The sequence below is a fragment of the Arvicola amphibius genome, chromosome 2 (assembly GCF_903992535.2).
Source record: "Arvicola amphibius chromosome 2, mArvAmp1.2, whole genome shotgun sequence".
NCBI lineage: Eukaryota > Metazoa > Chordata > Mammalia > Rodentia > Cricetidae > Arvicola > Arvicola amphibius.
In genome coordinates, this window is record NC_052048.2 from 65,892,054 (window position 1) to 65,964,142 (window position 72,089).

Here is a 72,089-nt window from a genome sequence, read left to right on the forward strand (position 1 = left end):
ACTGCACGTTTGTGTCCTTTATCCCAGAGTCATTTGCTCTAACCCTTTAGGAATATCCAGGTTAAGCAAACACTGGAGCCCATTCTGAAGAACTTGAGGCTTGAGAGCCATGTTACAAGACTGCGAATGTTGCTAACACACATTAGCATCTGCCCTTACTTAATGCAGCCTCGAAGTATCTGAGTAGCAGGATTGTCCTTCATTTATCCCTTTCCGTCTCTCTCTCGTCAGCAAAGGTATTCCTTCAGGGTCAATGATAGAGCTCAGTGGCAAGTCTGGCGATATCCCTGGGACACGGAGTTGAAGGAGAGAATTGACTCCCAAAAGTTGTATGCACACACACACACACACACACACACACACACACACACACACACACACACACCTACCTCAGCCACATGCTCATGCTCGCTCTGGAACTAGATGAGGAGGACAGAGCTGTCTGTTGGGACATGCTACCTGCTGGACTTTGCCTTTAGCAATCCTTCTTCCCCCGCTACTACCCCCTACCCCACTCCACCCCAAGAAGCAGGAATTTGACAATTCCACTCTGGAAGCTTGCATTGCTAATGTAGTTGAGTGCAGGTGATTGTTTTAGTTAGGGTTTGTACTCTGTGAAGAGACACCATGAACATGGCAACTCTTATAAAGGAAAACATTTAATTGTGGTGGCTCACATATAGTTCAGAGGTTTAGTCCATTGTCATCATCGTGGGAAACAAGGCAGCATGATGCTGGAGCTGAGAGTTCTAATATCTTGATCCAAAAGCAACAGGAAGTGAACTGTCTCATTGGGCATGACTTGAGCATATATGGGACCTCACAGCCTGCCCACAATGACACACTTCCTCCAACAAGGCCATATCTACTCCAACAGAGCCACAATTTCTAATAGTGCTGTTCCTTTTGGGGACCATTTTCTTTCAAACTACCATAGTGACCTTGAATGTGTTATTAAACTCTATGTTCTTTCTATAAAATGGGAAGGTTAATTCTCACTCACAGATCTGGAGCATGGCCTCTACTCGAAGCTGCTCCCTGGCTAGCTGGGAGCTGAGGCCCATCGAGTGGGACTCTCTGTCCCTCTCTCCTGAGGGGGAGGAAGACTGAGGAGTAGCATTCATTGACTACTGTTTAGCTTGATTTTTGTTTCCTGCTGTCTCAAAGATTATTCTTCCATGTACGTCTTTCCTACCATCCTTTGCTTTAATTGAGCACACCACTTACGCTGTCCCCTGAATGACAGTTCTCTTTAGGCTTTCGACAAGAGACAGACATAGAATACATAGAATATTGTCTTGGATTTCCAGCCAAGTGTAGCTTGGCCAGTCTGTGAGCTGAACTAGGGCTTCTCATAGAGTGTGGGTGAGAGATTCCTTAGAGACACATGGACAATTTATCAGTCGCTATGCCACTGAAGAAAATTCTCCCTTTCTCAAGCAAACTCTTAACTATGTAAATCCATAGGGAGAGGCATGGCCCGTGAGGGTCCCACTCAGCGTCCCACTCACACATGACAGCTGGTTAACGGACCGATTTTGTGCAGGTTTCCTGTTTCCTGTGGTCAATCATAGCTACTGAGAGTTCAAAGGGGTGATACTTGTCATGCCCTGGGGACAGTGGTCCACAACACCAGCCCTCCTCCCAATCTCATTTTCTGTCCTGGGAAAATGTAAGTGGAGAAGCCAGCTTTGGATTTCAGGATGCAGGACACAGGGAAGCGGGTGAGGATAATCAAAAGGGTTCTGAGTGCTGAGGGCGCCCATCACTCACTCTGGGTGGTTCTGCAAAGAATGCCTGGGGACTCTGGGAGGGGGTGGGCTTGGTGACTTTGTTAGTTCAGAAACTGAGAACCAGGAGAGGAAGAAGAACCATCTACAGAAGATTAGGAGGATCTCTTGGGGACCAAATCTGTCTGGAATGCATTTTCAAGTATCTGCTTTGAAATAGAAATAATACCACTCAGAGCAATAACCAGAGAAGTTGTTCACTAGTCTAAGAAGGACTCCAGAGCTGCCAAAGGTTGGGTGGAATTGTCTACATCTGGTTTCTAAGCATGATCTCCTGGGCTAGGTTTTGGGGGCAAGTTAATTACTTTTCTTTTTTTTTTTTTTTTTTTTTTTTTTTTTTTTTTTTGGTTTTTCGAGACAGGGTTTCCCCCATAGCTCCAACAAAATACTTGACAGTGGCAGCTGAAAGAAGGGAGCTTTGTTTTAGCTCACAGTTAAAGGGCGTGGTCCACCAAGGCAGTGGAAGCTGGAAGCAGGTAGTCACATGACACCCACAGTCAAAAAGCAGGGGTGAATGTTGGTATCCAGCTTAATCTCTCTCCCTTTGCTCAGTGTAAGACCTCAGCCCATGGAATGTACTGCTTACTTTGAGGACCGGTCTTTCCATCTGTTGTCAACTTGACCACATGGAATCAACTAAAACCCAAGCTCCTCTCAGAGGAATTTTCTTAACTGGGTTACTTGAAACAGGAAGACCCACCCTAAATCTGGGCCACCCCTTCTGGTGGCAGCCAAGATGGAAGGACGTGGAAGAAGGAAGCTTTCCTTTTTTCCTGCTTGCCCTTACTCTCATAGACACGATCACCTATGCTGTTGCTGCAGCAGGTATTGAGTCCAGTTTCTTCAGTATTCCAGTACAGACTGAAGGCCAGCAGCTCTCCAAGACCTCTCCCCCACCTCACCCCCAACCTGGCATCTCCAGCACCAAACTGGGACTACTGAAATATCAGGTCTCACAGACTGAACAAATACCATGTTATCAGCCTTTCAGTTGTGAGGCAGCCATTGTTAGACCACTGGACTACATTCTGTAAATCGGCCTAATAAATCCCCTTTTAGTATTTTGTGTGTGTGTGTGTGTGTATGTGTTTATACATACACACACACACATATAATCAGTGCATACACATATCCATTCTGTTGATTTAGTTCTTTTATAGAATCCTGACTAATACATCACCTCAATTAATCTAATCTAGATAATCCTTCACAGAAATGTCTATAGGCTTGTGTCTTTGGCGATTCTAGCTCCTATTAAGTTGGTAATCAAGATTAACCATGACAGGGGCTTAGCATTCTCTGATCTCTTCAGATTAATCCTAATCTCTTCTGACTGGCCTCATTAAGCATGTCTCCGAGATTCACTCCAGGTCTCCTTTCTTCTGGAAGCTTTCTTGGTTATGCTTGTTGAAAGAAAATGTATTCCCACATGTTCTTACCATCTACAGTGACTTCTTCAGAGTAAATCACTTCCCCAAATCCTCCTTGATGACCATAGTGCAGACATAGTACCCACCTGCTCATCTGTTGAAAGCTCAACAAATGGACCACGTGACTTCTCTGTGAAGGATGTTTTATGCATTTTTATTTTTTGCTTTTGAACACATGTTTGGGTGTAGGCACACTTGTACTTGTGTGTGGAGGGTGATATCATGCCAGGCGTTTATGTGGGGCATGAGGACCAAGTATTCAGGGTCAGGACCAGAGAGATGGCTAGTGGGAAATGGTACCCGCCACCAAGCCTGATGGCCTGAATTTGATCACTAGGATGCTCTTGGTGGAAGGAGAGAACTGACTCCAGAAGTTGCCCTCTGCCCTCCACACCATGTTATGGCACACACACACACACACACACACACACACACACACACTAAAAAATAAATGCTTAAAATGTTTTAAAGAGTTAAGGTCAGCTTGGGCTTTATAGTGAGTTTGAGGCTCGCCTGAGCTACATGAGACCCTTCCTCAAAAAATCAACAACAAAGCCGGGCGGTGGTGGCGCACACTTTTAATCCCAGCACTCGGGAGGCAGAGGCAGGCGGATCTCTGAGTTTGAGGCCAGCCTGGTCTATAAGAGCTAGTTCCAGGACAGACTCTAGAAACTACAGGGAAACCCTGTCTCGAAAAACAACAAAAAAATCGACAAAAAAACCGCACAAACAAACAAAAATATAAGGGCCTGAGAAGACAGATCGGAGAGCTTGGGAGATGGTTCAGTTGGTGAAGTGCCTGCCAGGTGAAGACCCAAGTTCAGATCCTAGACCCAGGAAAAAAAAAAAAAAAAAAGCCAGGCAAGGCAGTGCACATCTGGGGAAGCAGAAACAGGTTGACCCCTGGAGCTCTCTGACCAGCAGCCAGTCTAACCAACTCAGTGAGTTCTGGGTCTAATGAGGAGCCTGTCTCAACTGTCTCAACAAATATGGTGGAAAGTGACTGAGGAAGAGCCTGGATATTGACCTCTGATGTACACACATGATCATATGACACTTATACCCCAAAATAAAGTTTAAATAGTAAGATAGTAAGTATAGTAAGATAGTAAAATAGTAAGATACTAGGTTAAAATTTCTGCATGCCATTATCAGTTTTTAAGTTCTGAAGCTGCTCTCCAGAAACCAAGGTTATCAGAAACTCAGTTAGCACATACTTGGGTGTGGTGGGGCACACCTTTAATTCCAGCACTTGGGAGGCAGGGGAATCTCTGTGAATTTGAGGCCAACTTTGGTCTACACAGTGAGTTCTAGGACAGTCAGAGCTACTTAGAGATATCGCGTCTTAACAATCAATCAAACAAATAAACAAAACACACACACACACACACTTGTGCACCAAACACATCCACTTAAAAGGACTCTTTAAAAGCTGGACTGGATCTCCAAGGCTCAGCCTTGTTGTTCAGTACTATTTCCAACAGAGGCCAGCCCATCACTGTTGTTGATCTCGGGCTTTCAGAGGCTGCAGACTTTCTCAGAGAAATAATCTTTCCCTTCCAGACATTTGGAGGAAAACCTCTCTACAGCACAGTATCTCATCGCCTCCACTATAGGCATACTGCTGGATTTTCTTTTCTCTTTTGGGGGCGGCAGTGAGTCAACCTCACCATTTTCTGTCATTGTAGTCTAATACTAGCCTAACAGACACCAATGTTACTTTCTGTTTTGTGGAGAAAACTGTAAAATGGAAAAAAGAATGCATAATCTGTGCATTCCCGTTTTTAACATGAGGATTGCTTTTCCACTGTAAAATCAAAATAAAGTTATTACGTAAAATGTAGATGCAAGGATAGAAGCAGTTCCTTCTACCCTTGTCACCAGACTGTCTTGAATTGATGGCTCAGGGAAGTTACAAGGACACCTTGCAGGTGATGTAACTGGAATGTGGGTGTTAAAGGGAATGGAGAAATGGGCCGTGGTGGCGGAGAGACCCCTGGTCACGGAGGACCCTTTAGAGGAGCTCAGTGAAGAGACATTGGGCTTTTAAAGTGCTGGGTTTTATTTTCTTTTTAATGGTCTATATGTGTGAGAGTGAGCATATGGTGCCCAGAGATGGCATTTCCCACAATGGGCTGGGTCCTCCCACATGAATCACTAATTAAGAAAATGCCCCACAGGCTTGCCTACAGACCTGCCTTATGGAGGCATTTTCTCAACTGACCTCCTCTCGGATGATGCTAGCTTGTGCCAAGTTGACAAAACCAGCCAGCACCTATTATTCTGTTTGGAGTTAATGAGAGCCAGGCGGTGCTGGGTAGCAAGCCAGAACGCCAGCAAAAGAAGATACTCATCCTTCTCCACGGAATGCATATTAGAGGAACTAAATACTAATATAATAATTATACAAGAGGTAAAGCAAATATCCAAGCAGCATTCTACAAGGCTGACTGTATGATCAAAACTGGAGACACCAGGATGTTGCAGATCCAGAGCCAAACTGCCTTGGGCTGTTAGTCCTTCACATGGTCATTCATTACCAACCCTTTGTGGACCAACAGCCTTATGACTGTTAGGTGAATTTATTTGCAGACCCCTCAGTTCCATCAACACAAAGGCTAAGAATGCCGACAGTCAGCATCTGAGGCCTACAGTGGAGACTTCTCCACTTCGTTATAGTGCACCTAAATTGATGTACCTACCCATGTATTTAAGAGTGTTTTACTGCCTTCTTTGTTCTGATATTATGAAAACTTCATGAAATTGTTACCTCCTCAGAACACGGATTTATGGGACTTAAATCTGTGTTCCTAAGTCATGGTCACTAACACTTGGCTCCAGAATAAACTATCTCTTATTCCCTTTGAGGAGATAGTTGTGTTTTTGCATACAGGCACAGGCAAATAACAAGTGAAAACGAGACTGGAGCGGCGTTCTAGCTGTTAGGAACATTTACTGATGCTTTAGAGGACCCAGGTTCTCAGCACCCATGCGGGGTACCTTGTTACTGTCTGTAACTCCTGCTCCAGGGAACTGGCCTCCATGGGCCCCAGCAATCACACACACATTCACGAACGTACACAAACACACGTTCCACACTTACTCACAATGCAAATGAGGTCACAGTACCTATTGCAAAGTACAAATTTGCCTGTTCTTTGGGGGTTGTGTAACTTTGTAAAATATGGAGAAGAGGACATTATATACTTTTGGCATTACGGTGTCCTCAAACTAACCGTGATTCACAGGAAAGCAGATTAGTCCCATAGGAGCCACCGTCTGGCCATACCTCGTCGCACTGACTTCTGGGAGCTGTAGTCCTGCATTGCGGGTGTAGACATGGCGGCCTCCATGGCAGAAGGCTGTAGGTTGTCCCTGAACCTGGCCCGGAGCTTCCGAACAGCCAGGCCGCGGCTCGCTACACTCGGGTCTGATGTTTTCTGTGTCCGCACGGGACCGAGCCGGCTTCAGAGCACCGGACCTTCCGAGCCCAGTGGGTTCAAGCCACCTCCGAAACCTGTCATGGTAGATCGGCGCCGAGCCCCGGAGGAACAGAGAAGGTGAGGCAGCCGCGGCCTAGAGGGCGTGCGCATGCGCGGGCGTCTGTAGGTCCCGGAGCTGCCCGGGTGTTCACACGTTTGGATACCTGCTTACCTTGTAGCTGGGCTGCACATAATCGAATTCCGCGTCTGCCCATCTCTAGATCCTGAAGGGACGCAGGGTTGGACTTCCATTCCTCAGTTTTATGTGTTCTAAACTTTTCATCTTAGTTGCACCTGTGAACTTGTTTGAGTTGCCCTGACGTCCCCAAACCCTTCCTCTTAGAGGGTAGAGTGTTGGCTAACGCGGTGGATTTCTGAGCCACGTAGGTTTGCATAGCTAGATCCTGTTTCAGAACACTCACAACCAAAACAAACCTGACTTTTTGTGGGAAAAACTTGGTGCGATTATAGGCTCCGTAAAAGGGGCGTAGCTTGTCCCTGGGCTTAAATATTTTAAATATCCTGTAGTTCTGAATTGAAATCTGCTTGGACTTAGGAAAGCTAATGATTTAGAAAAAAAAATATTTTTCTATGACCACATTATCTCATTGAGGTGGGAAAATAATCTTTCAAAAGCTGGCGAGATGGCTAGCCGTTAAGAACACTTGAGGCTCTTCCAGAGGACCCTCAGAGTGGCTCACAACCATCTGCAATTCCAGCTCTTGCGGATCCAGCACCTTCTTTGTGGTCTCTGAGGGAACCAGGCCATGTATGTGATGCATATACATACATGCAGGCAAACACTCATAGACATTAAAAAAAGAAGTCAGTTTTCAAAATGTAACAGTATGGCCCAACAGTGGTAAAGGTGTCTCCTGTGCAAGCCTGTCCACCCAGCTCCATCCCTAGAACACAAAGTGGAAGGAAAGATCCGACTCCAAAATTTGTCTTCGCACTCCTACGTGGATGCTATGGTCTGCACCCCACTCCCAGTACACAATACATACATACATACATACATACATACATACATACATACATACCAGTACACAATACATACACACACACACACCTAATTTCTATGAAGATTAATTTATGGTACTGAGTTAATCAACTTAAAGGGAACTATTTACTTTGGCTCAGGGTTTCAACAGTTTTAGTTAACTTTGCGTGGTCCTGGCCCTGTCACTTTGGCCCTGCAGTAACACAGTACGGCATGGCAGGAAGTATTAGTTGAGGTAAAGCAAAAGAAGAAACAGAAAGGGGCTGGGTCTCATTCTTGCCTTCAGCGTACATGCCCAGTAACATTGCAATGGCATAATCCTGTTGTTCACTGTAAATATGTATTGCTCTCATTGGTTAACAAAGAGCCAACTGAGCCGGGCGGTGGTGGCGCACGCCTTTAATCCCAGCACTTGGGAGGCAGAGGCAGGCGGATCTCTGTGAGTTCGAGGCCAGCCTGGTCTACAAGAGCTCGTTCCAGGACAGGCTCTAAAAAAAAAAAAAAAAAAAAAAAAAAGCTGCAGAGAAACCCTGTCTCGAAAAACCAAAAAAAGAAAAAAAAAAAAAAAACAGAAAGAAAAAAACAAAGAGCCAACTGGCTGATGACTGGGCGGGATTTTCGGGGCAGGTAGAATGCTAGAAAGAAGGGCGGTGTCTTGGAGACGCCATGAGATGCAGAGCGAGCAGGATGGGGAGTATATAGAGGAGGTAAATAAGCCTCGGGCAGCACATAGATTAATAAAAGTGAGTTAATTTAGGTTATAAGAGGTAGCTAAAAACAAGGTTAAGCCATCGGCCAAGCATTTATAATTAATAGTAAGTCTGGTTATTTGGGAGCAGGCAGGTGGGACAGAAACGTCCGACTACATGACATGTTTTCTCTACTGAGTTCTAATTCTTTTTGTTGTTGTTGTTGTTATTTGTTTTGCTTGAGACAGTTTCTCTGTGTAGCTTTGGAGCCTGTCCTGGAACTCATGCTGTAGAATGGGCTGGTCTCGAACTCACAGAGATGTACCTGCCTCTGCTTCCCGAGTGCAGTTCTAACCCCCAGTGACTGCACAGGCTGGCAGCTAAGCTCTTAGCAAATGTGCCTTCTTGGACAATTAAGGTCCAGACTGTGGGGATCTAGATGTTTTATAAGCTTTTAAACAAAATGCCTGGTGGGTACTTGGGAGCACTAACAGTTTAGAAATAACATGATTCCTTATTTAAATGGGATACGTCAGCATTATACCCATTCATTTCTTTGTAAACCAGTTCTTCCCCCACCCCCTTATATTGGCCCAAATTACCTTTTCATTTTTAAAATGCCTTTCTTTATAGGTTCCTGAGTCCTGAATTCATTCCTCCAAGGGGCAGAACAAACCCTCTGAAATTTCAGCTGGAAAGAAAAGATATGCTCGACAGGAGAAAGGTGCTTCACATTCCAGAGTTCTATGTTGGTGAGTGAGGTCTGGTGTCCGTCAGCAGGTGTGGGGGATAGTTCTTTGCATAAAGATTATTCTCCAGGTGTCTGGGTTTTGCTGTTAGTTATTTCTAACATACTAAGTTATACACCTTATATGTTCATTCCTGTGTCTCATGCCTGAGCTTGCTTCTCTTCTGACCCTGTAGGAAGCATACTGCGTGTCACCACATCCGACCCATATGCCAGTGGAAAAACCAGCCAGTTCCTGGGGATTTGCATCCAGCGGTCAGGAAAAGGACTTGGGGCTACTTTCACCCTTAGAAACACGATTGAAGGACAAGGTATATTTCTTCTTGTGCTTCCAGAATGTGAAAGTGGGTTTTCCCCAAGAGAGAACATGTGCTTTGCAGTGGATAGAGGTTTGTGTTCACTGTTTAATGGACTGTTGGAGGGTCCACTTTCTTTTGAAAGCTTCTTTTTATTATATGGACAACATCCATTAGGATTAGACTTTCTAGGCTGGGTATGGTCACATTTGCCTGTTTTCGTAGCACAAGGAATATGCTCAAGCATGAGGATATCTTTTAGTTCAAAACCAGGTTGGACTACATAGTGAGACCCTGTCTGTATAAACATGGCATATTCAAGAGTGGAGACAGTGAATGAAGCAGTGAGGGGAAGATTCCTTTTGCTTTATTAGTAGTGTGTTTGAGACAGGGTCTTCCCATGTAGGCCACGAGTGGCCAGGGTTTTGCTATATGGAGCTGGTTGACCTCAAACTTGAAGCCATCCTCCAGTCTCTTGCCCTCTGAGCATTGAGATTACAGGATTAGGGATGTGAGTCTTCACATTTAGCAGAGTCCACTGGGACAGAGAGGATGGTGTCCTTAGGAGTTTGCTTATGTCATGACACAGCTGCTGTTGTCAGCACTACACTCTGGATTCAGAAGCAGTCATACATGCCATGACTAGCACAGTAGTGGAACAAATAGTGAAGTTCTAGAAAGATCAAGAATTGAAATGGCGAGAGTCACCTCAGGGCTCTCAGGTGTGAAGTTGTCAGAGAAGTGTGACTGCGAGAGGAGCCTTCAGGGTGAGTTTTGTGGGGGTCACACTCGAAACAGTGTCATGTTCACCAAGTAGAGCACCCTGCCTAGTGTTCTAGTTTAGCCTCTGTTGCTGCCATAATACACTCCCGTCCAAAAGAAACTTAGGGGAAGAGAGTTTATTTCAGCTTACACGTTCAGGTCACAGCCTCCAGTGGAACTGAGACAGAAACCATAGAAGAATGCCATTCGCTGGCCCACTCCCAAGCTCATGGTTCCCCAACTCTTCATCCAGCCTAGGACCACCTGTCCAGGGATGGTAGCTCCCATGGGGGACTAGGCCCTCATGTATCAACTGGTCATCAAGACAGTGACCTACAGACATGCCTGTAGGCCAATCTGAGATTTACACGACATCATTCAATTTTCACTTTTTAATCTAAATGGGATTTGGTTTGTTTTGCTTTAATAATCTTCAGTTTAGAAATTTTCTGTGTTCGTTCCATGTCCCACTTGCTAGTTTCATAGTACATGATTGTACTATGAAGTATTGCAGGAGTCTGGACTTAGGTGGTAAGCATGTTTCTTTTTTAGGTGTGGAGTTTTGCTTTGAATTGTATAATCCTCGAATCCACGAGATCCAGGTGGTGAAGTTGGAGAAGCGGCTGGACGACAGCCTGCTGTATTTACGGGACGCCCTCCCTGAGTTCAGCACCTTTGATGTTAACATGAAGCCGGTCCCACACGAGTCCTGCCAGGAAGTGCCTGTTAACAAGGTAGACCATGCACATGTGCTTAGGTGCCAGTTTGAAAAAGCAAGCACCCTGCAGAAAACTCAGGGAGACTTTTATGTGCATCTCACCAGCCCAAATTCTATTTTTGTTTTCCTTAGCTCCAAGTTAAAATGAAGCCAAAGCCGTGGTCCAAACGCTGGGAACGTCCATACTTCAACATTAAAGGGATCAGATTTGATCTTGCTTTAACCGAGGAGCAAATGAAAGAAGCCCAGAAGTGGAGCCAGCCATGGCTTGAATTTGATATGATGAGAGAATATGACACTTCAAAAATCGAAGCTGCGTTATGGGAAGAAATAGAAGCATCAAAGAAGTCTTGATCTTGGGAATGGTGAGATGGCTGCTCAGGCCTGATGACCCGAGTTCAGTTCTGGAGCCCGGGGTGGAAGGAGAGAACTGATTTCTGAACGTTGTCCTTTGCCTTCTACATGCACACCCTGGCATGTGTGGACCCAGCTTGTACACAAATGTAAAAATATACTTTTCTTTTAAGCCCTTGTTCTGAGGATGCCTTTAGTTAATTGTAGGTGTATTAGCTCAGGATTTGGTTTGAAAGCCATTATGTGCTTTGTAAGAACTTAGCTATTAAATGAAAGAGCACTCCTCATCTAGCATATCAGTACCTAGCATAAAGCATAAAGTCTGCATATCAGTTTATGGTGCTTCAATCACCCAACATTCATTCCCTTTCTGGAGCCAGTGGAGTCAGCGTCACCAAAACGAGACATACTGGGATGTGAGCACGGGGAGTAAATTGGGAAATAATCATAAAGACACAACAGTATGGTAGTTAAGTGTAATAGGTGCTGTAGAGGTGGATCAGTAAGAACACTTGCTCTTGCAGAGGACCCAAGTTCAGTTCCCAGCACCCTGGTCTGTATTGTATGTACATGGATGTCCAGAGACCAGAAGGAATCAGATTCTCAGGAACTGGAGTTGCAGCTATGACTCACCTGACATGGGAGCTGGCAAACTGAACTCTCAATCACTAGCCTTCTCTCCAGCCCTACACAGACTATTAAATGCCTTGTTGACAGGCTCATTAGCAGGTAGAAAAGGGTGTTGTTTTGCTCTGTGGTAGTTTCAAGGAGAATGTGCAGTCTGAGTTGTCATCTGGCTTCATTTCCCCCTCCGTTTACAAAAAACACTTGTGATAATTCCATAGGTCAAGTATAAGTGAAATCTGCTCAACAGAAGATACCCCAGAGCACCTGGGAGGCTACAGTGTAGACTGGGTGGTGAGTGTCCAGCAGGAAGGTGGTCGGAGAGTGTATTTTTCTTACTTTCTGCATGAGTCAAGCCCTAGGGGGTCAAAACTCTGTGGGTACAGGAGTGTACTTGTTGACCCATCATGGGTTGGGAAGCTGGAATGCATCAGAGTAAAGGCTAGCCCACCTGTAACATCACAAGAGCTAGCCTGGATCTTGGTGCCTCCATCAGTGAGTCTCTCAGTGCCCAGACCTGCCCTCTGGAGCCTCTCATCTCGGGGTGGCTTTTCTGGTGAGCACTTCCTGCAGTCCTTGTTTCGTCTTCCTGGCTACCTCCTGTAGATGGAGCATAACTTTACTACCTTTCAGAGAAGATGCACACTGACCTCCATGGCATACATGGTGTGCCTCTTGTGCTCGAGTCCTTTCCCTCATGTGGCCATTTTACCCCTGAGAGACGATCTGACCGGTACTGTCAATCTGCTTTGTTTCCTTTTTACAATTCTGGTATTAGCGCTTTAGTGCCGTGTTGAGAAAGTCATTCTGGCTTCTGCTCCTTATGACTTCAAAGTATGTAGTTTTAAGTCTTCACGGTAATGAAATGATAGCATTGTGCCTTGGTGCTGGTATATTTGTATCCACATTTTGGGGTGAACCTTTCAATGCAGTGACTCATGTTCTGGGAAACTTGGCAGTTGTTGCTTTTTTCTCTCCTCATCTTCCTGGAACTGTTACTCGGAGTTTAGATACCCAGTACCTCTTCCTTCCTAAAATGTATGCATGTGTGACTATGGGAGTGTGCGCTAGATCCCCTGGTGCTGGGACCTGAACTCTGCTGAGCTTCTCCAGTCTCTGCCGGAGTCAAGTCTCCTCTGATTTTCCCGAGTCTCTGTTTTAGAGTTCCAGTTAGATCTGTGACTCGTCTGTTTGGGTGTTGTGGTGGTATAGAAAAATGAGGTGGAACTAAGGCTCACTCAGTTCGTTCTGTCAGTACTGGGCTGGGGATTCCCTGTTGAGTACCAGCCCTAGGTTGTGCACTTGCATGTTTATTTCCCTTACCCTGTTTCAGTGCTGACATTACATTTATGAGTCAGTGTAAGGAGAATAAAATCTACCCCAAGTTAGTTTTCTAATTCATGAACATGCTTTCTCTCTACCCAGTTAAGCCTTTTTAGGGTTTTTCTTGCCAGGTGTGGTGATATGGCCTGCAATTCCAGGTCTTGGGAGGCAGAAGGGTCCCAAGATCAGTGTCAGTTACACCTCAGAGTGAGATCCAGTCTCCAGAGAGAGTAGAACAATGGGACCAGCCGAGAGATAAAGAATGAAAGGTGTGTCAGGGTCTCCTGTAGCCCCAGCTGGCTAGGAGTCTGTGAGCTGAATCACCAGATGAGTGTCTGCCCTGCTGTGCCAGTACATCCATTCCACAGTGATGGCCAGGCTGGCTTCACAGCATGTTTCAATTCCAGTGTTTCTAGAGTGTCTGCCCAGGTTAGACCAATGAGAGAATATCTACCCATGTCTATCCAAAGCCAGAGAACAGCTTCCAAAAGTCCACTGGAACAGTAAAAAAAAAACAACAAACAAACAAACAAACAAAAAACTAGAAAATTCAAGCCGGGCAGTGGTAGTGCACGCCTTTAATCCCAGCACTCGGGAGGCAGAGGCAAGTGGATCTCTGAGTTTGAGTCCAGCCTGGTCTACAAGATCTAGTTCCAGGACAGGATTCAAAGCTACAGAGAAACCCTATCTCGAAAAAATGACAATAACAACAACAAAACCCTGGAAATTTTAATGTAATAAAGCATTTGCCATTTATATACAAAACTTTCTGTACACATACACATGTGCTTTTGTAATGAGCTGCTGTCTAAAACAACATTAACATGAACTGAGGATTCAGCAGTGTTTGGGCTTTCTATGTGGGATTCTGTTTGTGCAGTTTGTATAACTAACAGTTTTAACATCTTCACGTAGAGAACCACAAGCTCCCACTGCTACAGCGATAACATGTCAGCTGTTCACATTACATGGAGTCTTGAAAGTAGGGCTTCCAAGTATGTAAATACGGGCCAGAGTCACATCTTACAATATAACCAACATTTTCCAACTACCTTTAGGGCAGTAATTATACACGGGGGCATCACTGAGTAGCTTAACAGACTTAACATGAATAAAATCATTTTGCAAAAAATTCCTAATTTCTTAACTACCTTGCCTTAGATTTCCTTAATAAGACAAATACTTTACATTCTGTATTTAAAATTGTAGTGACCTTTTAATTCTACCGTGAATGACAACAGAACAAAAAAGCCTAACTTGCTACCAAATGATAACTTCATCATCAAAAAAACCCTTAAAATTCAAAGAAAAATGTTAAGTTTTCTGATAAATTATTTGCCAGAGGACAGGCAAAAGATATTATTTTAAATATGGAAGTATAATAAGTCTCTAGAAAAAGATGGATATAGTTCACAAAGAATTACAGATGACCCAAACCATATGTCTTCCTTCTTCAACAGGGGCTGGAGGAACAACTTAGTAGTTTAAGATCTCTTCCTGAGGGCCTGGGTTTAACTCCCAGCATCTACATCAGGTGGGCCACAATCTCCTGGACCCCTAGTTCCAGGGAATATGATGCCCTCTGGCCTTTTCTGGTCTCTGCATGGAAGTGGTATACATAAAGTCACCCAGGTGTATACATAACTACACATATAAAAATAAACCTTTTTAAAATAGACTTTTCCCCTAACAAATTAACAGTGAATTAAAAATCTGGAGACTCACTAGCACTCTTTCACTGAGTTCATACAATCAACTAGTACAGATTTTGGAAGGACAATTTGTTATAAAAATGTGTTAACCATCTCATAATTAAGCAGTTCATTCTAAGATTTCCTCATTAGCTGATTTGTAAACAGTGGGGGTTTTAAAAGCTGGCTGGGCGGTGGTGGTACACGCCTTTAATCCCAGCACTGGGAGGCAAAGGCAGGTGGATCTCTGTGAGTTCAGGGCCAGCCTGGTCTACAAGAGCTAGAGCTAGTTCCAGGACAGGTTCCAAAGCTACAGAGAAACCCTGTCTTGAACCCCCCCTCCAAAAAAGGGATGCCAAAGCTGACGACGGTTTAACTCTGGACATGTGTCTGTGTAGCGATTCTTCAACTCCTCTCAGCCTGAGGAAGAACAGCTGCTGCTGTGCAGGTAGCCCTCGGTCAGCACCAGGAAGGACGGGCAGAGGATGAAGAGGCACCACTGTGCACAGGAGTGCAACTGAGCACTTTCATCAATGACTCTCAACACCTCCCACAGTGCACTCAAACGCCTGTAACTGGGGGTGTGGGGGGCTCCAGGTGATATTCCTCTATAAGAGATTCGGCTTGACTCAAAGCTTTTACTTTCATCAGGATAAGAATTATTTCATCGACTTCATTCCTGAAAAGCAAAACCAAAAAGCATTGATTCCTCGCTAATGCAGTAGAGCCTACAGGTGTATGAGTGGTAGAAAGTCTTTAGTGCAGTGGGCCCTAAGCTTGATCCTTAGGACAACACATAAGATGAAATAAAATGAATGAAAGAGATAAATTTAGAAGAAAAAGTGCTGTAACATGTGAAGGGAGTCACAGTGGACTCAGGAGCTATCAGTACCTGAAACAGGAGCTCCACCTAAGTCAGTATTTAAAGTCTGTTACATCACCGGGTGAAGTGCTGATTAATCAATCCCTAAGGCACAGTGACACTAGCTATCATGCCACACAGAAACATGTTACATGCTGTGCTGCTGGCGTAAACAAACGTGTGCTGATAGCTCCATAAAAGCACAGCACATACAGCTGTGCATATTACACCATACTCGACGCTGACTATACTAATCGTTTTTGTATTCGCCACATATACACATGTGCATAACAGCCTGTCAGTGGCAGCCTGTATCATATCTATTTGCATGAGCAATGAGCACACTGTAGTACCGGCACAAACAAAACAGCCTAATGATGGATTTCTTAGACTGGCCCCAGCTTCATAAACCTCATGACTGTAATTGCAAAGCTCAAATACAGAGTATCCTGGAAAATTTGAATGTGACTGGCAATAAAAAGCAGAACACAGAGCAAGCCTGCCATCACGGTCTCCACAGTGCTGTACTGTTAGCTTCTACAGCCAGGATACTGCCAGCTGGGTGGAGCAGTCACACCAAGACTTCCTCAATACTACAGAAGGATTCTAGGCATGTGCCACACACAATGCCTGGTTTATGAGTTCTTGGATTGAACCCAGGGCTTTGTGCTATTAGGCAAATACTATGCCAGACTAGTTACATCTGTAAATCCAGATGTTAAAATTATAGTAAAAGTACAAATCTTCCTTAAAATTGCTGAAAGCATTCAAAATCCTTGAACTATACTTTGGATGTGAAAGATTAAATGAGCATTACCTGAATTCACTTGTGTATAATTTATGTGCAGACCGCAACAAAAACTGAATGAAGTTTTCTAGTTGGGGAATCGATGTCCTCATAGCAGAGTTCTCAAACCATTTCTCTGGTAGACAGGCTGCTATCTGGCAAGACACATGGCAGGCTTAAAGCACAAGAGCAAAGAAAGTTTGAGATTTCCCTTTCCTGTGTCAAAGGTAATGTGGGTTGAGAGAGGGCTCAGTGGGTAGCAGCACTGGCTATTCTTCCAGAGGATCCAGGTTTGATTCCTGTAGCCCACATGATAGCTCCCAACCATCTGTAACTCCAATTCCAAGAGATTTGATGTCCCCTTCTGACCTCAGGTACTGCATTCACATAGTACAAACATATAAGCAGGCAAAACATCCATATATACAAGATAACTGAAATGGAAAAAAAGTCACTTGATTAAAAAAAATTCTTCATTGCTAAAGCTTAAAAGCAGATGGAATCTGCTCTGTGCATTGTTTTGCAATGCTTATAATTCCACATACACAAACATTCAAGAGAAGAAATCAACAGGTGATTGTAAGTATGTTAAATGGAAGAAAAGGAAGGACAATTTGTCCTATACCAGTGTGCTTTCTATGTCCGTAGAGGCCAAAGAGATCACTGTAGTGCACACGAGGCAAAATAAGCAAAAAAAAAAAAAAAAAAAAAGGCCTTTTCCAAAAATAACACAATTAGGGGGAAAGCCAGAAAAATGTTGAAAGAAAAATAACTTCCTCATAGCAACAAGAAGGAAAAGGAAAGAAGAGGGAAATACAGAGTTCCTGGACAGTCGTGCAGGCCGTGCTATCACTGGTAACATCAAGACCAGGATCTGGAGAAAGGAGAAAGCAAAAGTACCTCTGTAATGGAATACAAATTCTGGAAAGTATCTTATAAAAGAGAGCTGGTGTTAGTCTTAAAACAGTTGTAAAAAATGGTGAAAATGGTGGTAGGCATCTGTAATTTTAACATCTGAGAGGCCCAAGGCAGAAAGGGATTTGAGTTCAAAGCCAGCCAGCCAGTCTTGGTAGCAGACAGATCCTGTCTCAAAACAATGACAGGACTGGGTGTTGCTGAATGTGTAGGTGGCAGAGTAGGTGTTTAAAGCATCTGAGGCCTCGAGTCCAGACTTAGCAGCAGCAGCAGCATCAACAAACATAAAGTAAATAAAGGCCAGGAAAAAAGACTTACTGTATTATTAATTATTGAGAAAAAAATGCAGATGTGGGACTGCAGAAGACAGAGACATGGAAGAGCTGCTTGACAAACTACCTGTCTTTAACAGTTTTGGATCAGTCTCCACTGGCTTGTCATTTGTATGTGCTTTCCAGTGCTTTGCTATTTTACATGTGTCTGGAAGTTCTCATGGAGCCAGCAAGCCTGTCCATGTATAAAGTGAGACCATTCTGCTGACCTGTGGCCTGCTTCTCAAACCTGCTGCAGAGAAGTTGTGTAAACACACTTCTCCTTTACTACTTTTGAGATGACTTTGCAGTCAATTGAGAACATTCCACACAGAGAATGATTTAAATTTAAGAACTATAAGGATGGGATTATGGTTGTGCTGCCAAGCCTGGCTTCCTAAGCACCATTTAATAGCATGACTTTTACCTTACAGGCAGATCAAATGTTTTGGGAATATTTGAGTATTGTAGTGTTTTGAATCAAAACAGCCTCCCTAGGTCCACATATTTGAAAATTTGAACACCTGGTCCCCCAGTTCATGGCGCTGCTTGGGGAGGTTAGAGAACCTGTGGGGGTGGAGTCTTACTGGAGGAAGTCAATCACTGGTGGGGCTGAAAATGTGATCTCAGCATTCTGCTGTCAGGCCTTCCCCTCCATTACAGACTCTCTCTCTGAAACTACAACCCCAAACAAACTCGCTCTTCTTTAAGTCTCCTTTGGTCACGGTGTTTTTATCATAGCAACACAAAAGTAACTGATGCAGGTAGTTTGGGCTGCCTTCAGGAAATAATGCTATAATGTTCTTTGTACTTACAATCTCTATGTTCAACTCTGATTTTGTCCTAGCATAAATTCTTAGAAGTCAACGTTTAAAACTTTCAGCATTGTCCTGAAGAACTGTGCTCTCTTGCCAGGGACAGAATCTGTTTTCCAGAACCAGTACACTGGACACTACAGGCCACAGGGCTTCTACAGCCCAAGAATGGTAGCAGCCCAGGCTTACATCACAACTGGGGATTTTAGTGAAACAGGAACAGCAGAGCCCCACTGTTCTGCACTGCTGGCTGTGCAGGCATCTTCACAGTGCACTGACTAGCAGCTCTGGTGGTGCTGTGCAGGCATCTTCACAGTGCACTGACTAGCAGCTCTGGTGCTGGCTGTGCAGGCATCTTCACAGTGCACTGACTAGCAGCTCTGGTGGTGCTGTCACTCTTTGCCACATTGCTTGCAGGTTGTTTTCCAGACCCATTTGTGCTGATTTGACTTGTATATTTTGAGGCCACTTCCAGACTTTAAATTTGATGTGGAGTTCAATCTTATGTGTTATAGCTGCTTTCCTAATTTCTAACCTAGTTCTTTAACTCTTTTTAATTTTCCTTCTTCCTTTTCTCCCTGCCTCCCTTCTGTTTTGGGTTGTCTGAACTCACGATCTTCCTGCCTTGAGCCCCTGAAGTACTGAGATATGGAGTGTGTAAACCGTACTTGGCTCCTGGCATCATTAGTAAATACTTTCCCCCAACACTGTTGTTTCAAACCAGAATACTGATTCTTAAATATGAAAGTAGCTGCTGGGTTTTGCTGTTAACTGATTTGTTTACTCATGTGCAATCTCCAAAATTTAATTATTTGGTTGTAATATAGATTTCAATAACTAAATCTTTAAGATTCATTCATGTCTTCGTATGTTTATGTACAAGTTCCTGAAGAGGCCAGAAGAGGGCACTGGATTCCCCACCAGTGCTGAATTTACAGGTGTTATGAGCTGCCCAATGTTGGAACTATGAACTAAACTCAAGAGCAGTATGCAGTCTTAACCTCTGAGACATCTCTCCAGTCCTACTACTTAAATCTCTGCTGTTACTGTTTTGAGAGAGGGTCTAACCTTGTAGACCAGGCTGACCTCAGCTTCTCTAGTGATGGGATTAGAGATATAAGCCACCACACTGAAATTATAGACATTAATGACACAATTAGAATTGGCTCTATATAGCTCACCTGGCTGCACTTTTTAACAGCATCTGGTCCAGGGAAGGCATGAGTAAGAGCAATAATAAGATAGCGATTCAGCAGCTTCCCTAGTCCTAGATCTTGCAAGGTGTCATCTGGGAGAAGTCCATTCCAAAGAAGAATATTGCGGAAGAGCTAAAAGAAATACCAAGTAATTATGTGTGTCTGCCCTAAAAGCTGCAATGGTACAGAAACAACTGGTCCAGCTCCCTCACTCTCACTAGTTGGCCCTGTTGTAAATGTCAGCTTTGGAACAAAGAACATTCCCAAGTAAATACCCGATCCTCACCTCCATGTATTTGCTCATCCTACTTCTATTATTAGGGTAACCAACCCCAATATACCTCATGCAACTCCACTGCAGCCCCTCCAGATCAGTGTCCCACTATAACCCATCTTCTTATTGTCTGGGGCCACTAAGTCTAAGAGTGCAGTTTACCAGGATCAGAAAGCAATGCCAATGCTAGTGCTGGTATTAACGTGTGCTGCTAGGAAGCCTGGCAATGCCAAGAACCTCATAGCTGACATGTAAAACAAGACAACCAAAGAGTCTCCTGATAACAGGTTAAGTGCCTCATAATAAGATCTTCAATGAATACATGTTGCATTTGGAGGGCTGAATTCAAGTTTCTGTGAATTGTGAGAAATCTGGGTCTTCTAGTATTCTGAGTGCTGAATGATATCTGGGCTAGTAACATGCCACACTTCCCACTGTCACTGTCACCGCTGCCTGTCCTGGAAAGCATCTTCCCTGGTCTGGCCAGGGCACACATTCACTCACTGCACTGAAACTGCTCCTGCTAAGGACATTTATGTCCTTCTAATTTCTCAAACACAATGGACATTTATTACCCCCTAGTTCTTTATCATGGCATTTAATACTCATTTTCATTCTTGAGCTCCTTGAGGCACAAAGGTTCACAATTCATTATAAGGTGCATCTGAAGACCCCACCCCCACTCCGTTCCCCATCCTAGTCTTTTCAAAACTTGTCATTTATGGCCAAATACTGCCTATGCATAACTGCTGTCAAGTTCTCAGCTCTGGCCTAACCCCTGGAACAGGGACTTGTATGCCATCTGTATTGTGTTACGTCTCCACAGTTCTGTGATTTACTACATCCAAAGGAGATTTTAGTCTCCCCCAAGCCTGCATCTCCTACATGTTAAGAAGGGTATAACACCAGGTGCCAACATCAGGCACTTGGCTGTGATACGCCTTGTGTTCCTCACATGTCAGCTGTGGCATCCTTCTGATGCTTCACCTGAAACATCACTGGAACTGATCTTATCCTATCTACCTCCACTGACTCGACTGTGGCTTTAACTTTAGCTTTTCAATCAAGGGTAGCCTGAGATTAAATTCAACCCAGTGCTTCTTTTGCAGGGTCCATGAGACAAAAACTGCTTTTACATTTTTAAAGGACCTTTAGAAATATTAAAAAGTAAAACAGAATAAGGCTGGGCATGGTAGCACATGCCTTTAATTCCAGTACAAAGGAGGCAGACAGGAAGGACTACTACAAGGCAGCCTGATCTCCACAGCAAAGACCAGGAGAGCCAGGACTATATAGTGAGACTATGTCTTAAAACTATTAGTGCTGTACTGTGGTGGCAGAGTGGAGTTCAACACATATGTATGGATGCAAAGATTAACAGAGATATATTTTAAAGACAGTACTCTGCTTACCTTTAGAGCCCCCCAGAACTGTCTTTCTTGGAACTTTGAATGTGGTGACATTTTTCCTTCTTCAGAACTAATTTGAAACAAATGAGGAGGAGGGGGAAGGAAAGGAAAAAGAGAAGATATAAAGGACTATTATTCTTTCAGAATAAAACCGCAAAAAAAGTAAGACTTTTTGTTTTTTGTTGTGTTTTGAATTCTGTGTATATCTGTATGTCTGTGTATGGTTTGTGCACAGGAATGCATTACCTGCAGAAGCTAGAAGAGGCCACTGGAGTCCCTGGAGTTGGAGTTACAGGCAGTTGTGAGCTGCCCAACCTGGGAATCAAACTCCAGTCAGCTCTGGAAGAGCATTATACTTTTGACCACCAAGCGATCTCTCTGGTCCCTTTTGTTTATTTTTAACTAAACAACTTAAATGAAAAATTAATCAAGGCACTCTGGTGTTATCTACCAAGAATTATAAACATATCCATGCTCAACCAACAATGAGTTTCCGCAATTGTGTCTTGCAGCTATAACTGCCTGAGCACAGAACGGTTTATCTGCCCATTTGTTTATAACCTTGCTGTTGGTAAGATTATCACTCACATGCTGGTCAGTTATAGAAAACCTACATGCCTACTGTGCACTGAGAAAGGAACAAAACTGCTTGTACCTGCTTATAATATATTTCATTTCATATAGAAGGAGGGGAAAATAAGGTTATAGCATATATAGGATGAATGGCAAAAATCTGCAGTCAGAAGTCAGGGTAAAAGTAAATATATCTCATTTTAGGGAACTGGAGTAGTCCAGCAGTTAAGAGCACTTGCTGTTCCTGCAGAGGACCGGGGTCAGTTTCTAGCACCCACAGTTGTGTGGTTCACAACTGCCTGTAATTCCAGCTCCAGGGGATCCAATGCTCTCTTCTGACCTCTTCTGGCAACTAAACACACATGTACACAGATATATACACAGGCAAATGTTCACAATATATAAATCTTCAAAACAAAACACCTCATTTTAAAGATATACTTGATTTTAGCCAAAAGACTCAAGCAATTGCCTTAAATATGAATAAACCACAAGCATAATTTGAACTATGTGAATATATTAGTTACCTAAAACAGCACAAAACCAAAACTTACTGGGGCATAATTTTTATTTGCAGATACCTCTTCCTGACTCAGATAAACCAGGAATCACCAAGTCTCGCTGTCCTAACTTCCATCATGGGAGTATCATTGGGTAGCTAGAGTTCACAAATCATCACTACCAAGAAGGTTTTCTTGTCAAGTGTATGACCATAAATCAAGCCCCGTGTTTCCTAAGATGAACAGAGTTCACATCTGCACCCATGATGCTCTAGACTGTGCTATGCATCCTCTGTACATGGCACTGCTCTGTTCTGAACACTGTCTTCATCATCCTGCTGTCCTGTGGGGGTATCTATTGATTTCTCCAGCCTTGTACTGATGACAATGACAGCAGGGACCCAAGGTCAAACAACCCAGAATGGTGGAGCTAAGCACCTGTGTTCTTTACGTCTCTAGGTTACAACCTCCTGATTCTAGGTAAATTTAAACAAATATACAATGTCCAAATGTTAAGCATCATATGTGGGGCACATGAGGTTTAGAGAAATACTTGCTGAAATCTTGGTTTGCATCTTAGAACAGTAAATAAGTGTTTTAGGTCTAGAAAAGTCTAAAGTGTTTTTTGCATTACATCCTACAAATTTGTATTCTCTAAGGGCTAGATAGGATGGCAGATGCCTCTGATTCCAGCATTTGGTAGGTGAGGGCAGGAGTACACACATAATGTTGAGGAATTCAAGATTATTCTCAACTTTGTAGAAAGTTCAGGAACAGCCTCAGCTACATCAGGCTGTGTCTTACATGACCCTATTCCTCCTCAAAGAAAAGCTATTTCCAACAGTATAAAAATTAAGAGCTCTTACCTCTTAGGATATAGAGGAATAAAAACATCATCTTCTATTGACTTCTTAATTCTTTCAGCAACAGATTTAAGTAAATCCTATTTAAAAATTTGGAAAGCATCAGCAAGTCATAATTGGAAATAAAGTAACCAAATCAGGAAATTTTAATGGAGTGAATTGTTCTGTAACACTGTTAAACACTGCAGGAACTTGGAAGATGCATGTGGTTGTCGGTGAACCACTTTCACTGCTATACTGCATTTTGTGCATGACTACTACTATTAGACACTTGATGGTTTTCTATTAGGGGGTCTGCTTAATAATGCTATAAAATACCTAGCAGAAATCTCTTAATATATACAGAATAAATATATACACTAAAATGGAATTGCTAGAATATAGCTCATGACCTTGTATTCAATCTGATACTAGAAACCCGGTAGCTGGGGAGATCATAGGCCCTAGGGGCAACCTCCCCACTAGGGTCTAGCCAACTGATGTGGTATAAAACTGCAGCTTAAATATTTATGCTATCCACAGACAACTGCTACTCATCCTTAACCAGAAAAACTGTCTTTGCAGTAAATGGAGGTGAATGAAGAGACCTGTGTGCTCAGCCCCAAATAGGACATTATACCCCTCCCTTTAATGCAAAAGAAATGCTGCAGAAGAGAGAATGGAAAGAATGTATGAGCAGAAGACAGGGAGAAGAGATATGAAATGCTATCTTCAGGAAATGGCACAGCCATGGCAAACACGAGATCTGAGCAGCAGTGGCTGGCTGTGTAAGCCTGGGATGTCAAGAGCCAATCATGGACTGGGAGGTCATGGGGTCCTATCCCTCCCTGATGAACTACTGATGGATTCTGGAGGAAGGACAGTTATTGGAGTCTACCAGGCTGCAATACAGTTCCAAACCGATGGCCACACACAGTCCTGGTTACAATCAGAGGGTCACAAAACAAAACAAAAGGATGTGGACATAGGAAGGGAGCCATGGGAGGAAAGGATGACAGAGGCAGAAGGAAGATGAGAGAGCTGGGGTGAGCGTAGACAGTGTATTATGTACACATGAAACTGTCAAAGAAAAAATTTAATCAGTAAAGAGAAAAACAAAACAACGAAACTCAATAGTGGAATCCCATCTGTAGTCCTCCTAGCTGTGTCTAAGACATCCGTTTTCTTCCAAGCATGGTGGCACACGCCTGTAATGCTAACACAAGATATGCAGATCTCTGTGACTCCAGGCCGGTCAGGGTCACACACCTTCCACCCTTACTAACTATACTGTTTCCCTGCTTGTTTTTTTTTGTTTTTTTTTTCTTTTCTGTTTCTTTTCTTTTTTTTTTTTTTTTAAACTCTTTGCAAATCTGGGGAGTGCAGCCCCATTCGTTGTACTTTAGTCTCACTTTGAAGAGCAGTGTGGTTTTGGGCAGCTTCCTACAAAGACCTCCAAGCTATCTGCCTAAGGTCTTGTTTTTTGTTTGTTTTAAAAACAACAGGCCCTGTCCTTTCCTTCTGATTCCTACAAGCCTTCCATAAAGTATAGATGCGGGTCTTTGTTGGCTTGTCTGTCACAGTAATCCCACTTTGGATCATTCATTTGGTTTGTATACCAACAATTATAAATGAGACAAATATTGAATTCAGTAACTCAACTTAAAGGACATTATATTATATGCATCTATTGCATGAAATAGTAGCTAAAGCCTCTGACAACTATATATGTAAACACTCAGATCCACTAGGATAACTGAGAATAAAGGCTGAATGAAAATATCCAGTTCTAATTACTACTACTAAGATGAACAGATGATGGGAGTTTAAAGTATTTCATGTATCAGCAACATTTCTATAGTGACATGCTGTTCTCTTTTTTAGAAAGACTCCATATATTGAAAATTGAAATTGGCTTACTACCAATAAAAAGATACAGTATGTATTAAGCTACTCTAGACATTATACCAAGAATATTACCCATAAATGTACAATTTAAACAAATGCATTTTTCCACAAAAGCATACTGAACTAAATAAAATTTTATTTCTTTCTCCACTTAATTGTAAGTAACATACATACTTTAAGAGTCCTATATCAATAGTTATAACAACAAAAACAAAACGCAAATTTTATTTTACCCCAACTTTTAAATACTTTCTATTCTGGCTTAAAAAGAGAGATCACTTTCTAGGTAATATATCCACATATTAAAATATGAGCCTGTATAAATTATTTTGTGTGGTATTGGGGATTGAACTCATGGTTCCATGAATGATAGGTCAGTGACCTACCATCGAGCTAAAACCCAAATCGGCAGAAATCATTACCTGTTTGCTTTTACTAACTTCATTTTCAGAAGCGGAATGTTCAAACACCAGTCTGCAGTGCATTGTTAAACTTCTTGTCTGTGAGGTTGAGAGGGGATCCCAAATGAACTCTACAAAATCTGAAACACATGTCAGTGGTTACACAAGTTAGAGATCATGCTTCTCATCTTTAGCATACTTGTTCCACTTTTTACTGAGGTTAAAAAATCCATGCCCAATCACGACATTTCTGATTTGCAACATACTCTCAATTTCTACTTCCTCTTTGCATACACCCTAATTTCTTTGTCCTTGGGTTTTGCCACACACTTCAAGTTAATGTATAACCCTAGATAAATTCACTTCTCACTAACTGTGACTGCAATCTGCAGATGAAATGTAGTTTTAAAGAAAGGTATTCCAAACTGATCTCCCAAAATTCAAGTGAGTCTCAATGTCAGCCAGAAATTGCTTACCCTGGCCTGCTCACTTGCCTGGTTGATTCCTCTGGTTCTCACTTCAGTTGTAGGATCTCTACTTCTTCCTCTCTCTACAGTCATGAGTATGGATGCACGTTTGTGTAAATACTTGATTGTGTGTTTGTATGTATGAGAAGCTTCATGCTGATGGTTGCTATTCTGGCTACCCAGCTTGCTATTAGGATCCTCTGTCTCCCTGTTATAAGCACTTGGGATTACATGCCAGGCACCATGCCTACCAGGTTTTTATGTGGGTTCTGGAGATCTGAACTCTGGTCCTCATGACTGAGTACAAGAGTTTTAAACACTACATTATCTCCCCAACTCCAATAATCCCTAATACCAGTACTCTTCAGTGCTATCCACCATTGTCTCTCCTTTTAAAACAAAATTCCTCAAAGTCCTGTCTAGATGTCTACTTTGTATTGTCTTTCTGGAATCCTCTCAATCAGGCCTCAGAACATTCCAAGGAGGGGTGAGTGCATCTCTCAAGTTAAACAGGACATCTGCATAGCCAGCTCCAAAGATTGATTCTAATTCTTCTGTGGCTACTGTCAGCAACCAAAACTGGGCCCCATCTTTCTTCCTGGAAATACTCTGCGTGGATTTTGAGACATTATCCTCCTGGTCTTCTCTCTGGTCTTTGCTGGGTACTTGTCACTTTTATGAGGACTCAATTTGTTTCCTTCTTGCTCCTTCTTGAACTCACTTCCTTATTATTTCATGTCACTTCGTGACATTGTCATCAAAACACAGCCACCTCCTGCCTGAACTCCTGACTGGTATTCTCAGCAACCTATCTAATACTCCACTCAGAGACAGGCACCCACAGCAACACGGCCTCCAGAGTGCTGCTGATCACTTCTACTCTAAGCTGCCTCCTTCAGATTCCCAGCTGAGTCAAAACCATGGAACCTTTCTTAATGTTCTCCTGCTCCCCGCCCCACAGCGGATCCTTCAGCACATACTGGAAGTGCTGTCTTCAGAACACACAGAATCAACCACTAGGGTCTGGGCTATATTTATTTAATTTCGGGATGGTGGGCTCAAAGAGAAGTGTTTTGACAGAAACAGGAGGAGGGGCAGAGACAGAGATGTGAGACAGCTACCGGGGAAGCAAGATGTACTAGACAACAGGTAAAGCCACAAAGCCATGTGACAAAATGTAGATTAATAATGGGTTAATTTAAGCTCTAAGAGGTACCAATAAGCCTGAGCTACAGGCCAAACATTCTGTAATTAATATATGCTGTTGTGTGATTATTTGAGACCAGGCAGTTGGGACAAAAGAAAAGCTCCGCCTCCGTTTACAGAGTTAGGATTAAAAAATTTGGATTTAAAAAGGTAAACCACTGTTCAGAATGAATAATAATCTTCAAAGTTTAACCAAGTTCAAAACTCATTCTCTGGAATACAATAAAAAGATTCTGGTCAAATACTGTTTTAGTAAAAGAAGCCTTTAAAGACAGAAGTAAAGGCATTATTAGCTGCTAATGGCAGGCACACATGAAATGTAGGGCTCTCAAAGAACAGGGAATGGAAAAGAAATGTAAGAAAAGGGAAAGAAATGTATGTAACACATGACGGCATGCTGCTCTTGACAAATAGTGACAAATGACTTCATGTGCCACCACTACTATTGTGGGCAAGGTTTGCACAAATAAGCATTTCCCAACCAGGCTAATTACATATGAAATCAATTGCTCTTTACTGCATATACCATTTCCTTGTGTCTCCAAACTTCTAAAAGTATATTTGTGATTATAACAGAATCAAGATTACCTGTAAGGTGAGGAACAACTGTTTTGTTGATGACAGCAGACAGAATTTTTCTATCCGACTCATCTTCCTTCTTTGCATCTTCCATGCTGCCATCCATAAACTCTACTATGGATGTGAACCAGGGCATCTGGTTTAGACCTATGGAGTCCAACTATAAGATGAGATTATAAAGTTATACATTTTTAAACTTATAAGTTAACTTTTTCCAAAATTCCTAGAATTTTTCTATGGCTCAAAGAGAATAATCACGTTTTAACACTATGTATACACCACTAGACCACCAAGGTAAGGCAGGATGGCATGGCAGAGCATCGAGGAAGATAACTAAAAACTGTGCTTTATGCACTCATCCATATAGCAAAAATGCAGCAAAGGCCACTGTGTGACAGGACATTCAGAGAACAGCAATGGCAGTGCTCAGAGTGAAAAACACATGTATGAGCTAGGCATTTGGAATTGCCATGAGATTTACTGATAAAATTCATTCATCTGACTCAAACAAAATTTTCTTCAGTCTTTTCACTTTTTGTAAGAATAAATTTTAATATGCATGTGGTTTAGTTAATTAACCAGTTAGCAAACAGCAGATGGCTGATACTTTTTGAGTAGATGAATGAAATATCCTGACCTCCCTATCCTTACAAGTGACCTTGCTCTATCCTGGGAGGGTGGTGTGGTCCTATGGAAGGAGGAGACACACTGCATTTACTCTGATTGCTGAAGCTTTCCTTCTAGATCTTCATTTTCTAGCATGCAGGATCCAGACCCTGGGATGTCTTCAGTCTTCACATGTGGAGGGTTAGGGCTTCTCTGTATTTACTAATTCTTACTTTGTATCAGAGTTTAAATCCAGCACCCCCTTTGCCAGGCTCACCCTGAACTTGGGTTATATCAACAGTCTTCTATATTTTATTCTTCCAAGGTAGCTACTCCTAGTGGCTCCTAAAACACCACTGTCAAGGCCCTGAGATGATGCAGCAGGAAAGGCCCTGCTACAAGTCTGAAGACCTAGGTTGGAGCAATGGAACTCACATAACAGAGAGAACAAACACCCGCACAGTCCTCTGAACCCTATAAGCATGCAACGACATGTGTGGACCTTACCACATACACAAATAAATGGAACAAACCATTCTTTTTAGAACTCCACATTACCTTCCCTATGTATCACTTTTCGTATTACTTTCATATCCTCAGCTCTGAATCCAGGCTTGAAGGCCAGTGCACTTGCCCTGAACTGGCATGCCCCTCACTCTCAGGAAAGTGCTCTCATGAACTCCTGCTCACCCCTGCAGCCCTGCTTTCAGGCTTCTCCTGAATGTGTTCTGCTAATCAACTCTTTTCAGTTTGTCACTTCCAACTTCATAATCCTTGGAACAGGTTTTTAAGTCAACTTTACCAAACTTAATACAGCATCATTCTGGGGAAATTTTCACACATTATAAGGGCATTAAAAATAGGTTTGAATTACTGGTGTTTGGGCCTACTATGCCTTAGAATCAATTTACTTGTGTGTGTGTGTGTGTGTGTGTGTGTGTGTGTGTGTGTGTTGCATGCACACCAGCACGTATGCTATGGGATTGCACATGTGAGAGACAGAGAACAACTTGTGGCATTTAATTCTCTCCTTCAATCACATGGGTTCCAGAATCCAAACTCAGGTCATAAGCCTTGTAGCTACCTGCTAAGCCATCAGGCCAGGCTGAAGTTGTGATATTTTATAGTTAGCCTGATGGGCAGGACACATTAGTAGCAGACACGACCAGCACAGGCACATGTTAAGCAATGATACCTTAAGAGGATTCCAATCAAGCAACTGAACTCGTATCAGGGGACTTAAAAGCTTTGGTAAGCAGAAACCAACGAAGGCTTCGTAGTAGGAATCAGGAAACTTTTCTCGCCACTGCTGAAATTTCAATAAAATATTCTGGACGTTACAAAAATCATCATGCACATCTTCAAAAACTTTCTTACAATCTTGTAAAATGTCACCTGCAAACAAAGTAAGTCTCTTTATGTTATGTATTTTAGCCTATTTTCCAGCCAACAATTAATTATGAGTTTCAGATATTAATTTTATTTAAAAAGTCACATGTAATAAAAGTGATAAAATTGACACTAATAAAGCCTACTATGAGTCCCTCTGTATAGGCCAAAATATTATACATTTATTGTCCCATTATCATTACCGCAGCCACCTTCCCGTTAAGGCAGATAAAACCCACTGATTTAAACAAAACAAGCAAATGATATTGAACTGAGGCAGGCAAGGAAAAAAGCCCCTTTCCATTGAGTCTCGTGAACAGCAAAGCCCAGAACCTTTGAGCTGCACATGACCTTCTCAGGTCACCGGTCAGCAGAGCACAGGCAGGCTACAGGATGGAAGGAAAGCTTAACCAACTGTACTCAGGCACAGTTAGAACCCAGAATTCACAAAGAACCAGAGTTTAAAAACCAAGGAAAGAAAACTGCCAATCAACAAATGAGCTAGTAACTGAACGTTTTCAAAAGAAACACAATTGGCCAATAGCAATTTAAAAAATACTCAACATCAGGGAAGCACAGATTACAACTACTGAGAGCCTGTCTCACTCTGTCAGAAAAGCCATCAGGAAACCCAGTAGTAAATGCTGGAGATGTGGGGGAAGAGGAACTTTATCCTCGGCTAGTGTGAGTGAAAATTAACACAGCCATGAAGGCAATCAGTTTGGAGGTTCCTCAAAAAAATTAAGCTATTTTCTCCTGAGCATACATATACCCAGAGAACCACAGACCCTATCATAGACATATCTGCAACCCTTGTTTATTGATGCTCTACAAGAAAGGAAATGGAACAACCAAGATGTCCACCATGAACTGATGTTGAGAACCTGGGCCATATCTAACATGGAATACTATTCGGTGCTAAAGAAAAATGAAATCACAAAATTACAGGAAAATGGATGGACTTAGTATGTCTAACATTAAGAGAGGTCACCTAATGTCAGTTTGAAAAACACTTCACATTCTCCCTCCTAGGCAGATGGTACCCTATACCGCATACATGTCTACGTGGAAACAAATTAAGTGTAGGTACAGTGTAGCACTGTAGAAAGGAGAACAAGAAAGGCTAATATTAGGGGACAAAAATACAGGGAAAGGGCATAGTCATGAGACAATCTAAAGCTACTTGCTTTCTATTTCCAGTTCCGACAGTTTTTTCCTGTGTGTGCACTAACAGTGGAGAGGTAAATAAAAGTGTAGCTGAAAGGATGAGGAGCCCAAGTATTAGTGCCCTGCCCCCAACTCAAGATCCAACCTCTCTCAACACTCCTACGAGAACCCTCTGAAGGCTGTGTGGGACAGCACTGTTGTTGGACAGGCACACTGTATCCTTCTTAGTCTGTCCAGCAGGAGCATTACATCTTTAATAAGCTTTTCTTACAAAGCTGGAAAAGCAAAGTGTAACTGATAATGAAAGTACAGAACCCCAAGCAGGCTCCAGGCTCCCTGTGGAGTTCACTGAGATTCATAGTTGGGAACTTGGCAAATGTCTGTTTTTGAGGGTTTAACTTAATGTAGCTTCATGATGCTTTTAATGAGTTCATGACAATAAAGTGATTTTTAAAAAAGTTGTTTTTCTAAATTTAGTTGTTTTAAATTATAAATGGTAACAGATGAGGAAATAAATGCAGCCAAAATGTTTGTGACCCAGGAGGCCGCCGAGAGCTGGCAGGTGCCACAGCGCTCACATCACCCTCCTCAGGAGTAGCAAGTCTGATGCAAAAAATGTTTTCATTTTTCTTAAATTTTCCTGTCTTAGTAGTATGGATCTAAAGGCAGCTATAACAATTCTTCCTCACTATTTTAACACTTCAAAATAGGTTAGAACCATGGCAATTGACCTTGGTGTTTTTGGAAGTTGGTCATCTCTGCAGGAGACAGCTCATCGTCACTAGAAGTCCCTTCCTGATGGTCACAGTTGCCAGTGAGCACCCTTGCTTGTCTTCTCTGCATCCTGCATTGTGCAATAAAGTAAACCAAAAGCAAACAGTTCTTGTAGAAAATACTGAAAAAGAATGTTATTGTTCTCGAATAGACACATCACCATACTAACACCATTTTATCTAACTATGTCAGACACTTTCTGTTTCTTTAGCTTCTCTGGTTCTTGTGCAACTCAGATCATTCTCTGAATGGAAAGACTTCTTAAAGAGAGTGCAACTAGTTAGAAGTGGTTTCTAGTTCAAAGCAATCCGTCTAACAAAGGCCACCTCACTAGTTCTGCCTGAGCCCCAGTTTGTCTCTCAAGTAGTGAGGCCAGCATAACTCAGCTTTGGTTTTACATCATTCTTGAAACCTAGCATGTCAGGCGGGGTGATTATCTCACAAAGTTAATTCTGCAATAGTGAAAAAGTGCTTGCTCAGTGGGCTAAGACTTCACTTTGTACAGATACCTTCGTGCTTCAATCTCTTCCAGAATCCGTTGATCCTTGTCATCTAGGGCCAAGCTTCCATTTGCCAATGTCTCAGCTTTGCCTGTTAATTCACAAAATTAGCTTTGTACTACAGTCTCAGAACAGTGAATCACTGAGGTTATAGGTAATATGAAGTGTATGTATGTGTATATGAACACGAAATGTGCTCAAAATGTACATTTTATTATCAATGAATTTAAATGTCCATTACTTATCAGTGTTAACAGCAACCAAGCCTATTGCCCTAAATATATGTATCTTGCTGCTATGTGCCACTTAGCACAGTAGGTTTCTTTTTTCTCATTCTTTTCTCTTTTCTAGCAATTATACCAATTTCCTCTGTAGTCATATACTAGAGATATCTATACTGCCAACATCTTACTTATACTTATGTATGGCTTGCTTCATTCAGCAAGTTCCACTGTTTACGAATGACCAAATATGGGAGCTTGGCAGTCACTTTACTGTTCTTTGTCACCTACACTGGATCTCACTCTCCAAAGCACCTCAAGCTAAGACACAATTGTGGCTGCATTGTGGTGCGAGGACGTGGAATGGCCATCCCTTACCAACTCTGCTGACACCCACCAGTCTTCGCAGGCTTCAACTACAGAGCTGGAAAGTCCTTTCCAACCACTCTGCTCATTTAATGGCATATAAATACATGGTGTCAAGAAAGCTGGGGAGATGGCTCAGCAGTTAAGAGCACGGACTGCTTTTTTTTTTCAGTTCCAAGCACCCACATGGAGGCTCATAATTGTAGTGCCAGTCCCAGTGGACTGTATACCCTTTTAACCTCTGAACAGTCCTGCATATGCATGATGCACTTATATATACTCACACACACATACAAAGAAAATAAATACTTAAACTCTGTCTCAAATGCTTAAGTGACTGGAAATTCTAATATTTAGTTTTTAACCTTAAACAAGGTATATTGAAACTCCTCTTTGTAATGTCAGGTTTGGGAGAAGGATCTGTCTGAAAGCATAGAGAAGGCTTTTTCTGGCTAGTTTTATGTCAACTTGACACAAGAGTCATCAGAGAGGAGGGAACCTCAACTGAGAAAACGTCTTGATAAGATCTGGCTGTAGGAAATCCTTTAGGGTATATTCTTAATTAGTGATTGATGTGGGAGGGCCACCGCTGGGTTGGTGGTCCTGGGGTCTAAAAGAAAGCAGGCTGAGCAAGCAATGGAAGCAAGACAGGATTCCTATCCTGCTTGCATTCTTGCCCTACCTGCTTTTGGTGATGAACTGTTACATGGAACTGTGACAAAAATAAACCCTTTCCTCCCCGACTTGCTTTTGGCTGTGGTGTTTTATCACAGCAATACAATCCTAATTTTTTTTTTAAATAGAGAACTAAAAATACTTTTACTCTCCAGATGGCAATCTAGCTTAGCGATAATAACAGAACATAGGGACTACTAACGTGATAACTGTTGCAGATAGGATGATTCCCATTTTAGCTCATCTTGCCTGCGTTTCAAAAGTGCTTCTGATCGTTTTAAAAGCAACGTGTGCGTGGATGATTCTAGTTCCTCAATGCTGATAATCTGAAACACATATGTGACATTTCCCTGTTTATCAATAAAGAATTATAGAAAGAGTAAAAGGTACTATGATCACATGTATACATTCAATTCTTGAATAAATATCTCTAGCATTAGTTCAAGTATCACAGATTATGAACCAAATGACAGTGCCAGGAGAATGTGCATGTGACAGGTAAAGGACGGAAAGGGGGAAATGAGAGGACAGAAGCTGGGATGCAGCAAGGGGTACAGGGTCTGCCCAGCATGCGTATGGCCCCCATTTGAGCTCAGGCACCAGAATAAACTTCATAAAATGGAAGAGAGTTTCTAGGGACAGCTAAAAGGGCTTTGCTACAGAAATCTGTAACCAGATGGAACTGGAATCCCACTTCCTAAGAGCAGTCACTTCACTCCAGAGTCCTGCAGCTGCTTCCAGGGTGATGGCTACAGCAACCCCATGCAGGTCGGCAGGATGCGAAAAGTGTCATCCAAACACAAATGAAGAGAAAAATTACGACTAAAAAATACCACAGAAGGCAAGCATCACTGACAATTAACATGTAAAGGACAGATAATATTTCATGGATAGAATGATATGAAAGACTTTTTTAACTATCTTTTTTCTTTTCCTTCCTTCTTTTTTTTTTGGTTCTTCCAGACAGGGTTTCTCTGTGGCTTTGGAGCCTGTCCTGGAACTTGCTCCTCGCTCTGTAGAGCAGGCTGGCCTTGAACTCACAGAGATCTGCCTGCCTCTGCCTCCCAAGTACTGGGATTAAAGGTGTGTGCAACCACTGCCCAGCCCTATCTTTTTCTTTTGAAGTTCTGTGGTATAAATAACTTACCTTGTAAAAAGGTAGTAGAGATTCCAATGTCAGGACTGACTATGCACAAAACACAATGTGTGAGGTGAAAGACCTACAGTGTGCAATTTTAAAACCTACAAGTATCAAAATAAGCCCTGTAAATTTTAGATTAATTGAACAACTATCTTAAAATTATTTAAAATTAAAAATTTTAAACTGGGCTGCAGAGATGGCTCAGTGGTTAGAACGCTGGCCGTTCTTCCAGGACCCCTGACACTGTGGAGCACTCATATGGCAGCTCACAGGGGATCTGATGCTCACTTCTGGACTCCACACACTGAATGCATGAGCTGCACAGACATACATGCAGGCAAAAACAACCAAACAAATTAAATACAGCATGTTTGAACCCATAAAGATTTGTTTAAATTCTAAAAACTAAGAGAAAAAAAATCTAAGAACCAAGATGTGAACAGAACAAAGGACTTAGAGAATTTCTAAGAAAAAGATCTCCACAGGGCACGGTGGCTCACACACGTGAACTCCCAGAACTGAGGAGGCTAAGGCAGGATGATCACAAGTGAGCCAAGTCACCCTAAGCTTCAGACCAGGACCTTGTTCATAAGCAAAATTAATCCAGCTAAGAAAATGAGGTTCTATCGCCCCCCCATCAAAATAGACATTTTACAAAATCAATTTTTTTTACCAATCTAGCAATTAATTTTTTCCAGTAATATGTCTTAGATGAAATGTTATGATTGAGCCTTAATATGAGATGTCCCTAGTCTTACTGCAACATGCCATGCCATGTTTGGTTGATATCGCTGGGAGACCCGCCCTTTCCTGAAGGGAAATAAATGGAGGAGTGGATCTGGGAGAGAGAGGACATTGAGGGAGGGACTGGGAGGAGAAAGGGAAACTGCAGTCTCGATATAATACATGAAAAAAAAATGTATGCCGAAAGTTTTATGTAACTTTTTACAATAGCAACTAAAAAACCAAAAACCAAATGAAAGCAAAAATCTCAAAACCCAAAACCAACTAAGAGCCCATGTCTAACATTAAAGGGAATGTGAACAGCTTGTTAAAGATCTGCGTGGTAGCATGTAACTGTCGTCCTAGAACTCAGTAAGAGCCTGTTGAAATCCCACCCCACCATACCTCTTCTACGTGGGTTCTCAGTCCTTGTGTTTGTTTAACCCTTTACCCATGGAGCGTACTCCCCAGCCTGTCTTTTCTCTGTTGACTGACCAATAAGGGAGGGTTCTAACTTTAAGAATATTTATATATACCTTTTCATTTAGACAATCAATTATATTTTCCACATAAATTTTCATGCCTTTGTAGAATTTGTAGTTTAGATTTTGATCTGGTGCATTCTCCAGGTTCTGGATTGCTGTCTTTGAACTCTTGATGTCTTGTTCATATTTTTCATATTCTCTCTGGTGCGAGCGATAAGTATCCTGTAGTAATGTTAATCTAAATAAAATAAAAGTTTCATTTTTCATACCTTTTCTTTTAAGCAGTATGCTAATGAAGATGTTTTCAAGCACAGCTAGGGACAGTGATTCCCACAGAAACCTGGTTTAGGTGAGGCTAGGGAGAGGACAATTGCTGATCTCAAAGAAAGAGGCACAAAAGGATACCTACAGGGGCTCAGAGACAGACGCTGACCATAGGGCTAACTTCTCCACTTATTTCTTGAAACTGGGTCTCTTTAACCCAAGCTGGCCTAAAATTCACTAGGTATCAAAAGGATGACCTTGAACTCCTTACCTACCCTTCCCCTCTCCTCCCCCTCCCACACCAGTGAGGGGTAAAAACAGTAACATCCAGCAAAAATCATGGATGAATTATTTTAAGTAGAACATTAAAGTGACAGACTTTGTAAGCATATATTATGTTAAAAAAGATAGCCATACATCAGGGTATATATTGGCTTGGCTTTTTTTTAATAAAAAAATGGGGCAATATAAAAATACTATGTACTTTTATAAGATACATACATGAGGCAATTTCTAGAAGGAAATAAAACAAACTGGTGGCAAGTTTCCTTGGGGAAGCCAGTTTTCTTCTTAGTGTGTATCATTTTGTATTGATTTATTAAAAAAAGTTAAAACATTTTCCTTTTAAAATGAAAAGCCTACTTGAAAAACAGACCATAATAAAGTTAAAAGTGGCATTTACTCAGTCTACACCAGTGACCCACTGCCTCTCATTCTATCCCTCAAGAAACACCAGACGGCCTCTGGTTTATGTGCAGGAGATGTAGGAGCTTTACTTCTGTTTTATTCTAACTAAGGAGAGCTAATCAAAACTCCAGTGAATGATAATGAATGTACTTCAGAAATAATCTTGAATCTGTTTAGAAGTTGGTAAGCTTATTTTGTAGCAGGTCAGACAGTAAATATCTCAGCTTTTAGAGCTACATAATTGCTCTTGCCACTACTCAGCTCTGTGCTGTATCACCAAAGTGCCCACAGGCAGTACTAAACATTCAAGCAGAGCTGTGTTCTAATAAAACTTCATTTATCAACACACAGTGGTCTGGAGCCTGCTAACCCCACAGAATAAAGACACTAAGTGCTGGTATGTTTGAAGATTTCAAATATTTATTTCACAATATTACAAAGTGTCTTTTCTATAAAAATACTTTTTAAACGAACAGCTACAGTTGACAGATTCTGCAATGTGATTAAGGAACTGAGTCACTTTAAAGCTACTTATAGATATTAGGAAAGGAAAATCTGAACCTATTCTTAGGCAAGAAAAAACCCATCTTGAGCTAGTCACTTAGGGGTAATGCAGAAGCCTGATGCCCTGAGTTCAATCTCCAAACCTCATGTAAAGATGGAAGGAGAATTGACCCCTCAAAGCTGTGCTCTGACTCCACACATGTGCTATACATATGTGCACTATACACTTTGAAAAAAAAAAAAAAGAGGATATTCTCTAAAGGGCAGCAGAATCAAATGTACCCCTTATGCCATACTGTCTGTCACATGGGCTAATCAAACCCTGACCATCACATCTACTCTCATAAACAGGGACCAGCAGACACTGGATTCTGAGTGCATTCTGTAACAAAGTACTCAGAACCAATAGCAAAGTGTAAGTCTTAAGGTTAGCACTATCGGCTCAGGTTAATTATCAATGCCCACAGTGTAAAAAAGAACTGTGCTTCTGGAAGGCACTGTACCAAGAGTCATAAAAATAAGCTCTTGGTCATGGTAAATTTTCTGTTAATGTAGTTTAAGAAAAGGCACATGCACACACACAAAAAGCCAGATATATTCACACACACCTATAATCCCAGCACCAGGGAGGCCAAGGTAGGAGAGTCATTATTCAAAGGCAGCCAAGGCTGCAGAGTTACATCTGAGGCTGGCCTGGGCTGCAGAATAAGACCCTGCCTCACAAAACGCAACAAAACAAAGAGACATGTTCACTACTATAGCAACACAAGGATGAGACTGGGAACAGATGAATAAATTAACTATAGGAACAAGCATGAACTATTTACTATAGAAGATGAGCATGATGGTACACCATGGAAGCACGTGGGGGTTCCTTCTGAGGAGGAAGTCAGAGGCTAGGAGTTCAAGGCCAGCTGGGCTACAAACCAAGACCACATCTCTAAAGACCACACACACACAACCCCAATGAAATTCAGCAGTGTAGAAAAATGCCTTTAGTCATCATATTAAGTTTTTAAAAAATTATAATTACTGGTTTTAATCATGTAAGGAATATTTGTCATTAAGACTAACAAGAAAATCAGCTATATGGTTATATATATAAAATTTTATATATATAAAATCTTATATGGTAAAATGAGACCTTTTCCTATAAACCTGTTCAATGTTAATGTTTAATAATTAAAAGAATAGAGCGCTCTTTTACTACTAATCACTGAGGACAAATATAAATTACAAAATAAACATCACTCACCTGCTATTTAATTGTTTCTTTATAATTTCCAGATTTACTGGTGGAAATGAAATGGAAGTATCAAACTTCTTCAGTGTTTGAGACCCACTGTTGTAGGAAAGGTCTATGTTTTGTCCCTAAAAGATATGAAGAGTTAATTTAAAAAAAAATTTCATTTACCACACAAAAGAGACTAAATAAGGTTCCCATGTCTTTATAATATCATGGTCACAATAAAATATTTTTTAAAATATCCTTCATCAATTTTGGAATTTATCAGTGCCTTTTTTTTTTTTCCAGTCAGGCGCTGTGGTGCCTTGTCCACATAGCAAGTCCCAGGGCAGCCAGCGCTACGTAGGGAGACCTTGTCTCAAAGAAACAAAACCCCAAACCAAGCAACCCAGCCTTGGCAGTACTGAGGACTGAACTGAGGGCCTGATGTATGCTAGGCAAGTGCACTGCCACTGAGCTACAGTCCTACCCTGTCTATTAAATTTATATGTACAAAATACATTTTAAAGTTTGGATTTCCACAAAAGTTAGTTCCTAAAATTTCAAAGCTAATTTTACAGATATTTTGATGCATTCTTGGGACATCATGGAGTTCTTGAAGAAACAGGAGTAAGTAAAGCCATGGAATTTGGAACCTGCAGAGACTACATTCCTAAAAGAGTATCTTATGGCCCTTCCCATCAGTCTCTCTGGCAACCACAGCTCACCACTACCACACTTGCCACGTAAAGCAAATTCTCAAAGTCCACTATTTCAGACAAGGAACAAGGAAGGATTCTCAAGAAAATTATGATCTGCTAACTCTCACCAATGTTAGACACCAAAATGAGTTATAACGAGGTAGAAACGAGATGTCCTTATCTGCTTCTCAGCTGCTGGGATAAAACACTGACCAGAAGCAATTTAGGGAGGAAAGGGCTGATTTTATCTTATAGTGCCAAACAGCAGCTCAACATCAAGGAAAGGCCAGGCAGGAGCCTGTAAGCAGGAAGTGAAGCAGGGACTATGGAACAACACTGCTTACTGGCTCACTTCTCATTACTATGCAGCGTGGTTACTTAATGAAACTATTGTGTCTCTGTGGATATACAGGCACACACATGCCATGGAATGTCTAGTCATAGGACAACTTTGTGGAGTTGACTCTCTCCTTCCACATTGAGTTTCGGGGAGCCATCTTAAGTCACCAGACTTGTGTGCTAAACATTTTACCTGCTGAGCATTTCTTCAATTAATCTGTATTATCTTTTTCTGATAGTTATTAAGCTGTTAGGGCACAAATCTCATTAAATTCTCTAGACTTAACTACTTAATAAATGAAGTTGATTATTTTGGTTAGGATGACCATGACAATCACTGTGCTATGAAGTACTCTGTACGAATGCTCTGGAACCTCTGGTATTTTACCACGGTAACAATTAGTCTTTAAAGGAAAAACAGCAAACACAAGGGAATCAGTAAGCTTGAGCTGTACAGCAAGAACTGAACATATTTCTTCTCAAAGTGCTATTTGGAAGTTCTTTTGATGCACGGCCTTTACCAAAAGTGTGGACTAAAAAAAAAAACTATAAAAACAATCTGTTAGTAAGTTCTCTAGTTTGAAATTCCAAAATGATCATGGTTTCCCCTATACTTTTTAGTGTTAATAGCATGGAGCTCTTATAGTGAGTTAAATGATAGTCCTCCCTAAGATCTATCTATCCCCAGAGCTCACTCAGTAGTTGTCCCATGTGGTGATGAGTCTTCGTGGTTATAGCTAAGAAAGGATACAGACGAAAATAAACTGATTTTCTGGGTGATCCTAAATGCAAACACAACTGTCTTCCTAAGACACACAGAGCAAAGACACAGAAAAGGCACACGGAGGCAGAGACGGGGGCAGGGGATCCTGGAGTCACCCAGAGCACCCACAATTGGGAAAAGCAGTTCTCACACAGTCCTGACAACTCACAGCACACACGCTGTGAGAGAAAGCGTGACGGCTCAGCAGAAAAGCTGTGCATGGCCACTGGAACGACAGAAGCCACCCTGCAAAGCCGTCCTGACTTCACACACGCACTGTGGCTTGAGTGTTCTCCCAGGACGATTTTTAAAAGGTTTGTGGTAATTTGTTACAGAACCCTGAGGCTGCTCACATATAGCACAGACATAGAAACAGTTACCTGTATGATCTTGACTGCTTTCCTCATTTGCTGTTGTTCCCAAATGTCCTGATTTTCATCTTCCGGACTCTCTTCGCTTGCTTCTTCATTTCTGATTGCTATACACCAGAAGACACATGTTAATGCTCACTATTCTCAGGGCTAAATAACTAGCTGGAGTGCTGTCTCGAAATGGGAACTCAAATGCAGCTACTGGGTCCAGGGCCAGCATGCCCAACACCAGCCACCCACGTTCCCATATGGAAGGGCTGGGGAGAATGCAAAGTTTGGTTTTCTCATTAATTTGGACCACTGAGATAGATGGCTTAGCAAGTACATTTGCCATCAATCCTGAAGAACCAACCAACCAAGAAGGAAAGAACCAACTTCCCACAAGTTGTCCTCTGACCTCCATAGTTATACTGTGACATGTGTGTGCCCATACTCTCTCACACAACACAGAATAAGTAAATGGGGCTAGCAAGATGGCCCAGTGGTTACAGGTGTCTGACATCAGGCTCAATGACCTGAGTTCCATCAGGGACCAGTAACACATGACGGAAGAGAAGCACCACTGCGATTTACCCTCTCAACATCCACATGCGCTCTGAACTCCACATGACTGCACGAGCACTCACATTAACACATGTGTGAGCTCACACACATAAAACAAGCAAAAAATCAATAAAAATTAACATAAATTAATACATTTTTACAAGAAAAAGATACTTAATTCATACCTAAGAATTAACATTTAAAAAATAGTTTCTGGGAGCCTAGGACGTAGCATAGTTGGAAGAAGAGTGCTTGCCTATCACGCATGAAGCCCTGAATTCAATCCCTAGGACCTTGTAAGTCTCATGTGGTGGTGGCACATACCTATACAATCCTGGTATTTGGGAAGTAGGAAAAAGAAAAGCAGAAATTCAAGGTCATCTTTAGCTACATGGTAAGTCTGAGACTAACCTGGATACACGAGACACTGTCTCAAACACAAAGAAAATTTCTGAGTACAAGGGACCAGTTTTATTCTGTGGAAAAGTGTGCTGAGGCACATGTTACAAATGAGAAACGCGAAGAGCCCAGCATCAGTACACATCACGACACACACCCTGAGGGAACGTTACATGATATGACAGAATCGTATCATTTAAAAGCCATGATACCATGGACTGGGGATTCAGCTTGGTGCTACTGTTTGGGGGTGGGGGGGTGGGGGGGTTGGGCAAGAGAGTTCTTGGTGCTAGGATTAGAGGAATGTGCCATCACAACTGTGTAACTGGGGCTTTAACCCAAGCCTTCATGCACACTAGAAATACTGGGGGCTGGAGAGATGGCTCAGAGGTTAAGAGCACTGGCTGCTCTTCTAGAGGTCCTGAGTTCAATTCCCAGAAACCACATGGTGGCTCACAACCATTTGTAATGAGATCTGGTGCCCTCTTCTGGCCTGTAGGCATACATGCAGTCAGAACATTGTGTACATAATAAATAAATCTTATAAAAAAACAAAAACAACAACAAAGAAGACTACCAACTGAGCTGCATCCCCATTTCCAAGAGCAATTTTTTTGAGAAATGATAAAAACATGGTCATGAACAGATTTCACTATTCTAATGAAAATGTCTTGATCTTTATATGCTGGTAAATAAATTAAATACATACATGTTTCTTCAGCCATTCTTTGTCTGAGTGTTTGAGGCTTTGGGGCAAATAGTACTCTCTTTTCCCAGTCATCAGGGTCACTCTCCGGGTCGTCCTCATTGCTCTTCTTACAGTCAGAAGTGGTGGGGGGATGGTTTACATCCAGTGAAATGTAGTCACCTGGGGTCCTGGCCAACTCACGTTTTCTGCGGGCTTCCCGAATAAAAGCTGCATCAGGGATCTTAACTGAAACAGATGAAGAGGACAATGAAAACCAAACGCTACAGAATGCATGCTCCTTGCATTCAAGGCAAGAAAAAGGTACCATGTTCCTAAATTTTCCACCATTTAGATAGCTTCATGTGACTGTAATAAATGGTTCAACATCTAGTCAATAAAGGAAGAAAACTAATGTAATAGATATAAAATGCATATCAGAGAAGTAAATTTAATCTAGCACTACAGAGAATACACTGGCACCATTCCCTTGTGCCTTTTACTTTCTTATCAAGGTTTTGCAGTGAGACCAACATGTAAGAGAAGTTAAAAATAAAGAAAATAAATTCTTTTTGCCAGGTAAATGAACCTAATTAAATGACAGTTTTTGTTTTTTTAGGGCATTTTGTTTTGCTTTAGAGATTTATTACATATATAATATATATTAATATATATTGGATGTTTTACCTGCATGTATGTCTGTGCACATGTGTGTACCTGGTGGCCATGGAGGCAGAAGAGAGAATCAGATGTCCTAGAACTGGAGTTAGTCAGCTGTCAGCTACTTATGTGGGTGCTGGGAATTGAATCCAGGTCCTCTGGAAGGGCAGCCAGTGCTCTGAACTGCTGGACCATCTCTCCAGCGCCTAAATGACAACTTCAGTGCAACTTTATTTTTTTTTTTTGTTTTATTTCTATAGTATGGCATATATTCACTAACACGAATTCTTATAATTTAGGAACTGAGGTTTCTTTGTGCATAAAATTTACCTTTATAGTTCATAAAAAATGTTTTCTTAAGAAAATACCACCATAAGTAAGATGATGGGAGAAATTTCTAGCACTTCAAGCACCTGAAAACAATAGAGATGTAAGTCCCATGAAGTCCACGCAGCCACTGCGTAAGCAAGAATGACCTAGAATCTCCTGCCTTCTTCACATTTCCAAATGCTTGGGATTCCAGGCATGGACCACCATGACTAGTTTTTGTGATGCTGAGGATCCAAATCCAGATTTTCATACATGCTGGGCATTTACTCTACCAATTCAGCTATACCTCAACCCTAACCTCAACTTTCTGAGAATACAAGACATGTATCAGGCAAATAGAAAATATAAATACAAATGCTCTAATGCTTAAAACACAAGAGGAAAAGTCGAGACTTCAGAAGTCTCAGTCATCATACAACAGACTCAGTGACAGCAGTCCTAAGGAAAATAAAATGTGCAGAGTCAATCATCAAACAATACATGGCAATTGCTAGAAACCAGTAAGTATTCACTGACAGTAAGACAATCATGGGGCCAGAAAGACAGCTTAAGCCTGCCAAGTCTGATGACCTGTGTTTGATCCCTGGGACCTTCATGGGGGGGAAAAGAGAAAAGATTCATGGAAGCCATCCTCTGATCTGTATATGCTTATGCGTATGTGCATGAATGCACACACAGTGACACTGAGACAGAGAGAATAAATAAGTAAATAAATACATGTAAGGAGAAGGAAGAGAAGAGGAGAGGCCGAGAAGAGATGGTTCAGCAGTTAAAAATGCTTGATGCTCTACCCCAGAACCAGCTTGGTTCCCAGTGCTCACTTGAGCAGGCTGTGATCTATAAAGGATCTGACGCCCTCTTCTGGACTCTATGGGCACCCGCCACATGTACTGGCACATATGTACACGCACATAAATAAAAATCATGTCTTAATCCAATCAGGCTATCAAATTATTTGCTTTTTAATAAGCAATTTATACATACTTTGTTTTTCCTTTCAAAAAGTCTAGTTACATTATTGATTTTATTGGAAATAGAAGCACACATGTAGATGTCAGGAAAACTTGTGGGAGTTGGTTCTCTCCTTCCATCACCAGGGTCCCAGGTATCAAACTCAGGTCCTTAGGCTTGATGCCAAGCATCTTTAACCCCAGAAGCCATCTCACTAACCCAGTTATTTATTTCTCTTTGAGACAGGGTCTCATGTAGGACAAGTCGGCCTGGAACTTGTGATCTTCTGGAATTACAAAGAGGTGTCATTCCATCCAGCTGGACCAGTATTTATTTAAAGATTATTATCAGGAGGTAAAGGGACAGGTGTGCCTATATTCTCTTACAGGATTTAACAGATAACATAATCAAAATAAAACATGTGTGGCAATGGGCCACATGCTAACAATCCCAGGGTATCCGAGGAAAGAAGACTGCAGAGAGTTCAAGGCCAGCCTGGGCATCACAACGACTTTCAGCTGGCCAGTGCTACATTGCAAAACCATGTCTCAAAAAAGACAAAAAAAAAAAAAAAACCAAACCCACGAACAACAACAACAAAAACAAAAACAGAACAGAACAAAATGAAGTGATGAAGTGTAAATCAATTTACTGTTGCTGAATTCTTTAACTAAATGAATACTGAAAAAGAAAATTGTTGCTTATGGGCAACCTGCCAGAGCTCTGGGCCTTTCCTAATCTGGGTAATGATTTAATGGTGGTGTATGTGAAGATAAGCCAGTATGTCTTTGAAACTGAGAAGAGCAGCTATTAGCATCTAAAGCAGACTGAAGTGTCAGATCACAGGAGAGAACACCTGGCTCGGGTCTGGGGACCCATTTGGGGACCTTAGTAACCTATGGTCCTGGAGTTGAGCACGGTCTGTTTGTACAGCCTCTGAGGGGACTGGAATGTGGAGGAGGCTACAATAACACACATTCAGCTCCAATACTTAAGTGTACTGGAGACAGACATGACTTGAAAGTGGGTCACCTGCATGAGCTGGTGGGCTCAGACATGGGGCTCACTGCTGAGATGCTGGTGTCACAGAAAGCAGGCCTCTCCCAAGTTCTAAGTGAAAGTTGAGGGAAGGGAAACTATGCTTCCTGTCCCATTCCTCCAAATTTCCACGGTTCCTACACAGCAGATGTCAGACGTGGGCGGAATAGATAGACACCTCTGCGGTTTGCTCCGATAGCTCATCTTTGCATGTGCACCATCTACCAGGCAATCATCTAACAATCTGATCTTTTTTGGTAAGAAGAATTTCTGCCACAGAGAGCATCTCAGGGCAAATGTCTATCACTGGCTAATTCTCTAGGCCTATCATCTGAACACATAACAAAAGCATTCTTTGTACATGCGAGGCTTTGTGCTGGGACGACAGGCACGTGCCATCAGATCCAGTCTTACCATCTTTTCCAGAGAGCACAGCCGTGTTTTTAACGGGGTATGTGGAGGAGGGACAGTTCTTTACTGTGGAGCTGTCCTGAACTCTGAAGGGAACTGACTAACCTCTCCCCCTGGGGAACTACACAACTCTCTGATGAGAAACTACCCTACACATTGTCCCAGACTGGCCTCTCCTCAACACTTCAGAACCATTCCCTCACACTGTTTATACACAGAAGCACTGCTGACTGCAGCAGCCACTAGCCAGATCTTATTATATCTATTTAATTAGATTAAAAATTCAGCTGCCTAGTTACAGTATCCACATCTTAAGAGCTACTGTACTAGATGGTGAAGGTATAGAATTTTTCCATTGTAACAAAAACTGTACTGGACGGTGCTGCATCTGGAATCTACCCCAGACGGTATTTGCTTACCAAGAACTATGTATTATTTTTAATTGTGCATGTGTATTTGCACACATGAGGGCTGGTACCCGAGGAGGCTGGAGACATCAGAACCCCTGGAGCTGGAGTTACGAGTGGCTGTAGCAGCCCGACGTGGGTGCAGGACTGCACTAGTTCTCTCACAGCTGTCTTCCGTGCCACTAGACTGGAAAGAGCCCATACAGCAGAAAACACGCCACGAACACCCGGATTACATTTAAAGATCTGGATGAGCATTTCTGACGTCCTGGGCCCTAAGGAAAGGTCCATGATAACTTCTCAACTTTCTAGTACAATGCCACAACAGACTTAATATCTGAAAGTTTTTAATGACCAATCTTTTTTTAAAAAAAAGTCATTATGAGTTTCCCACACATACTATATTCTCATTATAAGTTTCCTACATACACTTCAATGTTCTCCGTCAGGTTTTAGACATGCTACTGGCACTGACAACATTCTCACAGACAAACTCTTACCGGCCTCTAGTTATGAGACTGCAAAGAGCAGTAGTTAAGAACATACTGTGGAGGAGACTTCCTTCGTTTGAGCCCTGTCTGATCTCCGGCATATCATGCTATAAATAATGACCCATTTGCTCTATACGTTTTACTGTTTCATCAAAAATAAGAATTACTAGTGTATAAAGTACTGATATTAGAGCTGGGCATGGCGATACATCATAGTCTCAGGAGGCAGATAGTGAGTTTGAGGCCGGCTTAATCTACAGAATGAATTCCAGACCAGCCTGGCGTACAAAGTGAGACCCTGTCTTGAAAAAGGAAGAAGTTAGTTAAGTAAGTTATGTAAAATTATAAAAATTACCAACCTGTGGGTGAAACTTCTTTCTCTTCCGGAGAACTCGAGCGGTTAGAGGATGGGCACTGATCACCCTCACTTTCTGACGAGGGATGTGCTCCTTCCCCTTCATCCGCTGAACCCTCCTCACTTTCTGACAAGGGATGTGCTCCTTCCCTTTCATCCGCTGAACCCTCCTTACTTTCCGATGAGGGATGTGCTCCTTCCCCTTCATCCGCTGAGAGATCGACTGTTTTGGATTCTAAGAGGACACCTTTAGAAGCAAGAAAGTCAAAATATTTGAATCAATAGCCAAAATAAACATATAAAATTGATAAGATTTCCTCTCAGTTCAACTACATGGAGCTCAAAAAGACTGGAGCAAATAAACACATACTGTCCTTGCAGAAGACCTGAGTTTGGTTCCCAGCATCTGGGTCAGACAGCTAACAACCACCATTAACCAGGAGAGGAAAAAAGGCAGTTTTGCTTACATTTGTTGATGAAGCAATAAAAATAGTGAATTTTATTAAGTCTTGAACCGAGTAAATGACTTCTTTAGAAGAGTGGTAACAAAATCAAAATAACCCATGGAAACAAAAGCCCTTTGGGGCCCTTAAAGAGTTACAAAGAAAGTCCAAAGGCAAAAGAAGATTGAGAAGCACTGCTCTAGAAGAGAAGAGATGGTGCTTTGGGGCCTCAGTACTCTTACTAAAGGTGGACCGACATATTTGTTATAAATAAAAAGATCACTGAAACATTAGATGAACAGAGGGCCCTCACAGTGACTTAAAAAAATCACTAAGAGGGGAGGAGGAGGGGAGGAGATGGAAATTTTTTATAAAAAAAATAAAGAATTAAAAAAAATAACAATGTGAGAATGTCAAAAAAAATAAAAACAAAAATGAATTAAAAAAATCACTAAGAGGCTGAATCTTGAAGCCTTCTAGTGAAATACGCTCAGCACACAAGGACAAACATGGCAAGTACACACTAACATGTAGAATTCAAACAATCTGAGGAAGTCATAGAGACAGAGTAGAATAGTGGTTAATACGAGCTAATGTGGGGATATGTTGGCAAAGGATAAAAAACTTTACAAGAGTAAGTAGTACAATAAGTTTATTGTACAACACGGACATCAGTAAATACCGAAGTGTTTTGCTGTATGCTCTACTGAAAAATGGCTGGAGGACTTTATGGGTTCCCACCACGGAAATAAATTAGATCTGTGTAAACAACCCAAAGTGTCTCAAATCATCTTGTACACCAAACTGGTGTGGGATTGTCTGTGACTTACGCCTTCAAAACGTGCCCAACTTTCATTTACAAGTGAGCATATATGAAAAATCACTCATATTCTTTAATGGGGCTAAAAATAGGAGAAAAGTCAGGGCTTCAGGGCTGATGAAGTGTGAGTGTTCTGTCTGTATGTATGGATGTGTGTGTCTGCTGTCCGACAAGGTCAAAGAGGGCTTCCAACTTCCTAGAGTTACAGTCCATTGTGAGCCTCCGTGTGGCTGCTGGACACCGACTCAGATCTGTCTTTATAGTCCTCAAGTGACTTTGTATTCGATGACAGAATGGAACAGTCCATAGTGTCATCAAACTCTGTCACAATAAATAATCTCGGTTCACATTATTTTTACCTCCGTTTTGTTGTTACTGCAGATAACTGATTTCAAAAATGACAATGTTCCAAACCCTGCCCCTTAGTCTTTAGATGAACTGTCAGGTGTTCTTAGAAAACTGCTAAGAAATTTCCAAATGGCACATCTAACTCTTAGCTACTTTTAAGTGCATCAATAATCAATAGTTCGACTCCTCTTTGAGGATTTGGATTCACCAGTCGGTGTGGGTCGCCAGAGTACACAAACTACGACGTGCCACCAAAATCTACAGAAGCGTTCCGACAGCCGGGGCAGCGCAAAGACCATAGAGGCCTCTGGAGCTGGAGCCCTGCGGATCAGACCCCTTCCCGCCCCTCGGTCACCTGCGCCGCGGGAAGCAGTTCCGGGGCTGCGCCTGGAGCTCGCCCACACACGACCTCGGCCCCGGGCGCCACGGGCCCTCCGCAGCGGTTCTACTCCCTCTGCTCTTCCGCCCGCAGATGGCCGGCCTGGCTCTGCCGGCTTCTCTGCAGGCCGCTCCTCAGGGCCGTCGCTGTCGCTGTCGCTGGACTCGACCTGACGCCGCCTGAAAGTCCTCTGAGGCCTGAGAGCCATAACACAAGTACGGTTCGCGCGCGTCTCCGGGCTTGGTCTCCGGCGCCTGCGCAAGCGCCCGCATCGCGCTGCGCATGCGTGGTTGTGAGAGTTCCGGCCGGTGCTGTGCCGGTTGGCACTCAGGACCACGGTTGGTAAAGCCCAAGCAGTCTGCTTATTGGGACAAGAATATGTCCCAGGCGTTGTCGCAGCTTCCTGTGGCTGGGGTCCGGGATAGGACCAGCACATCCCGCCCGAAACAGACAGAACTGGAGGGATAGACTATGAAATTAAGTATAAATGATGTGCGCAGAAATAAGGAGAAGCAAATGATCGTCTCAAGGCACAGAACTTAGAGAATCGAAACTCCTGCTTGCTGGGAAGGATCTTATGGGAGTTGAGAGCTGAATTCTGGGGAGGAATTAGAGAACTTTCCATTGTTTCAACCCATCGGATGAACAGGCTTAAAAGCCCGAGAGAGTCATATTTGAGCACACTAGAGAGATGTCCAGAAACAAGCACGTGTTCCAGCTGATTGAGTAAGGGAGATCTGCTCTGTGTGTGAATGAGAGTCCCCGGAAAGAAGCTGTGTCGGCAGAGGCCGGTTAGCACTTCAGTGAGATGGAGAGAGTTTCCGGAATGCTGCAGGCAATAGTTCTGCCAATCAATGGGCTCAAGGATGCTCCAGAGAGCATCTGAAGCCTATGGCTGAGATTTCTCCACTGTACTCTGTCCTCTTAACGTTTCTACCAATGTATTTTTAAAATGCGTTGGCTCATGGCTTTCATTTTTCTGTTACTATAAAACCTTCTAAAAACTTTCTACATTGATCATGTTATTTGAGAAGGCAGAAATTTGTTTATGGGCCATGGCCACTCATTTGGCTCCAAAGCTGTATTTCCTTTGGGGTGAGCGCTCTTTTCACATTGACATTGAATGGGTCCCAGCAAGCTAGATATAGTAAACACAGATGGCAAGTCATTCTCTGAGGGTTGTGATGAGAGCTTGCAGTTCCCCCCATCAGATTCCATGCTGCGACCTTTGGAGGTCATAACACTAGTAGCACACCTCTCCCCAATAGCAGCTAACATCAATCAATTCCACTGATCAAGAGTCAGAGAACTACCACAGTTTAAAGCCAAATTTGAAGCAAGCTTTAATTAAATACTGGCCAGGTAGATGGTCTGGCCAGGTCCATACTGGGTTCCTAGAAATAGCCCTGAGTCATGTTAAGAAAGCAAAATCCACAATTCACTGCATTTCCCATGAGGTTCAATCAGTGACAAGCATACATACTGATGTTGTGGGACCCTTACCCCTTATTCTCAAAGGGGTGAGAAAAAATTTCCTAGCAAAATGTTTTCCCAGGAAGATAGTGGCCTTTCCCTCTCCCACTGAGGAGATTCCAAGCACAAGGTCATTTAGCCCAGCCAGCCAGCCACCTGGTACTGGCTGATGAAGATGGCCTGACCCAGAAACAGTGGCCTTGCACTAAGAACAAGGAGAAAGCTGACTTAGCAGGTTGGGAGGGAGCAAAAGTCCTTACACCCATGCCAAAACATCTTCAAAAAGCCTCTTTGTAGTTATACCTTTAAAAGCTTACCTCACAGAGGAGATACAACTCCTCTCTACCTCACTACTATAGGGATAGAAATGAGTTCCAAACATGTTTGTATTATGGTTATTAAACCTTGCTTATTACAGTCTGGGCCTCTCTGGTGGTCTCTCTCTGGGGGGTCATAATCTGGGCACAACAATTTATGCGTACTTCATACTTCCTACCTACATCCAGCCAGCAGCAAGTATACATCCTGACATATTTCCTACCTATGTGTGATGGAGTATGTCCAGTGTAGATAGGTCAAACAAACTTGTTTAGGGGAGTGAAAACATGTGACTTGTTATCTCCCATAAATAGTAGCCTCCAGCATTTCAGAAACTGTCTGTCCTAACCTTTCAGGGCTCTCACATCTACCTGTCTCCAGATCTTTCATATCTTATGGAACAGGGCTCTTGCTCCTTTCTCTATATTTCTTGCTTTTCTCTGAAACCAAAAGAAATGAAAAAGTTTGGGCTGGTGTGGAGTCAAGCAACAGAATCTCATTGATCTGAGGCTAATCTGAAGTGCTGAGATTTGATCACCTAAATTGTATTTTCATGGAACACAACTGGGAGAAGAATTCACTAACTAGGGGGCAAGAACCCTACTTCTTAGGCAAAATTTCAGAACTAAACATGCTTAAACCTATCTTACATGGCTTTTTCCTTTGCATTCAGATGGCTGACTGAAACTTAGTAACAGAGATTGATAGAGAACAAAGTAACATTTAATAAGCAGATAATGCATTAGGTATTTTCTATGATTAATTCCTTTTCCAGGGATGCTGGGGATCATGCATAGCAAGAACACATTCTGCTACTGAACTATATCCTAGTCTCACTTCATCTTCTTAACCACTATAGAGTACATGTTATTATTAACATGCATATCAAATGAAAGACCCAGCAAGGGTCAGTAGCCCCACAGACCTGAAGTCACGGGGCAAGGGAGCTGAAATCCAGACTTACTTCCAGTTTCCACTGCTTCCTAGATCCCTGATTCTGAAATTCTGGAAAAGTAAGAGAAAAGGGTGGGAAAGTTAGTGAAAAGTGAGCTTCTAAGTTGATAGAAGGGACCATACGCCTGATGATCTCTATGTCCTGGTTACAGATATAGCCTAGATTTCCTGTACATAGATGTGTATTCAGAACAGAGTCTTATTTCTATGAATGGGCCCTCTATGTGGGGAGAACTATATTTCCTTCGAGCCATAAGTTATTTTAAAAAGTCCAGTTCTGAAATGAGAAAAAAGCATGTGTGTGAATATGTTTCATTGTGATTGGTTTAATAAAAAGCTGAATGGCCAATAGCTATGCAGGAGGGGTTAGGCAGGACTTCTGGGAAGAGAGAACAACTCTGGGTGAAGAATTTGAGAGTTGGAGATTCACCAATCAGACATAGAGGAAGCAGGATGTACTGTATGGAGGAGGGGTAACAAGCTATGTGGCAGAATGTAGATAAATATAAATACATTAAGTTATAAGAGCTAGTTAGGAACAACTAGATAAGGCCAAGCTTTCATAATTAATAATAAGTCTCTATGTCATTATTTGGGAACTGGCAGTCCAAAGAAAGACCTGCTATAAAAACAAGCTTATGAAGCAGAGGTGCTCTTTAATCCCCACATCTCCTCTCTTCTCTGACCTTCTCTATGTCTTGCACACCGACTCACTGAGCAAAGGTAATTTTGAGACAGCTTTCATAGTCTCTTGGCTGTCAGTTCTCTTCTCTAGTGAACGGATCATAACGATTGATCCGTCTAGAAATTATAAATACAGACCAAACAAAAATCCTTGAGGTGAAGGTTGTAACTGAAACTTTCCTTCCAGGAACTCAACAGCCAAAATTAATATAAAGAAGAAAGAAAAAGTTATGGTTGGGTCTGTTTAGATTACTCAGTGTAAGAAACAGGCATTAAAAAAGAAAAAGAATGGTAAAAATGTTCATAAGGCCCTCTGGGATAACATCCAGCATAAAAATAAGTAAATTTTACTAAACAAAGAAAGCAGGCTGGTGCATCACTGTCTCCACATTAACTCCATTGAGGAATTCAGAGCAAACTTGATATTCTGAATGAAAAGAACTGATACTCAAATACTGTTTGGGGTGTGGGAATTCATCAACCTTTGGCTCTCGAGATCCTGCCGTTCACATCAAATAGTTCAGGTTTCTTGAGGGCTTTTCTTAGAAAACCAGCAAAAATGTTAAGATATCTTCCAAAGAGAAGGTTATGTGTATCAGGAAATGGGGCCTAAGAGAAGGTCTTTAGAGCAGCCAGTGGAGACAATCTATGGACTTTATTTTGTTTGTTAAAAGATCTTGACCACAGAGCCCTTTTGTTTCTGTACCTTTCAGAACTGTATTCTGTTGGAAAACCCTGCTATTAAGGTGGCAGTCCAGCATGTCCCAGATAGCTCTCCAAGCTCGTGCAAAATGGAGTACTCCCTTTCTCAGCCAGGTTTCCTCTTCTCTGTCTAATCTTATTTGGAGAGTGTCCCTATGCTCAGATGCCTGATCTTATTTGGAGGGTGACCCTGCACAGAGCTCCCTGCAAATGCTGTATGATTCAGCACATAAGTCTTGTTCCTTCTCACTCATATGATAATTAGGTGCTGTGTTATAACCAATCAGCCCTTCCTGCTTGTAACCCTAAGAACCCTTATATACCTTACCCCTGGAAGAATAAAATGAGCTGTCGCTCTAAAGCTGATTGCTGGAAGTTCTTTCTGTAGTACTCATGGCTGTCCAAGCCATACTGGCAGCTTTTGCTCTCTACACCCTCATGGGCTGCTGGTAATGACCCATGAGGAAAAAAGGAGACCCACAGTTTTGGGAGAACACACTACTGTGAATGATTCAGGCAGAACCTTTTGACATACAAAAATGTGTGTGTAAATCATCACTGAGCAGGAGGGCTGTTGGGTTGGATGGGTCTGAGAAACAAGGCAAGAATTTCCAGTGAGCCCAGCTACCATGCCTGGTCCACCACAGAAGGCAGGGCCAAGGAGCTTTACCAGCTGGCTCCAATGTTCTCTTCAAGTACAGAGGTGTTTTTAGCCAAAAGGAACACACTTAACCTTCACAGTTCATTGCAAACAAGCAGGGCTCAACACTATTGTGTAGGGACTCTGTAGGTCTTTGGTAAGTTCAAGAGATTTTAAATAAAACATGGACATTATAGAGTTCAAGACCACATACTACATAGTTGAAAACTTCTGAGACAGTAATGTATCTTTTGACTTAAATTTTGAAGTCAAGATATTTTTAAAATTTATAGGTTGGTAAATATATTTCATTTTCTTTATCCACCTGTTCACTCAACATTCTAAGCTGTTTCTAGTTTCTGGATATTATGAACACATGCAGCAGCAAACACTGTTGAGCAAGTATCTCTGATATAGGGTACAGAATCCTTTGAGTAGGTGCCCAAGAGTAGTATAGCTGTATCCTGAGGTACATCTATTCCCTGTGGAAGCAGATTCTTAAAAGTGAGGCAAAAGCAGTAGAGTGGCCTGTGAGGCCATAGTGACAGGTTTCTTGACTTAGCTGGGACCACTTACCCCATTCCTGCTTCTTTATCCCTTCTAAAATGTAACTGGACAGCTTACTCCTGAACCTCCATTGTATTTGCATGAGGATTGCTGACTGCACAGGCCCACAGCTGGGGAAGGCTGACTGTCTCACCGGTGTCAGGAAGTGTGCCAGTCCCTGACTGCACAGACCCACAGCTGAGGAAGGCTGACTGTCTCACCGGTGTCAGGAAGTGTGCCAGTCCCTGACTGCACAGACCCACAGCTGAGGAAGGCTGACTGTCTCACTGGTGTCTAATTGACACAGAGCATTGAAATTTGAAGATCTTCCTCATTAGGAAGAGGTTTTGACTCATGCAAGGTAAGACAAGGATCAACCAGTACTTTAGGATCTTCCAAAAAGCCAGACCTGGTGATGCACATGAGGAATTTCAGCATTTGAAAGCTAAGGGAGCAGGATCTCAAGTCAAGTCTATTCAGGCTACAAAGCCAGATGTTACAAATTAACTAAGATAATTTGAGAATTTTATTTTTTTCTGAGACATTTATCAATTTTTCCTTCCTCTCTCTCCCCCTTCCACTTTTCCTCCTCCACTCCTCTCCCTCCCTCCCTCCCTCCCTCTTGCTCTCCTGATGTAGGAGTGTTTCTATCTATCTGCTGTTTCATTGGTTAATTAATAAAGAAACTGCTTGGCCTGATAGGTTAGAACATAGGTGGGTGGAGTAGACAGAACAGGATGCTGGGAGTGAGGCAGATGCCTTGGGCAATTGCCCTGCGTCTCCTCTCTGGGGCAGCTGCCATGAAGCCAGCCACCAGGTCAGACATGCTGAATCTTTCCCGATAAGACACCACCTCGTGGTACTACACACATTACTAAATATGGGTTAAAGCAAGATGTGAGAATTGGCTAATAAAGAAACTAATGGGCCAGGCAGTGTTTAAATGAATACAGTTTGTATGTTGTTATTTCAGGGCATAAGCTAGCCAGGTGGCCTGGAGCAGGGTGGCGGGAATGCTGCCCACAGCTCTCACTACACTCTCCCTTCCTTTTTTCCTTCATAACTGATATTGGAAGACAGACTAAAGTATCTGGCCTTTTGGTCAGTCTCTTCAGTGCTATCGTGTTTGCCCAGATTGCTGTACTGTCAGAATCCAGAGCTTCTCCTGTCCCCACATCCCCACACCTTAAGAGAATCTTGTATGTAGAGGTGAGAACTCTACCTGTTGTTCATGTGCTTTCTGGAGGTTCCATCTCAGTCGCTACTAGCCCTTCATCCATGGAGTCATCGTCTCCCTGGCCCTACTTGAGAATTTCTGGAGGATCTTCAAAAGGGCTGAGAACGTGATCTCCTGCAACTGAAGTTCTCTTGAATTTGCTTCTCTTCTTTATGTGACAAGATTATCTGAGAGTCCAGCTTTCCGAGAATAACAGCGCAAAAGAACACATTGCTTATGACAGGACACAATTTCAGTAGATACTAACTTGTGATTCTTCAAATCTCTACAGAACCCTTAAAAGGTGAGGGTCTGATTTCCAACAAGTTTTCAGAAAACTGACCTGGCTTAAGTTAAACACCATTTTTACACAACAGTCAGGGTGGCAGGACAGGCAAACACATCAATTGTCACACGAGGTTCTGTTACCACAGCAGAGTAGGTGGGTCTATTGGCAGCAAGAGACTGAGACCTGGTCGGGGACACAACATTCTCTGTGGTGCTCAGGGCTCCAGACTTCAGGTACCTGTCCACCAGTACTGCCTTACCCTACCAGTGAGCTCCAGTCTCACTCCTGTGTGGCTGACCCGGATGCAATGGGAACCACTTCTACACAAGTCTTTTCCAAGTTAGGAGCTTGTGGTGACTTACCTGGCTTGTTAGCATCACACATTTCCCAGGTTGAGTGGCTGAGGTCATTGTGCTTGGGGCTAAGTCCTTAGAGACTCTTCTAGTCCACACAGTGGGAGTGGTTTGGCAAGTCTGGTTCCCATCGAAGGGACTCAGCCTTTGTAGATGATCATGCTGCACCAGAACCCACATCTCCACTGTGATTTTCTTCATTGCCAATCACAGTACTAACCTGGAAGCAGGAACTGAAGCTGAATCCATAGAAGGGTGCTGCTTACTGTAGTGCTCCCCATGGTTTGCTCAGACTGTTTTCTTATACACCCCAGTACTGTCTGCCTAGGGGTGACAGTGGCCACAGTGGGCTAGGATTTCCCACTTCAAGCATGGTTCAAGGAAATGTTCCACAGACTTACCTGCAGGGCAGTTCTATGGGGGAATTTTCTCAGTTAAGATTACTTCTTCTTAGATATGTCTAGGTGTGGAGTTGATAAAAACTAATCAGGACAAAGATTGATGGGGAACTTCAGCCAATCACATTCTGTTTTGGGTGTGTTCCCCTGGAGCCAAAGAAAACATATAAAACATCCAGGTGTGCTTGCCCCCTCCTCTTTGTTTTCCTGTGCTCCTAAATCACTGGAACCCTGGTTTTGTAAGTTCCCCTTCTTCCCTTTATTAAAGCTAAATATTTTATATTAAAGCTAGTCTCGTTAATTCTAACTGCTGATCGATCACGCCCCTTCAAAAGATGAATTTATTTTTTATATATTAATGCCATGCTTGTATGTCATCATGCTAGCAGGAATTTGTATTATTTGTCCATTGGGTACATATTAACAAATTTCAATACATTCCCAAAAGAGTATTTCATAATTTAATGTCATTTTGGAATGAGTCTAAGTATAGGCCTACAAACTATGTGCTCTTAATTTGTTTATTTTTTCCAAATAGCAGTATTGAAAACATTGATCTACATTTTTTCGGGGGGGGGGAGGGTTCAAGACAGGGTTTCTCTGTGTTACAGCCCTAGCTGTCCTGGAACTGGCTCTTATAGACCAAGCTGTCCTTGAACAACTCACGTCCACCTACCTCTGTCTCCCGAGTTTTGGGATTAAAGGCATACAGATCTACTTTTAATTGTAGGAGAACTTCCTTCTCCTCCTCTTCCTCCTCCTCCTCCTCCTCTTCCTCCTCCTCCTCCTCCTCCTCTTCTTCTTCTTCTTCTCCTCCTCCTCCTTTTGTGACAATGTCTTACCTTGTAGCTCTGATTGGAATGGAACTTACCATGTAGACCAGGATAGCCTTGAACTTATAGAAATTCACCTGCCTCTGATTCCCAAATGCTGGAATTAAAAGCGTGTGTCACCACACCTGACATTGGGAGGATTTTCAGAATTGTAATTGGCTTTAAAAATGGTTAGAATATGGTTGCCCCCATCCAGTCATTCATTCAGTCACTGACTTTTCCGTAGTTTATCCTGATCTAACATGGTGAAACATATTAACAGTGTATGTAAGCCACTTTCAGACATTTCAAACCAAAAGGGAAAACTTATTTTAAAAACCCTTTCATAAATATTTGCATTCCAACTTGGAACAAGCATACTCCACTCTTCTAACTTCAGATGGTCTGTCATTTAGTCTTCCTCTTGTAGATGAATTCAAACATTACCCATAGTTCTCTATGCATAACGTTGTGTGGAAATCTAGCTCTCTACTCTTTCTGGTATTAGCTAAAACATAAAGCCATGCTGTGCACAGCTATGACACCAGGTGTGTGACCAGGGAAACTGACTGAATGCAAGGATGGGCTGATAGAGTTTTTGGGAGGCAGTCAGTCAGTATTGCTGGAACTGTTAGTGTGTTTCTTTCACTTCAGCGGTTACATGTTTAGGAATTTAAATGTAGTTCACACTAAAAATGATGTCACACTACAGCACTTTCTGTAAGATGAAAATCCCAACCGAAACAAATGGGAGCCTCCAAAATAGGCAATTATGTCTACATCAAACAGTTAAATAAGGCACTCTTAGGTATGTTGGTTACTCTCAGTGAAATGTTCTGTGGCTTTTAAAGCTAGAACGGATATACTAAGTAGGTATGTACATAGATTGGGAGAAATGTTGTATAAAATGTAATATATTGCTTTTGGACAGATGATTGACAATGTCCTAAAGATGCACAGGTGTCTGCAGCAGGGTGGGAGGAAGACTGAATTTTTGTCCCCTGTTCTGAGTGATTGGAGCTACTCCTGAGAACGGCACACTACCAAACCTACCTGAGCTACTGACCTCAAGCTAAAGAAGGTGCTGGGTGGCCAGAAGCCTGCTGACAAAGCCAGCATTTCCGGTGCCTCGCATGGCTTCACCAGCAGGCCGCGCATGCGCACTAACGAGCCGCGAGACTAGGAGTCCGTTGATCCGTTTGTGTTCTGGGTGTAAGAGGGCGTTGTTCTTGCCGTTAGGGCTGCTCCGCGTTATTGGGCGGCATCTCAGCGCTCACATGAGGCAGGGTCATCATGGCCAAAATTGTCGCAGTGGGCTCATGGACGTCGCCGGGCGTGCCCTACTCAGGAAGAAGGGAAGGAACCATGTCCAGAGCAGGTTAGGGGCTTTGGTTTGGCCTCGACCTTTCCTGCGCCTCCACTGCCATGGGTCTCAGTGTTCTCCGGGACTGTCTTCCTCCTCCCAGTGGTCCCCATGCTGCTTCCCCTCATTTATCCAGACAGGTCTCAGTCTGTGGAGCTCGGGCCTGCATGGAATGTGGGGCACCGCTGCTAGTACTGGGTCGCCCCTTTTCCACCATCCTCAGGTTGTTTAAGCGCTGACCGTGTGAGGGATCCGGTCTGAGTAGGAGACATTCGGTCCTCGTGGTCCTTTGTTTCATCTCCACATATAAGTAGCAACCTGAAGCCAGGGATGATTCAGGCTGTCCATTCCTTCTTCTCACACTTTACTAAGTCCTTGTTTTATCCCCTGGAAATATTTCGAATTTGTCAACTTACACGCTTTGGCATCTCAGTGAAGAATTTGCCTGACATAGCTGCAGACAAGTTCTACAGATGAACGTTCATTTATTTACTCTTTCTTTCCAATCTACTCTTCACTTTTATGCAGTTATTTAAAACCAAAATGCAGTTGAAATTGGGAGACAGGTCAAGTTAAAGTTAAAGCATTGCTTTAAGAGTTTAAAAAAAAAGTGAACCCCTTGTGGCTTGTAACATAAGATTCTGGTGATCTGGGGTCCTCTTCACACAGTCCTCACTTTTAGGCTACCTTTATGGATGACCTCTGGTTAGCTGTCATGTAGCTATGGAAGCCAACTCAAGCTTTACTCTCCATGGTGGTCCGTAGTGTGGCTCGAGTTCACGTTGTCTATTCACAAGAGAACCTGGAGATTTCTACTGACAGAATTGGTGTCAGTTGTGTGAAGACTGAAAATACGGCATAGTGAAAGACTTGGGCTCTTTCAGCTGGTGTTTATTACTCCTTAGTGTTTTCATTAATAATTTTAGTTAGCCAACAAAGCACAGAGTTTGCTTTTGTTCACTCCCCACTATTCTGTGTCCTTTGCTCCTCCCACTGGTTGCTGTCTCCTAAATTGTGTGTGTGTGCGTGTGTATTCATTTAAACCTATGTACACACACAGTTCCATATGTGAGAAAATCCTACTTGTCTTTCCTCTGTCTCCAGTTTCATTTCTTGTTGCCCCTTCCCTCCTCTTAGAACCTTTCTTCCTCTGACATAATCCCAGTCCTGCTCATATGTCCTTCATGTCTCCTTAGTATTTGACTCCAGGCCATGTTTATCAGGTATACAGACGTTCTGACCATTCCTGATTTGGGGTATTGTTCTTATATTTGGAGACCACTACACTGTTTTATTGCCTTGTGTCTATTTTCCAGATATGAAAACAGGAAGAAGGAAAGTAGAGGTGGTTATTAGGAGTTGTATAGGTTGAGTGGCAAAAGTCAGGGCAGAGAGAAGGGACATGTTGTATGGGATTGGCTTTCCATCATAAAGACACCTTCATTCCCTAAAGAGAACAAGGATAACTTGCAATTTGGCCAACAACAATCCTATGCAACAGGTGGAAAGACTGCATCCAGTGGACAGAGGATGACTGGGACTCATTTTGCGACTTTCAAAGTTCCTTTTGCGAAAGGTGAGTGAAATGAATTCAGGATTCTTTCAGAAATGCACATTCCCCATATAGAATGCCAGTTCTCAACAAGATTGCTAACATTTACCCTTGTTCTAATAAAATGACTGTGTGATAGTACTTTATTAACCAGAAATGAAACTCACAGATCAATTTGATCTACTTTCATGTAGTTTCAGGAAAAGACATGATAGTAATGCTCTAACATAATGAATAAACCAAATTTATAATAATGTGTTTCAGTGTGTGAACACATTGGCTTAACTAGACTAGAAACGTAAATAGTTCATTCTCCTGTGTCAAAAAGGTGATTACTACTGGAAATTCAATGAAAATTAGAATTGTGGGGAAGAAAATGATATGAATATTTGTGAAATGGAATTAGGTGCAAAAATGTAGATAAATAGGAACTTTTTCTGCTATTTTTGTTCTAATGTTGAAATTCTCAGCTGATTCAGATGTGGGTCACAAATAAGCACAGAAGTACAGCATCAGTGTGTGTGTGTGTGTGTGTGTGTGTGTGTGTATGCTTATCAAGGATGGAGATGTATCCACTATTATCCCAGTAGTTTGAAGACTGAGCTAGAGAATGACAGTTTCAAATCCAACTTGGTCTTCATAGTAAATTCCAAACCAACCTGGACTACAGAGTAAAACTTGCCTTAAAAAATTCAAAATTAGGGTTTGGAGATGGGTCAGGAGTATGAATCCTTGCTATGCTAGTGTGAAAACCTCAGTTTGAATACCTAGCATTTGTGTAAATAACCAGGCATGGCTGCCTATTTCTGTAACCACAGTATAGAAGTTGACAAGGAAGACAGATTCTGAGAGCTTGCTGACCACCCAGTCAGTCTAGCCAAAATGATGAGCTTCCCTTCCAATGGTAGATCCTATCTCACTCAAGGCTGTAGAGGAAGTAGAGAAGTAGAGGAAGACACCAGGCATCCTGCTCTGCCTTCTACATATGTGTGAATAACTGTGAGTCCATACATGTGCATATATGACATACTTAACTTCCAAGTTCCCTAAGACACTCATATCTTCCTGAAAGTGAGCTTTCTTTCTTCCAAGCTCTGGAAGAAATACCGTAATGGTGCTTCCAGGAGAGTAAAAACTGCCCTCTGTGCAGGTGGAGTTTTTTGTTGGGATCTTTGCTGGTCAGCTCTGTCCCACCAGTCAGCTCTGTTCTGCCAGCTGCTCCCAAATAATCACATTAATATTAATTATAAATGTTCAACTGATACCTTAGGCTTATTACTAACTAGCTCTTAAAACTTAAATTAACCCATATTTTTATCTAATTCTACAATGTAGCTCAGTACCTTAGCATGGCATGTTCATCTCCTGCTTGTTCTGGTCACTCCTTGTGACTCCGCCATTCTTCACTGTGCTCTTTTTGTCCACAAGTCTCACCCAACCTCCACCTGTCCAGCATTTGGCCAGTCAGCTCTTTATTAACCAATGAAAGTAATTCATATTTACAGTGTACAAAGATTGTTCCACAGTAATTGTGTGTGTTTGTTATTGTGTGTTCATTTCATGGGGCCAGAATAAATGCATAGTGTGGTATAAGACTTGTGGTGGATGGAATGATAATATCCCCATGAACTCATATAGTTGAATATAGTTAGTCTCCAGTTGGTGGAGTTATTTGAAGAGGAGGAGGAGGAAGAAAAAGAAGAGGAGAGGGAGGAGTATGTTTATCACTGTTGGTAGTCTTTGAGGTTTCAAAAGCCCTTGCCATTCCCAAGGTTCTCCCTCTGCTTCTTGCTTGTGAATTAGATGTAAGTTCTGAGCTACTGTTCCAATAACGTGCTTGCCAGCCTGTTTCCATGCTCTATACTCTGATGATCATGGATGACTGAGACCCAGATTAAATGTTTCTTTCACAAGTTGCCTTCACTATGGTGTTTGTCATGGCAGTAGAAAAATACAATGGGACTTTTTAAAAAAATACTTTATTCACTAGATTTATTTATTCTACTTTTTGTGGGTTTTGCCCGCACATTTGTATGTACACAGTATGCATGTTGGTGCTCACAAAAGTCAGAAGAGTGAATTAGATGCCCTGGAACTGGGTTATAGATGGTCATGAAACCACTGTGTGGGTGCTGGAGATCAAACCTCAGTCCTATGTAAGAGCAGCAAATGTTCTTTACCTCTGAGCTGTCTCTGCAGTCAAAGACAGAACTTAACAAAGGGTTGTTCTCTTTTACTTCACTCTCTGACCAAACTTCTGAAGTGCTGTAATTCCAAAATAATGTTTTTCTCCTTTGGATTTTTTTTAATGTGACAATAAAATGAGGAGCTAGAGCTGATTATTAATTCAACATGTATGAAGCAAGGTAAGTGGAGTGCATTTGTTAAAAGAAATTTTATTTGTGTGTGTTTTTGCATATGTGCCTGTGTGTACATATGTGTGCATGAGTAGTGTATGTCTATGCTGAGGCCTGCATGGGCTTATATATAGATTAGAGGAGTTCTCTGTGTGTCCTTTTTATGATTCTTCCTCTCTTCCTCTTAGGCAGGGCCTCTTCCTGAACATGAAACCTATATTAGTCAGGGTTCTCTAGAGGAAAAGAACTGATAGAATGAAAGAATAAATGTCTGTCTATCTATCTATCTATCTGTCTGCCTGCCTGTCTGTCTGTCTGTCTGTCTATCCATCTATCTATAAATAAAGGATTTATTAGAGTGACTTCCAGAATTCAGTAGTTATTTAGTCCATGAGGCTGGATGTCTCATATGGTCTTCTCTATACACTGGAATCCCAAAGAAATTCCCTCTATGGCTTTAATACCAGTGAAGGAATGAACTTGCCAGTGAGAGTAAGTGGCAGAGAACTACAATGTCCTTTTTCTATGTCTTTTACATTGGCTGCCAGCAGATGTGGTCCAGGTTTAAGGTGGATCTTCCTGTTGTAAGGAGAGGGCCTGCTTGTTCATCCCAGCCACCCGGCTAACTTACACAGTCAAAAAATTCAAAGAAAGCACAATATACATAATCCAGACTCTTTGTGAATTTTCAATCTTTACGTGGCTTGTTTTTACTCTGTTGCTTTATCTCTTTAAAGACTTTACCCTTTTTATTTCAAAGCATTAACTTTATTTTATGACTATACTCATTTTTTCTTTTCTCTCTCAAGCCTATGTACATTTATCCAACACTGTGACCCATTTTTGGGTCTTTTATATCTGAATCTGTCCTTATTGCATTGTCTGTGGTTACTGTCTAGAAGAGCTTTTAAAATGCTAAGCAGCTTGCTTGCAGCTGCCCTGGATGTTGGCTCTGCCTCTCTCCAATTTTAAAATGGTGGAAGCACCACCAGTGTTAGTTCTGGGGCCACCAGGCAGGAGCCATGCTCAGCAGTTCAACCCCGAGAATGAGTGTGCAGCACATAAACCCTTTTTATCTGAGTTACAGCCAAACCTGTCATGCAGAGCACTGCACAGCCTGGAAACATCTCTCTATATGGGGGCAGGAATATACCATGCTCTCCCACCTGCCCAAGCCTAGTAGACCTGATCCCACTGCCTGCCCAGGCAGGAAGAGCCAAGCCACAGGCATGGTCTTAGCTACTTTCCTCCCAACCACTAGTGGGTACACAAACACCCGGGCCCACAAATGGTCCATAGCTGGAGTTTGCTCCAGCAGCGGAGCCCAGGAAGCCTGGTTTTAAAATGGTGTGGCTTTTTTCTGCTACTGCTGCTGAGTCAGGAAAATTTCTCTATGGCACACCGACAGCAAACAGCAAAAAAGCTGTGTTAAACTGTGTGTGTGCATGTTTAAAATTAAGCTCTCTCAGGTTTTTATGTGGAGTTAGTTGGCCATGTTGGGCTGCCAACTGTTGTATGAGGAGGGGGCCCCTTGTTTGTCCCATCTACCTGGCTAGCTTAAACCCAAAATAATCACACAGAAACTGTATTAATTGAATCACTGCTTGGCCTATTAGCTCTAGTTTCTTATTGGATGATTCTTACATCTTAATTTTACCCATTTCTATCAATCTGTGCATCACCACGAGGTCGTGGCCTACCAGAAAAGCTTTAGCACGTCTACCTCTGGCCGCAGATTCATGGCATCTCTCATTCTGCCCTTCTTATTCCCAGCATCCAGTTCTGTTTTCTCCACGTACCTAAGTTCTGCCCTATCAACTAGGCCAAGGCAGTTTCTTTATTCATTAACCAATGAAAGCAACACACAAACAGAAAGAACTCCTACACCATCTTCCCACCTTGTAGAAGGAGCCACGGGGCTGTGTCCTACCGCCGGGCTAGCTTTACACCTGAAATCTCCACTTTACTAGTAACATGTTTTGCTGTTGTTGTTGCAGTCTTTTGAGAATTCAGTGAATTGTACCCTTTGCTGATATGAAGTCTGTCCTTTCATGGGTAATTTTGACAGGTTATCTAACATTTTCCCTAGTGACATGTTTATATTTGGTGTCTCAAATGGAGGTTGGGCTTTGGAGATGGGCAGGAGGATCATGAGTTCAAGGCCACCCTAGATAATATAATTAGACTGAAAAAACACTATCAAGGCTGGGGCAATAGCACAGTTAATAAGTTTCTTACCCTGCAAGCCTGAGTATTTGAGCAAAAACCACATAACCCATGGGAAAGTAGGGATACCAGGATAGTGCTTGTCAGCCCAACTAGAAAAGTATTAGATCTTGTTGCTGGTTGGCCACTATCCTATTCATTGAGCTCCAGGTCATTGAGAGATATTTGTCTCCAGAAGAAAGCTGGATGCCTCTTGAGGAAGGATCACCAAGGTTGACTCTAGGCCTTTACATGGGTGTGCACACTTGCACACTTATATGCATGCACCCATAGGAATGTATACAGAGACTATATTAGATATATTAGAAACATGAAGGAACTGTAATGTTTAGTCAGTGTTTCTAAATACAGTTCATCCTCATGAACTAAAATTCTGTGACCCTTTAACATTGTTCTCTTTCTCGCCACCTCCAAGCCCTAGAAGTTTCTGTTCTCTCTCTCTATACGAATTAGCCAGTTCTAGGCGCCACACACAAACAGCATCATGCAATGTTCTCATCTTCCTGGCTTACATTTCTAATCACTCATCACGTTTCCAAACTTTATTTGGGCTGTAGCATGTGCCAGAATATCCCATTGCCTGTGTAAGCTAAATTTCATCTGTATTCTTATCTGACTGGTCCCATTCTGTTTCATTTTAAAGGAACTTTCAGGAACCAATAACTAAATGAATTATCTTTTCATTTATTATCCAGGTGGCAAAGCTGAGAAAGCCTATTTCTATTACCTACTGCATCCTAGACACATGGTCACTATGGATTGCTAGGACAGTGAGTGACAAAGTTGAAATTCCAAGTGTCTCAGAAAGGACCATAAGCTTCATCTTCTCTGTGTTCTGACTGCAGACATGGCCTTTATTTGTTCTTCTTTGATGTGTATACAGAAGAGAGCTGTGCCCTGTTTATGTGGATGAAACCTTCTACGTGGGCAGCAACGTACTTCTTCCAAGCCAAAAGTTGTTAGTTTAAAAAATCCTGTTTTAAAATGAGAACATGAAAAAAAATTCTAAGACATTGGCTTCCCTCAATGAAGCTCTCTTTCTTGATGGTACCACAGAGGGGGTATAAAGTCTTCTCCAACCTCTGGCCACAGCTGACTGGATATTGAGATCATGGAATTTAGTGTTCACCTGACTGGAGGAGCATTACTTCTGGATGTGACCATGATGAATTTCTAAGGAAATTGGTATGTATGTGGGTGCCTGGGCTCTGTAGGCAAGGTCCACTCTCAACTCAGGTGGACAGCGTGCAGCCAGCTGGGAGCTGCAGGGAACAGAGAAAAGATCTTCTCTGTGTCTCTCCTGGGACAGACATGCTCTTCCTCTGTCCTTAAGCCTCTCGGCCTGCTAGGCTCTGGGTTGTGGACATGTGCTGAGTCCTCAGATCTCTGGTCTCAGACTGACGCTTACACAAGTGGCTTGTCTGTTCTGTGCATTTTGGACATAGACTGAGCCCATTTCCCAGTATTCCAGAGTTTCCTCCACCTTGCAGAAAGCCTGTTATGAGAATTCTCAGCCATGTAGGCCACTTCCTCTAAGAGCTGTTGACTTGGAGGAACTTCACTTACATTTTAAACAATGCTGGGGCCAGACTCAGTGCCAACACAGACTGTTCTCAAGAGAAGATCTCCACAGTAAGTCTCCTCTAAGGCAAAGCGTAGGAGTGTGGCAGTCTATTGAGAGCCAGAAACTACATGGCGATCAGTGTGCATCTGCAGCCTGGAAAAGCTGCAGTCTGAGATTCCCAGCTGTGCCAGCAGCTGGTGGGCCAAGACACGCAAAACCATAATAGACAGGGTTCTGGGCTTGATTGGTACTAGTCACCTCCTCCTTTCTTTTTTCTCACTTCTGAATGGAACTGAACATTTTTCTCCTGAACCTCCATTAATTTTGAAAGTGTGAAGATTGCTCAGTGCACAGGCTCAAAGCCAAAGAATGCTGACTCTCACCTATATCTGGAAGTGTGTGGATTGATGACTTCACAGGCTCCCTGATGAGATGAGGACCACCTCTGCATAAAAATTTTCCAAGTCAGGAGCAGTTGTAATTTTCTTGTCCTTGTTAACATTTGTTATGACATAATCTTTATAACCAGAGTGCCTGGTGCTGATATGTTGGATACCACCTCCTTTAGAATAATGCTTCTCCATCCAGAAAGGGCAATGTTGATGAGCTGGGGCCACACCTTTTTAAATGGCACTATTCCTAGTCCAGGATACATCTTCACAGGCATCTTCTACACCATGTAACAGTAGTGGATTGTTGGGGTGTTTTCTATACAGGAGCTTCAGTCTCAGTGGATGACCATGCTGTAGTGAAGCCTACACAGTAATTTTCTGCATCAGTCACCACTGGCCTAATTGGACCAGAGTCCACCTTGATGAAATACCTAGACATTTTTTTAAACTTTTTCAGTTTATACCAAAGGACAACATTCTGGGCCACTTCCTCTTCTTTCTTCTGCAGAGAAAAAGAAAAGTACTTAGGCTTATAGTTCATATATCAAAAAAAAGTCTCAGTGTGGCTATGAACTAAGGTGTAGTTTTGCTCTGGTCTGATTCACTAGCACAGAATCCATTGTCTCCAGCATACCCCAAGAGCCACGGAGCACCGTTAACACACCCTTACTGATGTAGCCTGTCTTTAGGAACAGTCAAGTCAATATTTCTAATACCCCACTGTACTTTTGTGTTTGTGTGTTTGCATGTTTTTGTATAGCTCAGTTGTCAGTCTTTAGTTGTGGACTACCTTGGCTTTGGGAGTAGAATCTTTTATTGGTATTGAAACTTACCCATTTAATTATGCTTGATGGTCATCATATCCCAGGGATCAGCCTGTCTCTTCCTTCCCAGTGTTGGGATTACAAGTGTGCACCACCATTCCCACTGCATTATATTATCATCAGTATCGCTGACACTTGGGTTCAGGGCCTAGAGCTCAGGTTCTCACTCTGCCTGACAAGCACTTTTTATAGACTGAGGTCTCTTAGACCTTCACTTTATTTATTCCTGAAGTCTTGGTGCCCCTTCATTGTCTGTATCTGACAACCTGTCATCTACAGTTCCATTCTGTAGCTGTGCCGACATGTATATTCTGTGTCCCAGGCAAGGCTGACAGTAAATGTTACCTCTGCTGATCGGCAGTCTCTAGTGAATTTGAACTGAAAATAAAGCCTGCAACATTTTCCTGGTGCTCACTTCCAGTGAAATTTAAAATTTAAAACATCACAAAATATCAAGTAATCAACTCCCTCCACTCAGGGTTTTTGAGATGTATACTGCAGGGCTGCTCAGCCCTCTACTGATACACAACAGAATACCTTACAGCAGCTTACAGAAGATCTCAGCAAACAGCTTTAAATTAGTGTGGAGTTGCTGACAGTGTATGCTTGTTCAGCTAGGGAGCACTGCTGAGCCCTACATGTTTCTCCTCGAGCTAAAAGTAACTATTCCCAACAAGACACTATGCATAGCTCTGGGAAGATCACTGACTACAGATGGGATAACCAAATGTGATCGAAACTTCCTGCTCCAGCCCTGTGAAAAACCTTATTTTGTAGTGAGAATGTTCACTGGGGGCAGTGTGAATACAGCAGAAATGTCACAGCTGTCTGTCCTCAAGTCACCCTCGTATACTCGTAGGTGGAATCTGTAAGAATCCTCCGTATTACTATTAGCCATTATTTTTTTTTTTGAGTTACTGGCCTCTGGGTCCCCAAACTGAACTGGTTCATTAAAATCACAGACTCCATTGGTACAGCCCAGCAAGGCTGAGTAGCCAGCATGCAGTCCTCTGTCTCTGTGATCTCCACGCTGACTTTGCTGTCGGATGCTGTTCATACCCCCTTGGTGTATCGGTCACATTTCAGGCTCTTGGCTTTGGGAAAATGATTTTTCAGTCTGAAATACAGCACTGAAATGGCGAATGCGAACAGTTCTAATGTCAGAAGTGACAGAAAGAGGACAGATCGGGAGAGGCAGCCGTCTCTCACGTGCACTGAAACCCCTGCCATGCTGTCTGTATTGCTCTGTGAGGACAGCATTAGCTCCTGTCTCATGCTTGGTGCTTGGGATCTGAGGCTTCTGTCTCAATAGTCCCATGCTGCTCAGAAGATTTTAGGTCAGCCACAGAAATAAGAAATAAGAACCTGGCATCTGTACTACATGCTATATGGTATTATGCCTGTAGCCCTGTGCCATTACAGGTCTGTATGCAATCTGGGAACTAATCTGGAAACTTAAAACCATACAAACACAGAGAGACAGAGACAGAGACATGGGTCACTCTTGATACAAGAGTGCCAAGAATGTCCCTTTTCTATATAATTATGGACGATCTCTCAACATTTTCTTAGTTCCCAATCTCGCTGGGGTCTCCACTGTTAGAGCCCCAAATGGTCCTGTACTTCGTGCTATACAGTACTATGCCTGTAGCTCCCGACCATCCTGTAGCTCCTGTGTCACTACAGGACCAATTGTGCAAGCCAGGAACTTGGCTGAGAAACTTAAACATATGAAGACACACACACACAGAGAGGGGGGGGGAGACATGAGTCACTCTTGATACAAGAGTGCCAATTTTATTGAGCTCAGGGGAAGCTTATATAGGGCTCTCTGGCCATGCCCCAGCTCTCAGGCTCTTTCACATGCAGACCCACCAGTCTGCCAGCAAGGTCTTGCACTCAGAGCAGCTGTAGCCTGCTCAGAGCAGAGAAAAACAAGTTGTTTTGCTCAGAGCAGCTGCAAGCATAGGAAAACAAGCCAGACCCCCATTTAGGGTGCAGGAGTCCATAGCCTGAGGATGTTCTTTCTTCTTCCAGTGGTAACAGGTGTTTGATATTTAGTGTGTTTTTGCATTTTCTCCACAAAGAGTCTAATAAAAAAGACCAGGGTGACTAAGATATCAGAACATGCACAAATACTTAAGTGAGGCCCTGAGAAGATGTGGCCCTGCATGCAGGTTTCCAGAGGTACCAGGAGTGAGAAGAGGCACACCCTGAAAGCCTTTGTCTACCTTCATTCCCTTGCCTGGAGAGAGAGACCTGTGATCTTTTCAAAAACAGAAACTTGAATGCAAACTCTGGCTATCTTAGTGGTGCATGCCTGTCATTACAGCACTCAGAAGACTGTGAATGACATTAGTGGACCGGTAGCATCTGAAGGAAACAGTCTATACTCCTTTACTTCAAAACAGATAATTAGGATTAAGTCTCTTTCCTCCACTCTCAAATCACAATGTGGAGGTCTACTTATATAGTACTTTACAATGTTAACTCTCATCCAGGGCAATACTCCACATCAGATAGCTTTAGGTCTTGTCTGGAGACATGGGTTTGTCAGGGATATAGACAACTGTGCTGCTGTCATCTTGGGGTGCTTCTCCCAGGGACACTGCCAACCTTCAACACTCAGCTCAGTCACAGAACCAAGAAGTGTTCCCTACTGTGTCAGAAATTATGAGAAGACTGACAAGGAACTCAGTGTGATGACTGACAGGTGTTTGTCAGTGAGAACACACGTGGAACTGGTACAGTCAGTGTCTTAGGGAGTATGGAGAGAGATTTACTATGATCTCAAGAGACTGCCTTCTGTAAGTCTAAATGGAAAACAAAAAGAACACACGTTCTAGAATAAAACCTGAAATATGAATTACAAGACCTGGAACGTGTCAGTACAAACTGGAATTTGCACTCATCCCTACCCTAAGTTTGCTCTTCTGCAGAACTGAACTGGAGGACAAGGCACCTACTCAGTGCACACAGCCCTGAGAACTAAGCCTTCCTACTCATGAAATTCTTGAGTCACGGCAACACCACCTTAAGTCTTTGTGTACATGAATGATGATCTGTTTGGGGCCTGATTAATATGGATGACACTGTCAAGTTCCCTTCTGTGAGCAACAGTGAGAAGCAGGAGGATGAGGGCAGAATAAGTGCAGCATCGGTCACAGGAAAGGAAATGGAAACTGCAGGTTCTCAAGGTAAAAGTTTGCTACTTGAGCAATGCCTCTTTGTTGCCTGTTTTGTCATGGGCTGATTCCATGTGGATGCCAGTCTTCCCAAGGTTGAAGTAGCAAGCACACAAAAAGTCTTGGTTGAATTCACTTTGGGACCCCAAGTGAAATCCTTAGTTACTCTTTTGTTGGGACCCTGATGTCTTGATGATCGGGTGCAGAAATTGGTTATTCTTAGACTGGAAAGAGAAAAGATGTAACATTCAAACCTGGCTCTTTCCACCCCAGTGGTTTAGCATAGAGTTCTATCTCCAGCATCTTATACTTGGTTTGGTGATACATGTCCATAACCCAAGTGTTGGGAGGGGGAGGCAAGAGAATTGTAAGTCCTCAGCCTGGGCTACATAGCAAATTTGAGGCTGACTGGGTTGTAATATACCTCGTCTTTAAAGAGAGTGTGAAAGGAAGGGAGGAAGGCAAGCTGGGCCCCTTAATGCCTAGGATTACTCTTAAAATTCCATCACCTTGCAAAAAAAACTCATCTGGGGACTAAACCTGAAGCACACAGCCTTGTGCGAGCATTCCTGATCCAAATACATTGTGTGAAAAGGTCATTTTCATGGAAATTTGATGCTTACATACATGAGTATGCTGTTCCTATGCTCCCTTTGAGGCAGATGCTCACTGCCCTAGTCCTTAGCTTCTGCAATCAGCTACTGTAACAAGTCTGTGTCCCTAGTATCCCTACTAAATTTCAGCTGTACTCTCTACCTCTCTACACCTACTTTTGTGTTAGTTTTGAACTCTGGTCTCTGCTAAAGTTATTGATCACACCTAAGAGTTTTCTGATGGAGTCCTTAGGTATCACATGTGGAAACATATCTTCTGCAAATAAGGACACTGTGATTTGTTTCCCTTTCATTTCTTTCACTTGTCTTATTGCTTAGACTTCATGTACAATATTAAACGAGAGTGGAGAAAATGGCACCTGATTTTGTTCTGGATTTTAATAAAAGTAGTTTTTTTCCACTTAGTGTAATACTGGATATTGGTTTACAATGTATAGTTGATATTATACTGAAATGTATTCCTTCTATCCCAAGTATCTCAGGTATCCCAAGTATCATCAGGGACACTGAA

The 72,089-nt window shown here is 42.4% G+C and overlaps 2 protein-coding genes across 4 annotated transcripts; one reads left to right on the forward strand and one right to left on the reverse strand.

Annotated features, from left to right (window-relative positions):
- The first annotated feature begins 6,554 nt into the window (after positions 1-6,554).
- Positions 6,555-11,450, forward strand: Mrpl19 (mitochondrial ribosomal protein L19). The gene is made up of 5 exons (XM_038318285.1): positions 6,555-6,780; positions 9,028-9,146; positions 9,319-9,453; positions 10,753-10,934; positions 11,051-11,450. The coding sequence occupies exons 1-5, from the start codon at positions 6,560-6,562 to the stop codon at positions 11,270-11,272; spliced, it is 879 nt and encodes a 292-aa protein (XP_038174213.1). The 5' UTR covers positions 6,555-6,559; the 3' UTR covers positions 11,273-11,450.
- A 2,480-nt stretch (positions 11,451-13,930) lies between these two features.
- On the reverse strand, positions 13,931-49,348 carry Gcfc2 (GC-rich sequence DNA-binding factor 2). Of its 3 annotated transcripts, XM_038318282.1 has the most exons (17): positions 49,093-49,348; positions 47,131-47,373; positions 42,508-42,732; positions 40,866-40,963; positions 38,713-38,828; positions 36,054-36,240; positions 33,856-33,979; positions 32,401-32,482; positions 31,849-31,961; positions 29,757-29,956; positions 27,965-28,115; positions 25,725-25,843; positions 23,419-23,495; positions 21,483-21,549; positions 19,782-19,928; positions 16,590-16,714; positions 13,931-15,589 (listed from the first exon to the last, which is right to left on the reverse strand). In XM_038318282.1, the coding sequence occupies exons 1-17, from the start codon at positions 49,322-49,324 to the stop codon at positions 15,472-15,474; spliced, it is 2,424 nt and encodes an 807-aa protein (XP_038174210.1). In that variant the 5' UTR covers positions 49,325-49,348; the 3' UTR covers positions 13,931-15,471. The 3 variants fall into 3 exon arrangements, with proteins under 3 accessions (XP_038174210.1, XP_038174212.1, XP_038174211.1); XM_038318284.1 differs by lacking the exon at positions 16,590-16,714 and having other exon boundaries at positions 15,457-15,589; XM_038318283.1 differs by lacking the exon at positions 13,931-15,589 and having other exon boundaries at positions 16,595-16,734.
- Between the last annotated feature and the right edge of the window lie 22,741 nt (positions 49,349-72,089).

What these genes read in the sequence shown, in the direction of transcription:
- Mrpl19 (XM_038318285.1), top strand. Translation starts at nt 6,560, where the DNA reads ATGGCGGCCTCCATGGCAGAAGGCTGTAGGTTGTCCCTGAACCTGGCC. An exon ending in GCCCCGGAGGAACAGAGAAG is followed by an intron (nt 6,781 to 9,027) that starts GTGAGGCAGCCG and finishes CTTTCTTTATAG; the next exon opens with GTTCCTGAGTCCTGAATTCA. An exon ending in AAACACGATTGAAGGACAAG is followed by an intron (nt 9,454 to 10,752) that starts GTATATTTCTTC and finishes TTTCTTTTTTAG; the next exon opens with GTGTGGAGTTTTGCTTTGAA.
- Gcfc2 (XM_038318282.1), bottom strand. Translation starts at nt 49,324, where the DNA reads ATGGCTCTCAGGCCTCAGAGGACTTTCAGGCGGCGTCAGGTCGAGTCC. An exon ending in GAAGAGATTGAAGCACGAAG is followed by an intron (nt 31,962 to 32,400) that starts GTATCTGTACAA and finishes TGCACAATGCAG; the next exon opens with GATGCAGAGAAGACAAGCAA. An exon ending in AAGTTAGTAAAAGCAAACAG is followed by an intron (nt 23,496 to 25,724) that starts GTAATGATTTCT and finishes ATTTTTAAATAG; the next exon opens with GATTTACTTAAATCTGTTGC.